The sequence below is a fragment of the Scyliorhinus canicula genome, chromosome 27, assembly GCF_902713615.1.
Source record: "Scyliorhinus canicula chromosome 27, sScyCan1.1, whole genome shotgun sequence".
In the NCBI taxonomy this organism is placed as follows: Eukaryota; Metazoa; Chordata; class Chondrichthyes; order Carcharhiniformes; family Scyliorhinidae; genus Scyliorhinus; species Scyliorhinus canicula.
The window spans coordinates 14,157,114-14,224,407 of NC_052172.1; the positions used below are offsets into that span (position 1 = coordinate 14,157,114).

The following is a 67,294-nucleotide window of genomic DNA, read 5'->3' on the forward strand; positions in this document are numbered from 1 at the left end:
GGGAAATATGCTGTGAGGGGAATCTGTTAGGGGCAGGGCCCAGAAATTCCCGGCCGTTACGTCTGTTGCCATCGAAGTTTCAAAATGGCTGCTGCCTTTTGGCGGGGAGGAGACTGGCACATTGACCTTGTCCGAGGCGTAGCTCCGGGGCCCGTGGGCCTTTTGCACGTGCGCCCGGCCGACGGTAGGCCGCACACGGGCAGCTCGGGCCTATTCGGTTCCTTGCGGGCCGAGAACCTTCCCTGCCAGTGCGGGAGAAAGTGGCGCCTAAAGCAAGTCAGGGGAGCTTAACCAGGGGGGCCGCCACCTAGTGCATGTCCCAGGGAGCTGGACATGAGGAGGGGGGGCCGGGTGAAGGTCCCAAACCATGGAGGGAGATGGGGAGATGTCCCAGAAGGATGTCCCAGGTGAGAGACGAATGCAGGGATCTGGGATGAGCCCTGATAAGATCAGCTAAAAGAAAAGAGCAGGGAAATATTCTTGAAGCAGCGCTCTTTTCCAATTGATATGGCTGAAGCTGGAAGGTGACACTGGAGTGTCCCCAAAACTCCAGGAGAAAGGAATCCCTGAAGGCAAGTTTGAAACCCTGCAAAGTGGGCCATTGCTGAAGACACCTGAGTAGGAGCAATGTTCGGAACAGCTCCAAGGCGAGGTCTTAACTCGTAGGGATTGGAAACTCTTGTGAGAAAGAGGAGGCTTCCGTGAGATTTGTTGGCTCATAATGTGACGCACGCCTGGTTGGGTTGTGGAGAAATCCATGGGAGCTGTTTTGGTTACATCTGTCATTGTGTGTTGTGTGTGTGCCAGGGAGAGAAATCAAGGATTGTAACCTCTCAGAACATTGGGGATGTAGTTAATTGAATAATGAATGATAAACTCAGTAAAGTGATCAGATTAACAGAGGTGCTACTGGAAGACTGAGTTTAGGGAACTCATTTATCATTTAATATCATAGATTATCATAGAATTTACAGTGCAGAAGGAGGCCACTCGGCCCATTGAGTCTGCACCAGCCCTTGAAAAGAGCACCTCACCCAAGCCCACACCTCCACCCTAATCTCCGTAACCCAGCAACCCAACCTAGCCTTTTTGGACACTAAGTGCAATTTAGCACAGCCAATCCACCTAACCTGCACATCTTTGGACTGTGGGAGGAAGCCGGAGCAACCGGAGGAAACCCACGCAGACACGGGGAGGACGTGCAGACTCCGCACAGACAGTGACCCAGAGCCGGGATCAAACCTGGGACCTCGGCGCCGTTTGGCAGCAGTGCCATGATGCGCCACCGTGCTGCCCCGTGAGACAAGTTTATCACAGGCTCCTGTGAATTTGTTCAGTAACTTTCTTCCACGGTTTAAAAAAAAAACAAGTTTGGATCAAGTCAGGGTTTCACTCTTGGATCAAACTTACTCAGTGTTGTAAGAAGTCTTACAACACCAGGTTAAAGTCCAACATGTTTGTTTCAAACACGAGCTTTCGGAGCACTGCTCCTTCCTCAGGTGGTGCAGTGCTCCGAAAGCTAGTGTTTGAAACAAACCTGTTGGACTTTAACCTGGTGTTGTAGGACTTCTTACTGTGCCCACCCCAGTCCAACGCCGGCATCGCCCCATCATTACTCAGTATTAGCTGCAGCTGGGATTGTAACATATAGAACATAGAACAGTACAGCACAGAACAGGCCCTTCGGCCCTCGATGTTGTGCCGAGCCATGATCACCCTACTCAAACCCACGTATCCACCCTATACCCGTAACCCAACAAAACCCCCCCCCCCCCCCTTAACCTTACTTTTTAGGTCACTACGGGCAATTTAGCACGGCCAATCCACCTAACCCGCACATCTTTGGACTGTGGGAGGAAACCGGAGCACCCGGAGGAAACCCACGCACACACGGGGAGGACGTGCAGACTCCGCACAGACAGTGACCCAGCCGGGAATCGAACCTGGGACCCTGGAGCTGTGAAGCATTTATGCTAACCACCATGCTACCGTGCTGCCCAAACTGGGTGTATCGTTGATTCCCCTTTAAGGATTGTAGTTTTGAGGCTTCAAACTTTGTTTTATACGCCGATGTGTATGATAGACACTGATGCAGCTTACACAGACTGCGCAATAAGCTTAAATGCAACACACAAAAAAACAATTCCAAAGATTAACATCCCTGAAGGATTTTGGCACTGACCAAATATTAGGCAGGACGCAGATTTTCCAGGAATAGCTGCCCACATATTCTGCTGTCAGAGTGAAAATTCTGCTGAAATGAGAGTCATTAATCCCGTAGCTTCCCCTTGGGCTTCGCCCCCTCCTTAACCGCTGACTGTTGTCAGGGCAGAAACCACCGCCTCCTCGATCCTGTCTACTCATCTTGCAGGTGGGAGTCTGGGCAGCGAGCGTGCGGAAGAAAAGAAACGCTTGCGTTTGGAGGGTACTGCCATAATGCTCCGGCTGTCCCGATTCCCAGCCAATGAATTGTCATCGGTGTTGGCGGGTAGGTGTAGCAACCAATGCGCGCACGGCAAGCTGCCAAAATAGCAACACGGTGGTGACCAGATAATCTGCTTCAACGATGTTGGTCGATGGATAATTATTGGGCAAGGTCAGGGTTGACAACTGTGATTAAATGTATTCTTAGCGGTTCCATCACATGACTTGGCCCCCAAGCTCCGGCCATTATTCGGCCAACACATGCATCCGTGTGACTTCCTACGCCAATCGGAAAGCAGAAAGAGTCATTACCCAATTGGATGATTTACATAGAATTTACAGTGCAGAAGGAGGCCATTCGGCCCATCGAGTCTGCGCCGGCTCTTGGAAAGAGCACCCTACCCCCTACCCATCAACACCTCCACCCTATCCCCATAACCCAGTAACCCCACCCAACACTAAGGGCAATTTTGGACACTGAGGGCAATTTATCACGGCCAATCCACCTAGCCCGCACATCTTTGGACTGTGGGAGGAAACCGGAGCACCCAGAGGAAACCCACGCACACACGGGGAGGATGTGCAGACTCCGCACAGACAGCGACCCAAGCCGGAATGGAACCTGGGACCCTGGAGTTGTGAAGCAATTGTGCTATCCACTGTGCTACCGTGTTGGACTGTCACCCAAACCGCCTTTTCCCGAGCTGTCCTGTTCGGGGTCAGTCGATTGCGATGTTGCCGCTCCCCATAAGCACTAAAGGGGGGTGGCTGAGAATCACTCTCCCTACTCCGACCTCAGCTAGCAGGCAGTCCATTGCAGGCGGAATTGGCCTAGATATTCGGGATTGCCACCCAGTCGGTGGCGTGCGCCCAGATGAGACATTCCTGAACGGCCAATGCCAGGACAGCCGCCAGCATTTTTACCCAGTCATGGCCATTAGTGCATAGTTTATTTTCAAAAAACTACTCCAAACGGGAAAATGAAAATAAGTCAGCAACTTTGCAGCAGAGGGTCACTGTTTATCCTTCAGACACTCAAAGTGAGACTTTCCCATCACAAATCGCACAGATCGGGTGGCTGTTTACATGAAATTCTCTGTGGTCCTTTATAGATTTTCAGTTTCAATATTTATCAGGCTATCCAATGTATCTGAGGCGGCTCTCACAGAGAATCACTTCCGGTTTGGTTTCCCTACCACATCCTGTCCCATAATCTCACCAATTTTCTGCAGGTTAGGTTTGGGTTTGCCTGGGGCGAACGTCCTGATAGATTCATAGAATTTACAGTGCAGAAGGAGGCCATTCGGTCCATCGAGTCTGCACCGGCTCTTGGAAAGAGCACCCTACCCAAGGTCAACACCTCCACCCTATCCCCATAACCCAGCAACCCCACCCAACACTATGAAATGAAATGAAATGAAAATCACTTATTGTCACGAGTAGGCTTCAATGAAGTTACTGTGAAAAGCCCCTAGTCGCCACATTCCGGCGCCTGTCCGGGGAGGCTGGTACGGGAATCGAACCGTGCTGCTGGCCTGCTTGGTCTGCTTTAAAAGCCAGCGATTTAGCCTTGTGAGCTAAACCAGCCCCTAAGGGCAATTTTGGACACTAAGGGCAATTTAGCATGGCCAATCCATCTAACCTGCACATCTTTGGACTGTGGGAGGAAACCGGAGCACCCGGAGGAAACCCACGCACACACGGGGAGGATGTGCAGACTCCGCACAGACAGTGACCCAAGCCGGAATCGAACCTGGGACCCTGGAGCTGTGAAGCAATTGTGCTATCCACAATGCTACTGTGCTGCCCACGTGCAAACGTGCCCACGTCCTGATGTTGTTGCTGAGGTGGACCGAGGGGCGGCTCATCGAGGTTCTGTTCCTCGGCCCCCAGTGTTGCCGCTCACTGCAGGGGAAGAGTCACAGGCCTGATGGGCGCAGGCTACGATGAATGACAGGGCGGACGAGCTCCTGGCGTTCCTCCATACGACGCGCTCTCAGTGCCAAGTTTTGGAACAGAATCCCTACAGTACACAAGGAGGCCATTCAGCCCCTCGAGCCTGCACCGACCCTTTATGAAAGATTGCCCCACCCAAGCTCAGTCCTCAGCCTTACCCCAATAACCTCTTCCTTAACCTAACCAACGCAACTTTGTTTTTGGACACTAAGGGGCAATTTAGCATGGCCAAATCTATCTAGCCTGCACATCTTTGGACCCTGGGAGAAAACCGGAGCACCCGGAGAAAACCCACGCAGACGCTGGGAGAATGTGTAAACTCCGCACAGACTCACCCAAGGCCGGAATCGAACCCGGGACCCTTGCGCTGGGAGACAGCAGTGCCGAGCACGGCAGCACCGTGCTGCCCCAGTTGACGAGCGGAGAGGGACGCTGATACTTCCTACAGCACGGGATTGAACTATTGGCCCACGGACGGAAGGCTAGTATTTCAGCCTTTCAACGTTCACCAATAACCTTGAAGGGGATTGATTTTTGCAGGTTGGGGGGGGGGGGGGGGGGGGGGGGGTGGAAACAAGAGCTCGGTGCGCTCAGCTGACAGGATGGCTAGCACGTGGGGCAGGGTTCCAGCCAATAAGCTGAGGTTCAATCCCTGCTCCAACTGAGGTAAATTTGAGATGGGCCTCCTCATCCACCTGAGGTAAATTTGGGACAGGTCTCCTCAACCTCTGCAGCCGCTGCGTTAAATTTGGAATGGGCCTCCTGGACCCATCCATCCACCTGAGATAAATTTGAGATGGCCCTTCTCTTAGGTCTTATTATGGTCCTATTAGGTTCTTGATTAATAAGGGGACCAGGGGTTATGGGGAGAAGGCAGGAGAATGGGGATGAGAAAATATCAGTCATGATTGAATGGCGGAGCAGACTCGATGGGCCGTGGCCTAATTCTGCTCCTGTGTCTTATGGTCTTCTCGGCCTACCCATTCACCTAAGGTAAATTTGGGACAGGCCTCCTCGGCCTACCTGTCTAGCTGAGGTAAATTTGGGACAGGCCTCCTCGACCTACCTAACTAGCTGAGGTAAATTTGGGACAGGTCTCCTCGGCCTACCTATCTAGCTGAGCTAAATTTGGGACAGGCCTCCTCGGCCTATGCATTAGAACTTTGCAAACAACCGGCAAGGACGTAGTCACGCAGAGAACTGACGAATAAAAGCAAAATACTGCGGCTCTTGGAAGTCTGAAATAAAAACAGAAAATGTTGGGAAAAAACCCAGCAGCGTCGGTGGAGAGAAAAACCGAGTTTGTTGAGTCTGTACAGGAAGGTGGAGGAAAATTCTAGGGACGTGGGATTAAACTGGACATCGGTTTCAAAGAGCTGAATGGCCTCTTTTTGTGATGTAAGGGTTTATGAGCTGGAACTCAGGGGCAGGAAACAGGATCCACGACTGTTCCTGGGCCCTGAATCTGCCCCCAGTGGGGTGAAGGGGGGGGGGGGGGGGGGGGGGGGGGGTGTTCCGGGGAGGAGTCACTCGTAGGGATGTTCACAGAGGCACACCGGAATTGGCAAAGAGGGAGGGTTGTTTTCTGGTTAAGGCTGTGGGCGGTGGGGGAGGGGGAGATGGTTAAGGCTGTGGGCGGTGGGGGGGAGATGGTTAAGGCTGTGGGTGGTGGGGGAGGGGGAGGTGGTTAAGGCTGTGGGGGAGGGGGAGGGGGATGGTTAAGGCTGTGGGCGGTGGGGGAGGGGGAGATGGTTAAGGCTGTGGGTGGTGGGGGAGGGGGAGGTGGTTAAGGCTGTGGGAGGTGGGGGAGGGGGGGGTGGTTAAGGCTGTGCGCGGTGGGGGAGGGGGGATGGTTAAGGCTGTGGGCGGCGGGGGAGGGAGGGGTGGTTAAGGCTGTGCGCGGTGGGGGAGGGGGAGGTGGTTAAGGCTGTGGGTGGTGGGGGAGGGGGAGATGGTTAAGGCTGTGGGCGATGGGGGAGGGGGAGATGGTTAAGGCTGTGGGTGGTGGGGGAGGGGGAGATGGTTACGGCTGTGGGGGAGGGGGAGGGAGATGGTTAAGGCTGTGGGCGGTGGGGGAGGGGTGGTTAAGGCTGTGGGTGGTGGGGGAGGGGGAGATGGTTAAGGCTGTGGGTGGTGGGGGAGGGGTGGTTAAGGCTGTGGGTGGTGGGGGAGGGGGAGATGGTTAAGGCTGTGGGCGGTGGGGGAGGGGGATGGTTAAGGCTGTGGGCGGTGGGGGAGGGGGAGATGGTTAAGGCTGTGGGCGGTGGGGGAGGGGGAGATGGTTAAGGCTGTGGGCGGTGGGGGAGGGGTGGTTACGGCTGTGGGGGAGGGGGAGGGGGGATGGTTAAGGCTGTGGGCGGTGGGGGAGGGGGAGATGGTTAAGGCTGTGGGCGATGGGGGAGGGGGGTTGGTTAAGGCTGTGGGTGGTGGGGGAGGGAGGAGTGGTTAAGGCTGCGGGCGGTGGGGGAGGGTGAGATGGTTAAGGCTGTGGGCGGTGGGGGAGGGGGGATGGTTAAGGCTGTGGGGGAGGGTGAGATGGTTAAGGCTGCGGGCGGTGGGGGAGGGGGGATGGTTAAGGCTGTGGGCGGTGGGGGAGGGGTGGTTAAGGCTGTGGGGGAGGGGGAGGGGGAGATGGTTACGGCTGTGGGCGGTGGGGGAGGGGTGGTTATGGCTGTGGGGGAGGGGGGATGGTTAAGGCTGCGGGCGGTGGGGGAGGGGGATGGTTAAGGCTGTGCGTGGTGGGGGAGGGAGGGGTGGTTAAGGCTGTACGCGGTGGGGGAGGGGGAGGTGGTTAAGGCTGCAGGCTGGCAGGGAGGGCCCTCGGGCCTGTCTGGAATGCTGACCCACCCCGACCTCCCTGCCTGTCTCCAGGTAGCTAACCCGTACTGCTGAAGGCAACAACAAACCACTTGCCCAACATCATCACGGGCCAACCCAATGGAAGTCCCTGGTTGCCGACACCCTCCTCGTGCACAGTACCCGAAGGAGGAGGAGCGATGTTGGCTGGGTATTTGAATATTACCCTCTGTTCTTTTTTGAAATAATGCCGTGCTCTTTTATATTCATCTTAGGGGGCAGACTGGACATCGGATTAATGTCTCAGGTAGAAATAGAACTTCCAGCAACAGAGCAGCCGCCCAGTGCTGTACTGGGAGTTCCAGCGGAAGTTTTGTGCGCTAGTCTCTGGGGTTGGATTTGAACCAATGACTTTTGTTCCTTGACTCTGATGCAAGCCTGGCACCCACCCAGTCACAGCTAACGCCTCTGCTCCACCCCAGCTTCTAGACCCTGCCTCAGGTGAGCACCAGGTGTGCCACTTCCTTGACCTGTACCATTCCTGTGCCATGCCTTTCTGAGTTGGCCAATTGCCAACTTACCAGCCAAATGGGGTAAATGTCGGGCTGGTTTAGCACAGGGCTAAATCGCTGTCTTTGAAAGCAGACCCGGGCAGGCCAGCAGCGCGGGTTCAATTCCCGTACCAGCCTCCCCGGACAGGCGCCGGAATGTGGCGACTAGGGGCTTTTCACAGTCACTTCATTTGAAGCCTACTCGTGACAATAAGCGATTTTCATTTCATTTCAATGTCATGTATGGGACCAACTGCCCTCAAGTGGACCAGGATCGGGCATCCCGCAATGTGTGGCAGTTGACAATGAGCGTTGAAAGGCAATTTGACTCTGGAAGTTATCACAGAGAGTCCAATTCTTCCTGTCCAGCATCCCAAAGTGTTGCTTCCTCTCCTTGCCTGGCCAAGGCACTGAGTCCAACTGAGTCCCGCCAATAGCTTTTCCCAGCTAACGCTATCTCACAAAGTGCAGGCTTAGTGCCAACTCCAGGCCCTTTCGATCTCTTTGGGTTAACGATACATTGGCCGAGGCCCTCACCCACGAGAGCGCCTGCGAAGGCCCAGCGGTGCCTTGACATTCCCACCAAGATAATTGAAAGCAGGGCAAAGGGGCGGAGAAAGCCGCCCAACTCCGCCTGGGGGTCCAATTTGTCCGACTCTTTTCAAAGTCGGCAAACATCTTCACAATCAGGCTGCACACAAGTGTGACCTTAATGCCTCTCAGTCATGAACAGCAGGGCCTGCACGTCAGATCCCAGCCAACGTACTGCAGCTGAACAGCAGGAGGCCATTCCCTCCTCCAACACGCCCCTCCCTACCCCACCCGCCCAGGCCTCGACAGCTAATGTGGCGGGGGGGGGGGGGGGGGGGGTGAGTAACGCGAGGAGCGAGGGTTCCAGAGTTTTTTACGAAGTGTTTCCTGACAGCTCTCCATGAGCGGCTTGGCTCTCATTTTATGCAAAATTAGATGAAAATAAGCTGGGCCCGTTGTGCCAGTGTTCCTGCATCTGGCCGTTTTTTCCCCAGGGGACTGATCGTGGCAAGCTGCCTAGCAGCAATGAGAAGTCAACTCACAGAGCTGATTAGGCAAGTAGCTTTCTTCCACCAAGGTCGCGGTTTTCCCAGCACCACGGCGGCTCAGCCGGCAGCCCGGGCGCCGTGAGAGTTTACGGCTTTACAACCTCAGCAGCAGGTGTTGGCAAGGCTGGCGTCTGGCACCGGCTGAGACTTGCCAATGCATCGGGAGCTCCTGCAGACGTATGTCTCTGCTGCTGCCCAGGGAGTGGCAGCCGGCTCCATCAGACTGCCTTCCTGTCGCTGCCTCTGAATTCCCCTCAGCAGCACTCTCACAGCTATTATGGCTACAAGAGCAGGCCAGAGGTTGGGAGCCCTGCAGAGAGTAACTCCCCTCCTGACCCCCCCCCCCCCCCCCCCCCACCCCCCACCCCCACCCAGAGCCTGCCCATCATCCACAAAGCACAAGTCAGGGGTGTGATGAAATACTCTCCCCTGGCCTGGATGAGCGCAGCTCCAACAAACACTCAAGGCACTAAACTCCAACCAGGACAAAGCAGCCCCGCTTGATCAACGCCCCATCCAGGAACATTCACTCCCTCCACCACCGGCGCACAGTGGCAGCCGTGTGTACCGTCTACAAGACGCACTGCAGCAACTCACCAAGGGTCCTTCAGGCAGCACCTTCCAAACCCGTGACCTCTACCATCTAGAAGGACCAGGGCAGCAGATACCTGGGAACCCCACCACCTGGAGGTTCCCCTCCGAGCCACTCACCCCCCCTGACTTGGAAATGTATCGGCCGTTCCTTCACTGTCGCTGGGTCAAAATCCTGGAACTCCCTCCCTAACAGCACAGTGGGTGCACCTACACCACGCGCCCTGCAACTAGGGCAAAAGAAGGCAGCTCACCGCTACCCTCTCAAGGGGAAATTAGGGATGGACAATAAGGGCTGGGCCCAGCCAGTGATGCACACATCCCGTGAACAAATGAAAAAGTATGGCCGTCACTGCGAAGACGATGGGTCGCCCTCATGATGGGGTCATAATGAATCAACCTCCCGCCTCTTCAGGCAGTCTGAGAGAGGGCGATTCCTGGCGGCAAGATCTGAAATTGCTGCCTTTAAGAAAAGTTGAACTCAGAAGACGCGGAAATGGCCTCGATGGCGGTAAATGCTCCAAATGCAGAAAATTCAGCCCATTGGGTCCCTCCTAAAAGGAGGGACGATTAAATGGAGATTTGACAGACGCTGAGGGGTCTGGACAGGGAGAAGCACATTCTGTTCAAGACGGATCAACAACTAGGGCAAAAGAAGCAATCTTCTTCTTTGATGATCACTCGCTAACGAGGGTGATTGTCCGCCTAAGAAACTCCGTGTTACTGGTCATGGGTCCTGTGGCTGATGAGCCCAGTCCTGGAGCTGCATCACACACTTGGCAGGTGTTTACGGGACGTGGGATCGGTCCTTGAACTCTAGGCCGGGGTAATCCTTTCGCAGGCTCCTATTCCGGCCCTCCTCCTGCCGCTGGGTGACCGAGGAGAATGGTCAATCAGGAGGTTCCTCCAAGTGGGTCTCCTCTGAGCAAGAATCTCCCAGGCGTTGACGTCGATGTTGCAATCGTTGAGGTAAGCCTTCAGGTGTCTGTGAAGCGCTTCCATTGTCCTCCTCATGTTCGGGGGCCTTCCTTGAGCTGAAAAGAAGCACCAGTGACACGAGGGGAAACATCTTCGCGCAGCAAGCGGTTAGGATCTGGACTGCGTCACCTGAGTGGGTCGCGGAGGCAGATTTAAGCGAGGCTTTGGAAAGAGAATTGGGCAAGTGCCTGAAGAAGAAAGAAATGCAGAGCCCGTGTTAGAAGGCGAAGGGAGCAGTTCAAGTGAGTTACTCTCACAGAGAGCTGAAAGAGATATGATGGGCTGAATGGCCTCCTGTGCATTGACCATCCAGTGGCTGTACAATTTCTACTGATTCCCTAATGAGTATCGCCTCTCTGTTCACCCATCACCCACATCTCTAGTCTCCACCACTCAGTCAGCAGTAAATCACCAGAGATATTCCCGGTCTGCGAGATCGAGTGCAAAAGAATTTCCCGCCCAAACTAGATAAATCCTTGGGCTGGATTCTCCTTTTCAGCGGCATACTGCCTGCTCAAACGGAGAATTCACAGGGGTTCTATGATGAGAAAATCGGTACCGAACCCATACCGATTTTGGGACCGGTGAGGGGCTGGCAGCGGCGCTGGGCGAAACTCCCGTCTCCCGCGTGGAAAACGGCCAGAGAAAGGCCAGGTCCATGGCCGCACATGGCGCCGTGACGCCGGCAGTGCGTGGACTCGACCCGCCATCCGCGACCCCGCATGCCACCCAGCCCCACCCTCCCCGCTCCCCTCCTCCCTTGCGGGCCCCCCCCCCCCCCCCCCTCCTGACCAGCGGCACTGATCCCGGCCGAGTGTGGCGGCATTGGACACAGTCTGCAGCCGCCACGCCGGGTTCCCTCCCGCTGAGCCCACACGTACCCCGTGCTATCGGGAAGCTGGCCCATCGGGGGCGGAGCATCACGGGAGGGCCTGACAGGGTGTGCCAATGCCAATGCATTGGCGTGCAATGCGGCTATGCCATTTCAGAGGGGGCAGAGCATGGCTGACCGGCGTCAAATCGGCACTGGCCTCGATTTGGGCGTCAGAGCCCATTCTCCGCCCCATCGCCGATTACGATATCTGCGCTGGACCAGCGGAGAATCCAGCCCCTTATATTTTGATGCCACTTTTTACCAGGATTTTCCCAATTCTCTTCTGAACCCATGGAGTTCTTTTGAAGTTTAGTCACTGTAGGAAATACAGCTGCCAATTTGTGCACAGGAAGCTCCCACAAACGGCAATGTGATAAGTGAGCAGATCTGCCTGGACGCGATGATACCCGAGGGATAAATGTTGCTCAGGGCGTCAGAGAGAAATCTGCCGCTGTTCTTCTTGAACCAGCGCCGTATGGGACTGGTCACGCCCACCAGAGAGGGCCGACGGGTTGACCGGCCTCGGTTTAACGTCCCGTCCCAAAAGACGACACCCCCGACAGTGCAGCACTCCCATCAGTCCTGCACTGGGAGTGCCGGCCTAGATGACGCGGCCCATCCTCTGGGACAAGGCCTGAACTCAGGGCCTTCTGACTCAGGCCTGAGTGCGACGCGCCGGGCCAGGGCCGATGTGGGCTCCAGTATCACCATGACAACTGTCCTTCCCCCGTTCAAATTACAATCGACCCAAGCTCGGGTCTGGCAGCGATAACCCCAGCATAAAATAGGAAGGAACGCTTAACGTTGGCTGACAAGTTGCTAAGGCTGTGTCATAAAAAATACAGGATCCTTGATTTTATAAATAGAAGTGGGGAATTTTTGTGAATCACACCAGGCCTCAGCTGGAGTATTGTGTTCAGTACAAATAGCCCTGCTTTTGTTTCAATCCTGCTCCAACAGGGCAGGGCGGGGAAGGGGTGAGGATTGGAAAATTTAATCCCTCTCATGTGACAAAGTGAGGCAATCTAAACATAAGATTTGAGCTTCCCTTTTACTCGTGCTTTCGTTTCCCTCAGAGGTTTCGTTGGAAAGTGGAAAGTTTAATGTGTGATGGGAGAGGGCGGCGGGGGGGGGGGGGGTGCTCGGGTGGTCAGCCAATTGGGCCGCCCCGCCGATGTACACGCCAATCCGTTACATTCGCTGTCGCCCACGCGGTTTGTAACTCACTGGGTATGTGATGAGCCATCAGTTGCATGAGAGACGAGTTGCTATACAAAAGTTAGGCTTTAATAAGCTACAACTTAGCCCTGCGGTTGACTACAATAAAATGGACGACCGCCGGGCGTTCCGACTATTTATACCTCGGTATGGAGGCGTGGTTAACTCAGCCTCTCGATCAATCGGAGAGCTGTCACATGACTGGTCTCAACCAATCGGTCGAGAGGCACTTGACCGACCGGGGCCAATGGTACGCCGGTGTTCTGCACCAATGGCAGACAGCTATGCAAATCATATCACCACAGTAAGTCAGAGGGCCCTCGCAGCCTCTCAACCTATTGGGGGTGGCGGGGGTGGGCAATGCCACTAAGTTGCCAATCCTCCAGGCTGGACTTGAGCCTCCAGGAAGCGAAGATCAATCTCCAGGACACTGCCGTGTGCGGATCTGGAGAAACATCATCGGGACCGAAAGATTTTTTTTTTTTTTGTCAGTCACCTTCTTTGAAAATGGGGGGGGGAAAGTTTTGACTAACGATCAAGCATCGTCCAAGGGGGTAATGATTGGCGTAGGAAGGCTGGACAGCACAAGGACGGACGTGTTGGCCATACTAATCGCTGGAGTGTGGGCGGGAAAGTCATGTGATGCGACCTCCAGGAATACATTTCATCACGGTTGGCAACCGAAAATACCATGGGAACGGGGAACAAGCTGCCCCCTGCTCAATTCAGCAGCCTGACTAGGCCCCACCCGTGTGCCGGGAGAGAGGGGTGAAGATTGGAGCCAGGCCGTGGACAGGAAGTCTGTCCTGGTGACCAGTTCAAAGGGCCCCCTGCCCTCCAGAACTTTACTGAGGGACTGAGAGCGATAAAAACGAGTTTGAAAAACATAGCTGCCTGCCCTTCCTTCAGTCACGGGCCTGGTGATGGGCCTTTGCTTCTGCCACTGTCCTGTCTCATCGGAGCTGCTATTAAACACTCCAAATCTTTGTCACATCCCGTGCTCCTTCCCTCAAAAAAAAAAATGCAGCGCTGGTAACAAAAAAAAAATAACAGACGGGCTTAAGAATCACGGTTGGCAACCTTAAATGTCCCGGAGGGTGCCACTTGCCCCCTGTTCCGTTCACTGCCCTGATTAAACGTCACCCAAAGGTCTGTGGAGAGGGGAGAGTGAGGGTTAGGACAGGGCCAATCGATTGAGAACCTCATGGGAAGGCAGGGGGGGGTTTTAATCGACACATTTAAGATAGTTTCAACTGGCTGTTGGCCTGATGTACAATCCATGTGAACGCCGGTTGTCTGTGAATGACTGACGTCACCCACTCCTGAGCATTGGGCCCACTCAGGCCTGGGGCCTATGTTTTCCCTCATGAATCACCTCATCAAATCCCGCTCTTCATGTCCTTTGATGTTCCTCTTTCCAAACCAACAGTCTTTCCAGAAGAGGTCAGGTTTCAGAGTCAGAAACGCTAGAATTCCCCATTTAATTGAACACAGGCATGGGAGGGTAAAACACATCCAGTCCTGGAACCTGTTCCGCCACGTAGTTAGATCAGAGCTGATCTGTATCTTAACTCCATTAACTCATCTCAGTTCCCGCATTCTTAATATCCTTCTTTGCCTCACAAAAGTCTACTGATCTCCATCTTGAAATTTTTAATTGGCACCCAACCCTACCCCCAGCCCCCCCCCACCGTGCCCCCCCAATCCCACCCCCACTTCACCACCAGGCACCACTGTTATTAAAGAAGGGGTCTGTCGGTTTCAGTGTGAAGTAATTCCTGACATCACCCCCCCGAGTAACAAAGTTTGCCGGTTAAGGTTACAACCCCTTGGAATGCTCTCATCTCCCCAGAGGAAATAGTTATTCTCTATCTACCTCATCTAATCCTCCAATCTTCTTGAATACCTCAGCCATATCACCCTTTAATCTTCGAAAATCCAAGAAGCACAACTCCTGTCTGTGAAGCCTCTCCGTTACCTCCCACCTTTGTCTGTGCCTTTGTCCAATCACCTTCGAGGCAATTATTCTAAACTTGACTTGGACTAGAATAACAGATACCCGGGAGTGAGTTACAGACTGGAATCTAATTGAGTGGTTCGGGGTGGTTTATATATAGAATAACAGATACCCGGGAATGAGTTACAGACTGGAATCTAATTGAGGGGTTCAGGGTGGTTTATATATAGAATAACAGATACCCGGGAATGAGTTACAGACTGGAATCTAATCAAGGGGTTTGGGGTGGTTTATATATAGAATAACAGATACCCGGCAGTGAGTTACAGACTGGAATCTAATTGAGTGGTTCGGGGTGGTTTATATATAGAATAACAGATACCCGGGAATGAGTTACAGACTGGAATCTAATTGAGGGGTTCAGGGTGGTTTATATATAGAATAACAGATACCCGGGAATGAGTTACAGACTGGAATCTAATTGAGTGGTTCGGGGTGGTTTATATACAGAATAACAGATACCCGGGAATGAGTTACAGACTGGAATCTAATCGAGGGGTTCGGGATGGTTTATATATAGAATAACAGATACCCGGGAATGAGTTACAGACTGGAATCTAATCGAGGGGTTTGGCGTGGTTTATATACAGAATAACGGATACCCGGGAGTGAGTTACAGACTGGTATCTAATTGAGGGGTTTGGGGTGGTTTATATACAGAATAACGGATACCCGGGAATGAGTTACAGACTGGAATCTAATCGAGGGGTTCAGGGTGGTTTATATATAGAATAACAGATACCCAGGAGTGAGTTACAGACTGGAATCTAATCGAGGGGTTTGGGTGGTTTATATATAGAATAACAGATACCCGGGAGTGAGTTACAGACTGGAATCTAATTGAGTGGTTCGGGGTGGTTTATATACAGAATAACGGATACCCGGGAATGAGTTACAGACTGGAATCTAATCGAGGGGTTTGGGTGGTTTATATATAGAATAACAGATACCCGGGAATGAGTTACAGACTGGAATCTAATCGAGGGGTTCGGGATGGTTTATATATAGAATAACATATACCCGGGAGTGAGTTACAGACTGGAATCTAATTGAGTGGTTCGGGGTGGTTTATATACAGAATAACGGATACCCGGGAATGAGTTACAGACTGGAATCTAATCGAGGGGTTTGGGTGGTTTATATATAGAATAACAGATACCCGGGAATGAGTTACAGACTGGAATCTAATCGAGGGGTTCGGGATGGTTTATATATAGAATAACAGATACCCAGGAGTGAGTTACAGATTGGTATCTAATCGAGGGTTCTGGAACTGAATGAGATTGTGATTCAATTATGAAGTGCCCTAATCAAGTCCACGATCATTACCCCATCCAACCCCCACTCCACACCGTGCAGTATAAATAGCCCGGTATAACCCCCCCTACCCCGCTGACATATCAGACGAGAGACATGGGGAGTGGTGGGTGAGGGGACTAAAGGGTGGAGCTTTTGACCAGAGTGGAAAATGGTTAAGCAGCCGTGGACTCTGGCATGTGGTGGATTAAATTATGACTGTGTCAGACAGGCCTTGTGATTCATGGTGAGGAAATTGCAAGTAAATGAATTTGTAATGAGGAAATGATGTCTGTGCATCGTCGTGGGAATCAGAATTAAAACAGAATCAAAATTAAAAATTCGCTCCGCAGGAACGGTGTGCTGAGCTCTCCAGATGCTTTCCTCAGCTCTGAGCTCAGACACGCCGGGAAATTAAATATTACTGAGGTGACAGCTGATTGACCTCAAACTGCATCATGCACAGGGGATTGGGGATTAACTCAGGTAGTCCTTCAATTTGATAATAAATCCTTCATTTCCAGATATAATTCTGAAACGCCTTCAAACCTGTGATAGCTTAAAGGGTCCGTGTTTATTCAGCAGGGTGAGGATCACTCACTGTGTAACTGTACAGAGTCACTGTTTATTCAGCAGGGTGAGGATCACTCACTGCGTAACTGTACAGAGTGACTGTTTATTCAGGGTGAGGATCACTCACTGCGTAACTGTACAGAGTCACTGTTTATTCAGCAAGGTGAGGATCACTCACTGTGTAACTGTACAGAGTCACTGTTTATTCAGCAGGGTGAGGATCACTCACTGTGTAACTGTACAGAGTCACTGTTTATTCAGCAGGATGAGGATCACTCACTGTGTAACTGTAAAGCGTCACTGTTTATTCAGGGTGAGGATCACTCACTGTGTAACTGTACAGAGTGACTGTTTATTCAGTAGTGTGAGGATCACTCTCTGTGTAACTACAGAGTGACTGTTTATTCAGGGTGAGGATCACTCACTGTGTAACTGTACAGAGTCACTGTTTATTCAGCAGGGTGAGGATCACTCACTGTGTAACTGTACAGAGTCACTGTTTATTCAGCAAGGTGAAGATCACTCACTGTGTAACTGTACAGAGTGACTGTTTATTCAGCAGGGTGAGGATCACTCACTGTGTAACTGTACAGAGTGACTGTTTATTCAGCAGGATGAGGATCACTCACTGTGTAACTGTAGAGAGTCACTGTTTATTCAGCAGGGTGAGGATCACTCACTGTGTAACTGTACAGAGTGACTGTTTATTCAGCAGGGTGAGGATCACTCACTGTGTAACTGTACAGAGTCACTGTTTATTCAGCAGGGTGAGGGGCACTCACTGTGTAACTGTACAGAGTGACTGTTTATTCAGCAGGATGAGGATCACTCACTGTGTAACTGTACAGAGTCACTGTTTATTCAGCAGGGTGAGGATCACTCACTGTGTAACTGTACAGAGTGACTGTTTATTCAGCAGGGTGAGGATCACTCTGTGTAACTGTACAGAGTGACTGTTTATTCAGCAGGGTGAGGATCACTCACTGAGTAACTGTATAGAGTCACTGTTTATTCAGCAGGGTGAGGATCACTCTGTGTAACTGTACAGAGTGACTGTTTATTCAGCAGGGTGAGGATCACTCTGTGTAACTGTACAGAGTGACTGTTTATTCAGCAGGGTGAGGATCACTCACTGTGTAACTGTACAGAGTCACTGTTTATTCAGCAGGGTGAGGATCACTCTGTGTAACTGTACAGAGTGACTGTTTATTCAGCAGGGTGAGGATCACTCAGTGTAACTGTACAGAGTGACTGTTTATTCAGGGTGAGGATCACTCACTGTGTAACTGTACAGAGTCACTGTTTATTCAGCAGGGTGAGGATCACTCACTGTGTAACTGTACAGAGTCACTGTTTATTCAGCAAGGTGAAGATCACTCACTGTGTAACTGTACAGAGTGACTGTTTATTCAGCAGGGTGAGGATCACTCACTGTGTAACTGTACAGAGTGACTGTTTATTCAGCAGGATGAGGATCACTCACTGTGTAACTGTAGAGAGTCACTGTTTATTCAGCAGGGTGAGGATCACTCACTGTGTAACTGTACAGAGTGACTGTTTATTCAGCAGGGTGAGGATCACTCACTGTGTAACTGTACAGAGTCACTGTTTATTCAGCAGGGTGAGGGGCACTCGCTGTGTAACTGTACAGAGTGACTGTTTATTCAGCAGGGTGAGGATCACTCACTGTGTAACTGTACAGAGTGACTGTTTATTCAGCAGGGTGAGGATCACTCACTGTGTAACTGTACAGAGTCACTGTTTATTCAGCAGGGTGAGGGGCACTCACTGTGTAACTGTACAGAGTGACTGTTTATTCAGCAGGATGAGGATCACTCACTGTGTAACTGTACAGAGTCACTGTTTATTCAGCAGGGTGAGGATCACTCACTGTGTAACTGTACAGAGTGACTGTTTATTCAGCAGGGTGAGGATCACTCTGTGTAACTGTACAGAGTGACTGTTTATTCAGCAGGGTGAGGATCACTCACTGAGTAACTGTATAGAGTCACTGTTTATTCAGCAGGGTGAGGATCACTCTGTGTAACTGTACAGAGTGACTGTTTATTCAGCAGGGTGAGGATCACTCTGTGTAACTGTACAGAGTGACTGTTTATTCAGCAGGGTGAGGATCACTCACTGTGTAACTGTACAGAGTCACTGTTTATTCAGCAGGGTGAGGATCACTCTGTGTAACTGTACAGAGTGACTGTTTATTCAGCAGGGTGAGGATCACTCAGTGTAACTGTACAGAGTGACTGTTTATTCAGCAGGGTGAGGATCACTCTGTGTAACTGTACAGAGTGACTGTTTATTCAGCAGGGTGAGGATCACTCTGTGTAACTGTACAGAGTGACTGTTTATTCTGCAGGGTAAGGATCACTCACTGTGTAACTGTACAGAGTGACTGTTTCTTCAGCAGGGTGAGGATCACTCACTGTGTAACTGTACAGAGTGACTGTTTATTCAGCAGGGTGAGGATCACTCACTGTGTAACTGTACAGAGTGACTGTTTATTCAGCAGGGTGAGGATCACTCACTGAGTAACTGTATAGAGTCACTGTTTATTCAGCAGGGTGAGGATCACTCACTGTAACTGTACAGAGTCACTGTTTATTCAGCAGGGTGAGGATCACTCTGTGTAACTGTACAGAGTGACTGTTTATTCAGCAGGGTGAGGATCACTCTGTGTAACTGTACAGAGTGACTGTTTATTCAGCAGGGTGAGGATCACTCACTGTGTAACTGTACAGAGTGACTGTTTATTCAGCAGGGTGAGGATCACTCTGTGTAACTGTACAGAGTGACTGTTTATTCAGCAGGGTGAGGATCACTCTGTGTAACTGTACAGAGTGACTGTTTATTCAGCAGGGTGAGGATCACTCACTGTGTAACTGTACAGAGTGACTGTTTCTTCAGCAGGGTGAGGATCACTCACTGTGTAACTGTACAGAGTCACTGTTTATTCAGCAGGGTGAGGATCACTCACTGTGTAACTGTACAAAGTCACTGTTTATTCAGCAGGGTGAGGATCACTCACTGTGTAACTGTACAGAGTCACTGTTTATTCAGCAGGTGAGGATCACTCACTGTGTAACTGTACAGAGTCACTGTTTATTCAGCAGGGTGAGGATCACTCGCTGTGTAACTGTACAGAGTGACTGTTTATTCAGCAGGGTGAGGATCACTCACTGTGTAACTGTACAGAGTCACTGTTTATTCAGCAGGGTGAGGATCACTCACTGTGTAACTGTACAGAGTAAGAAGTCTTACAACACCAGGTTAAAGTCCAACAGGTTTGTTTCAAACACGAGCTTTCGGAGCACGGCTCCTTCTTCACTCACTCTGTAACTGTACAGAGTTATGGGAGCGGCGTTTTCAGAACCCCAAAATGTATCATGGAGTTCAACTAACCTCTCCCTTTAATGTATTGTTGCTTTTGAAACACACAGCTTGGTCTCCAGGTGTGGTATTACAATTATGGACACGTGGGTTTTTAAACACAAAACAATGTTTATTCCATGAATTCAACTTAACCTTTTTAAATAAACATTGGATCATTTACCACCCCTTACTTCAAAGATAACCCCAAAAATAATATAACACTAAATAATCCCTCAAAATGTTCCTTCAAACCTCCAAAAGACTTAACACCTTTAAACAGAAACACATCAGGTTAAAGACATTACTATTGTGAGTTTAAATCACCCAAATGATTCAGAGATAGTCTTTCCTGGCAGAGATCACAGCAGATCCAGCTCACTGCAAACAGACACACCCAAACTCTTTTCTCAAAACTGGCTTTTCCTTTCAAACAGCTCACAGCAAACCAGCCAGGCACTTTTCAGCTGCTCTCTCTCAAACTGAAACTAAAACTCCCAAAAAGCAGAAGTGAGCTCAACTCAGCTACCCCCGCCCTCTGACATCACTTCAGTAATATGAGCTGTTCCATTTCTTTAAGGTACATTGCTTAAACATCCATTTCTTAAAGGTACTCTCACATGACAACAGAGTCACTGTTTATTCAGCAAGGTGAGGATCACTCACTGTGTAACTGTACAGAGTCACTGTTTATTCAGCAGGGTGAGGATCACTCACTGTGTAACTGTACAGAGTCACTGTTTATTCAGGGTGAGGATCACTCACTGTGTAACTGTACAGAGTGACTGTTTATTCAGCAGGGTGAGGATCACTCACTGTGTAACTGTACAGAATCACTGTTTATTCAGCAGGGTGAGGATCACTCACTGTGTAACTGTACAGGGTGACTGTTTATTCAGCAGGGTGAGGATCACTCACTGTGTAACTGTACAGAGTGACTGTTTATTCAGCAGGGTGAGGATCACTCACTGTGTAACTGTACAGAGTGACTGTTTATTCAGCAGGGTGAGGATCACTCACTGTGTAACTGTACAGAGTGACTGTTTATTCAGCAGGGTGAGGATCACTCACTGTGTAACTGTACAGAGTCACTGTTTATTCAGCAGGGTGAGGATCACTCACTGTGTAACTGTACAGAGTCACTGTTTATTCAGGGTGTGGATCACTCACTGTGTAACTGTACAGAGTCACTGTTTATTCAGCAGGGTGAGGATCACTCACTGTGTAACTGTACAGAGTCACTGTTTATTCAGCAGGGTGAGGATCACTCACTGTGTAACTGTACAGAGTCACTGTTTATTCAGCAGGGTGAGGATCACTCACTGTGTAACTGTACAGAGTCACTGTTTATTCAGCAGGGTGAGGATCACTCACTGTGTAACTGTACAGAGTCACTGTTTATTCAGCAGGGTGAGGATCACTCACTGTGTAACTGTACAGAGTCACTGTTTATTCAGCAGGGTGAGGATCACTCACTGTGTAACTGTACAGAGTCACTGTTTATTCAGCAGGGTGAGGATCACTCACTGTGTAACTGTACAGAGTGACTGTTTATTCAGCAGGGTGAGGATCACTCACTGTGTAACTGTACGGAGTGACTGTTTATTCAGCAGGGTGAGGGTCACTCACTGTGTAACTGTACAGAGTGACTGTTTATTCAGCAGGGTGAGGATCACTCACTGTGTAACTGTACAGAGTGACTGTTTATTCAGCAGGGTGATGATCACTCTCTGTGTAACTGTACAGAGTCACTGTTTATTCAGGGTGAGGATAACTCACTGTGTAACTGTACAGAGTGACTGTTTATTCAGCAGGGTGAGGATCCCTCACTGTGTAACTGTACAGAGTGACTGTTTATTCAGCAGGGTGAGGATCACTCACTGTGTAACTGTACAGAGTCACTGTTTATTCAGCAGGGTGAGGGCAAAGCAATGTCGGTGGTTAGGAGGCCAGATGAAGGATGGGAATAAATGCCTCAATTGCTCAGAATCCACCTGAAACTCTTCATCTCATTTTGTGTCTCTTGGGCCAGCTTTCATGTTCAGATTACGAGCAACACTGGCTGGGCCCAGCATTTACTCCCCATCCCTTGGGAATGTGACGGTGAGATGTCTTCTTGAACCCGCTGCAGTCCCTGTGGTGTAGGTATACCCACAGTGCTGTTAGGGAGGGAGTTCCAGCATTTTGACCCAGCGACAGTGAAGGAACGGCCGATATATTTCCAAGTCAGGGTGGTGAGTGACTTGGACGGGACGCTCCAGGGGGTGCATTCCACTTGCGCCCGTTGCCCTCGTCCTCCAGTCGGGAGTGGACGCAGGTTTGTAAATGGCGTGGGGAAAACCTGAGGTGTTTGTAGGGGCAAAATGATACAAACATGGGGCAGCACCGTAGCACAGTGCTTAGCACTGGTGCCTCACAGCTCCAGGGACCCGGGTTCGATTCCCGGCTTGGTCACTGTCTGTGCGGAGTCTGCATGTTCTCCCCGTGTGTGCGTGGGTTTCCTCCGGGTGCTCTGGTTTCCTCCCACAAGTCCCGAAAGACGTGCTGTTAGGTGAATTGGACATTCTGAATTCTCCCTCCGTGTATCCGAACAGGCGCCGGAATGTGGCGACGAGGGGATTTTCACAGTAACTTCATTGCAGTGTTAATGTAAGCCTACTTGTGACAATAAAGATCATTGTTAAGAGCACTTGCGCTGAATGTTTACCATGGGTGCGGTTCATTGGATGAAGAACTTGTCCATCGATCCCAAGCGAAACGCAAACTCTGCTTCACTGAAGATGAGGGAAGTATGATACGAGACTGGTTGGAAAACCTGCAATAGGTCATCCCAGTTGCCTGGAGAGAGCAGAGGGATTAATATTTCCACAGCTGTCTCTTCCTTGAAGACTTCTTGAGACCACCTATCTCCACCATCTTCACTTGTCGCCCGATCTTGCCCCACCTCCAGCTGCTCCGTTTCTGAAACCCTCACTGATTGATGCCTCTGTTACTTTTCGATTTGCCTATTCCAGCGCGCTCCTGGGTGCTCTCCCACATTCTGACCTCCGTTAACTGCAGCCCGTGTCCTAACTCACACCGAGTCCCGTTCCCCGATCACTGCACTGCCCCCCCTCCCCCACCACCTCATGGCTCTTGACCTACATTAGCTCCCTCTTGATTTTAAAATTCTCATCCTTGTTTTCAAATCGCCCACCCCCATCCTCCAACTCCGTAACTCTTTCCACCCGCCAGTCCGCCACGATCTCTGTGCCCCTCCAACCCCGGCCTCTCGATTATCCCCGATTTTTAATCGCCCCGCCGCCGGGCTGTCCTATCAGCTCTGGAATCCCCTCCCTAACCCCTGTCGACCTCGCTACCTCCCGTTCTGTCTTTGAGCCGTGAGTTGATTTGCCAGCCAGTGACCACCTTTTTACTGCTGGAGTGTAAATTGTGGTGATTGTTGGAAATTTGGGGTCCTTGCACTTGGCCGGAGGAGTGCTGAGAGAAAATCTTCAACAGCACAAGAGACAAGGGAGTGAATGTCCACAGATCTGTGAAGGCAGCAGGTCAGTTCGATTAGACGGTTAAGAAGGGAAGATGTGATCTGAAGTAATCGGCAAAGGGGGAGTCTGAAGAGTTCAAAGAAAGATGATTATTAAACGTAACAACGATCTTTGTACAGGGCCAGGTTACACACCTCAGAGCCCTCTCCCCTTTCTGTCAGCTGTTACAGAGGCTAATCTGTTCTACTAGTGCTGGGTAACTCACAGTTCAATCAGCACTAGGGAACATTCCCCCCCAACCGGATGAGTCCCATGCAGGTTGATAACACAATCCTTCCCTGTATTAGCTGAGGCACGGAATATACGAGCAGGGAGATTATGCTGGAACTGTATAAAATACTCGCTAAGCCACAGCCATAGAATTCCTACAGTGCAGAAGGAGGCCATTCGGCCCATCGAGCCTGCACCGACCCTCTGAAAGAGCACCCTACCTAGGCCCACACCCCACCCAATCCCCGTAACCTCTACATCTAAGGGGCAATTTAGCGTGACCAATCCACCTAACCTGTACACCTTTGGACTGTGGGAGGAGACCGGAGCACCCGGAGGAAACCCACGCAGACACGGGGAGAACGTGCAGACTCCGCGCAGGCAGTGATCCAAGCCGGGAATCGAACCTGGGACCCCGGAGCTGTGAGGCAGCGGCGTTAACCACCGGGCTGCCCAACCTGAGCCCTCAACGCAATCTAGTCACCTCAAACCAGAGAGGGCGTGATTGCATTCGAGAGGTTACAGAGGGAGATTTATCAGGATGTTGCCGCCCATGACTTGGAAATTGTAACCATGAGGAAAGATCGGAAAGGCTGGGATTGCTCTTCTTGGAACTGCGGAGGCTGAAGTGGGGGGGGGGAGGGGGGTTGATTGAGATGAACAAAATGGCGACGGTCCAGGAGAGAGTGGACTGGAAGGGCCCATTTACTTTAGTGGAGAGGCCACTTACACGCAGGCCAAGGATTTAAAAAAATTAAGTTTAGATTACCCAATTAATTTTTTCCAATTAAGGGGCAATTTAGCGCGGCCAATCCACCTGCACATCTTTGGGTTGTGGGGGCGAAACCCACGCAGACACGGGGAGAATGTGTAAACTCCACATGGACAGTGACCTGGGGCCAGGATCGAACCTGGGAACTCGGCCCAATGTTAACCACTGTGTCACCGGAGGCCAAGGATTTACCCCACCCAACCCACACATCCCTGGACACTACGGGGCAATCTACTGTAGCCAATCCATCGTTAGATGGGGGAGCTGAGGAAAGATTTTTCACCTGGAGGGTTGTAGAGGGTCTGGAACTCACTGCGTGGGAGGGGCCCCCAACTCATTTTGACGGTGTGCGGGAGCTGAGAATCCAGCAGGACCCCCCCCCCCCCCCCCCCCCCCGACACACAAACCAGGTTGTAATTCTCCCAATGGCGGATCGGCCTTCCCGCTGCCTGGTGGCGGGAATACCGATTGCTGCACGTTCTCCCCGCGTCTGCGTGGGTTTCCTCCGGGTGCTCCGGTTTCCTCCCACAAGTCCCGAAAGACGTGCAGATTAGGTGGATTGGCTACAATAGATGTCCAGGGATGTGTAGGTGGGGGGGGGGGGGGGGGGGGGGGGGGTTACGGGGATAGGGTGGGGGACTGGGCCTAGATAGGGTGCACTTTTGGACAGGATGTGCAGACTCGATTGGCCCCCTTTTGCACGTTTGGGATTCTTCTTCTATAATGCTTCAATCAGACAGCTGACAGACAGAATCCCATCAGACCTCTCAATCCTTGCGGCACACCAGCGGGAAGTTACTTTGGGCTAAAACCCAATTGACAAAGGGTGGCGAGGACAAGGCCACTGGAATGGCAAGAGCCTTCGCGGTGAGTGCAACACTGCCTTTCTGCCACCGGGTGGCACCGGTTCACCACTGCCCCGGGGCAGAGTGGTTTCTGCCGTCTATCTCCCCGTCGAACTGCTCTGAATGGTCAACGCCCGTGCTGCTGGACCCATGGGCCCCTCCTGTGTCACTGTGTCGGATCAGAACATGGTGGCAGGGGGAGGGGCAAGGAGGTGGATGAAGAATGGAAGGCTGAGGGAGGGCCAATGGGTGGGGGGGGGGTGGGGGGGGGGGGGGGTGGAGGCTGGACCCCGACGAGGCTGTACGAAAAGCTCACATCACACGGGTGAAAGAGAGACCACATCATTCACTGGAAGGGGAGGGGTGAATAAATAGAATTTACAGTGCAGAAGGAGGCCATTCGGCCCATCGAGTCTGCACCGGCTCTTGGAAAGAGCACCCTACCCAAGGTCAACACCTCCACCCTATCCCCATAACCCAGTAACCCCCACCCAACACTAAGGGCAATTTTGGACACTAAGGGCAATTTAGCATGGCCGATCCACCTAACCTGCACGTCTTTGGACTGTGGGAGGAAACCGGAGCACCCGGAGGCAACCCACGCACACACGGGGAGGATGTGCAGACTCCGCACAGACAGTGACCCAAGCCGGGAATCGAACCTGGGACCCTGGAGCTGTGAAGCGATTGTGCTAACCACAATGCTACCGTGCTGCCAGATGCGGTGGGAGTGGGGCAAGGGTCCCTCGCCGGTGGTGGCCTTGGGGCAGGGGGGGAGTGTTGAATCAGGGGACAGCCTTCCTCTCTAACCTCTGGGTGGTGCACAGTCCGGTGGTGACAGGTGGGTCGGAGAGGGTGGGATGAGCGCGCCAGACTGGTGTTTAAATATGGCGCCGGGGCCTTTTGAACCCGTCAGCTGAGGGCGGACGGGCAAACCATCTCCCGGCCGGGAGAGTCAGAGGGGAACCAGGAGGTGATTAGTCAACGAGGCTCCAAGCACAGAATCTGCTGTGGAATCCTGCCATTCAGGCCCGCGGGAAATGTGGCCCCCCCCACCTCCCCCCCTCCCCAACGACAGATCGGGGGAGTCGCGCAAGACGTCTGCGGGAAAGGAAGATCCCACTAGCGGCCAATGCCGAGGCGCTGCTGGAAAACAGGCCGTGGGCAGAGGGTGGGCACAGCGGACGCCCCCTTAAGCCTGACGACATCGATACTCCAGTCAGTGTCAGTCAGTGGGTCAATCCTCACCGGTGACTCTCTGTCACCACCTTGTGGCAGATCTGGGAAGTTGGAGGCAGCCTTATTCAGAAAATGAAATGAAAATCGCTTTATTGTCACGGCAGGGAAGGTCTCCTTCTGCACTGTAAATTCTATGAGAACCGTGACCATGATTTATATCCGCAAAGCTCCGCTAGTGTAATGAAATATCCGCGGACGCTCCGCAGGAGCGACGATGAGGAGTCGCGTAAGGAGATGTTCGGGCAGACGATTGGTGAAGGAGGTGGGTTTGAAGTCTGAAAGGCGGAGTCTGAGGTAGTGAGGTGGAGAGGCTTTGGGAGGGGGCCCCGGGCCCCCCAGGCAGCCGAGGCACAGCCGCCAACGGTGGTGCGATTAAAATCGGGGATGGGGGGGAAAGAGTCCTGAATTAGGGGAGCGCGGAGACCACGGAGTGGCCGTGGGGTGGAGGAGATTACAGAGAGCGGGAGGGAGGGAGCGAGGCCGGGCAAGGGTCTGGAAACGAGGGGATGGGAATTTTGAAATCGAGATGTTGGTTGACCGCGGGCCAGTGTGGCGCTGCCAAGGTGCCGAGGTGTCCGGGTGGCACCAAACGTGCCGGGCTGTCACCGTGCCTGGAGGCCGATAACCCGGGGACCACCGATCGCCTGCCCCCCCCCCCCACAGGTACCTTGCGGGGACAATACTGAACGGCCCCCAGCTGGGGTCCCTCAGCGAAGTCTCTCAATGCCGGGTGGCGTTAGATCCAGCGCCATCACCACTTAGCCGTGTGATGCTGGGTCCCGGCCACGTGAGATCGGTTAGATCTCGCGAGGCCTAACGGCCATCGGGAATCCCTGGGATAAGCCTCTCCCGGGATGTACCGGCCGCACCGTTCCTCGATTCCGGCGAGACGAGGCTGCGCGATCGCGCCAGAATTGCCCGATCGGCCGTGATCGTACTGAATGGCGGAGCAGGCCCGATGGGCTGAATGCCCTCCGCCTGTTCCTATGAAAAGGGATGTTTGACTTGCGGAGATTAATGGCCTCAGAGCTTTGGGATACGTCAGGATTATGGAGGGTAGGATTTGGTCGTCCAGCTGGGAGTGTATTGGAATAGTCGAGACACAACGGAACAAAGGCACGGCAAAGGACGTACATTTAAATCGCAGTGGCATCGTGGCAATGTCGCTGGACTCGTAATCCAGAAGCCTGGGCTAATGAACAAAGAACAAAGAAAAGCACAGCACAGGTTCAAATCCCACCACAGCCGCTGGTGGAATTTAAATTCAATGAATAAAATCTGGATAAGGAAGTTAGTCTCAGTGATGGTGATCATGACAACCATCATCGATTGTCATTAAAAACCCATCTGCCACAGACCGTGGGAGCCATTCATGCAATTGTTCCGGGACCTGTTTGTGGCCAACGTACAAGAGGAAGAATAGTCGGGTGGCCAAGAATCAGGGGAAAATGGACAGGAATCGGGGGAAGGTTGCCGGGGGGGGGGGGGGGGGGGGGGGGGGGGCTACGGGTTTGTTCTCATGGTTTTATTCTTATTTATTTTTCTTGTTAATTTATTGTTTTTGTATTGGAGGGGTGGGGTTACTGTTTTTCTCTGTTGTGATAAAATTTGTTGTTGAACACTTGAATAAAAATTATTCCAAACAAAAAAAGGAAGGACAAAGCCGCAAGCGACAGTCTGATGGCAAGCTAAGGCCCAAAACCAAATTGTAAATAAATGCCTATAAACATGTGCCTCGGCCATATTGGGGAATGTAAAATATGTATGCCGGTTAAAGGGGGCGGCCACAGTTGTTATTATGAAGATGCTTACCTGTAAATATACACGTTAATTTTTGCGTGTTTTTTTTTTAATAATTTGTAATTTGTTGGATATAAAATATGAAAACTCAATAAAAAACATTTCCAAAAAAAAAAACCCATCTGGTTGACTGATGTCCCTTAGGGAAGGAAATCTGCCGTCCTTACCCGGTCTGGCCCACACGTGACTCCAGACCCCACAGCGAATGTGGTTGACTCTTAACTGGCCCTCTGAAATGGCCCCGAGCAAGCCACTCAGTTCGAGGGTAATTAGGGTTTGAGCGGGAGATGCCAGCAATGCCCACAATCCCATTAAATGAATAAATGACAGGAAAGACCCTCCCAGTGCAGAATCAGCAGAGGAGTGCTGCACCTACTCTGGTCATCAAAGCCGGCAGTGAGACCTGAGCTTAAGGGATAGAGGCAGGGACTCGACCCACTGAACCACAGGACCTGGTATGAATAAAAAATTGGGTTTTTTTCCCACTAATTTTCTTTGAACATTTCTCTTTACCAGACATAAAAATATATTGAAAATGGGGGGAAACATGGCAGCACGGTGGCCTAGTGGTTAGCACTGCTGCCTCACGGTACCAAGGTCCCAGGTTCGATCCTGGCCCCGGGTCGCTGTCCGTGTGGAGTTTGCACATTCTCCCCGTGTCTGCGTGGGTCTCGCCCCCACAACCCAAAGATGTGCAGGGTAGGTGGATTGGCCTCGCTAAATTGCCCCTTAATTGGAAAAGAAAGGAATTGGGTACTCTAAATTTAAAAAAAAAAAGAAAATGAAATGAAATGACAATCGCTTATTGTCACGAGTAGGCTTCAAATGAAGTTACTGTGAAAAGCCCCTCGTCGCCACATTCCGGCGCCTGTTCGGGGAGGCTGGCACGGGAATCGAACTGTGCTGCTGGCCTGCCTTGGTCTGCTTTCAAAGCCAGCGATTTAGCCCCTATGCTAAACAGTCCCCTGGGGGAGGGGAAAGGCTGTTTGGGTGACACCATCCACTTGGGTAATGAGTCTCTTTGCTTTCCGATTGGTGTGGGAAGGCCGGGCGTCACACGGACGGACGTGTTGGCTGGAGCGTGGGGGGAGGGGGGAGGGGGTGGGTGGGTGCGGGGGGGGGGGTGGGGGGTGGGGGGGGGGGCGATGCGACCTTCAGGAATATATTCCATCACAGCTGGGCAACTCTATGAGATGAAGAGGGCGGGAAGGGATTGAGCGGGAGAGTAAATGGCTCAGTCGGGCCGAGTGGCCTGTTTCTGTGCTGTAAATTCTACGCTCCGGCCTACGAATTGATTGGGCCGCCCCGTGGGGACTCTGTGGCCTTACCCTGTGCCTATCCCTGCCACGGTTCTTTCCAATTCTGTGCAGAACTGATGGTGCGATCCAACAGTCAGTGTGGCGATAATGTACATTGGCACTAGGTGGTGCCCTAGGTACATACTTGTGGGCAAAGTATTGCAAAACAAATGTGTGTTTTGGGAAGTGTATGGTAGCGGGATTAGTCGGAACAAGACTTGGCAGCTGATGGATTCGGCAGAAAACCCGCACTATCTTCCGAAGACATCGAGGAGAGGAGAGGGGCTGTTGATCCTTAGAGGAAATGCGATAGGTGCGGAGAGGTGAGGGGCAGGACGACCCTCTTTCCACAGAGAGGGGAGCGCGAGCCCTTTGGATGCAGAATTCACCCCCGGGGTTAGGGCGTGAGGCACGATTGACGTCAATGTCCAGATGGCGGGATGGTGCGATTCGGGTTCTCCGATGCGCAGAGGGTAAACATTTACGGGGCTGTGGAGACTGGGACAACAACAGTTCTTATTTATGTAGCGCCTCTTGCATAATGAAGCCTCCCGAGGCGCACTGGAGCATTACAAAACACAATCTGACACTCAACCCAGGTGAGGATCTGTTTGGAGATAGCTGGGCAAGAACCTGCAACGGAAACTCTTGTTCTCGCTGGAGTTCAGAGGAATGAGGCGGGTGGGTATCCCATAGAAACCGATAAAATTCTAACAGGACTGGACAGGAGAGACACAGGAAGGATGTTCCCGATGGTGGGGGTGTCCATAACCAGGGGTCACAGTCTGAGGATACGGGGTGGACCATTTAGGACAGAGATGAGGAGAAATTTCTTCACCCAGAGAGTGGGCGGCCTGTGGAGTTCGTTACCACAGGAAGTAGTTGAGGCCAAAACATTGTATATTGTGAAGAAGCCGTTAGATACAGCACTTGGGGAGAGTGGGATCAAAGGATAGGGGGGGGGAAAGGCAAGATTAGGCTATTGAGTTGGATGATCAGCCATGATCACAATGAATGACGGACGGAGCAGGCTCGAAGGGCCGAATGGATTCCTCCTCATATATTTCATTTTTCTATATTTATATAGCACCTTCCCCAACCGTTGGACATATGGTGATGCTGAACAGCCAGCGAAGTGCAGTTTTGAAGTGCAGTCATAGAATCATAGAATTTACAGTGCAGAAGGAGGCCATTCGACCCATCAAGTCTGCACCGGCTCTTGGAAAGAGCACCCTACCCAAGGTCAACACCTCCACCCTATCCCCATAACCCAGTAACCCCACCCAACACTAAGGGCAATTTTGGACACTAAGGGCAATTTAGCATGACCAATCCACCTAACCTACACATCTTTGGACTGTGGGAGGAAACCGGAGCACCCGGAGGAAACCCACGCAGACACGGGGAGAACGCGCAGACTCCACACAGACAGTGACCAGAGCCGGGAATCGAACCCGGGACCCTGGCGCTGTAAAGCAATTGTGCTAACCACTGTGCTGCCCACTATTGTATTACAAGAACGAGCCAGCCAATGTGTGCATAGTGTCAGGGTCCTTCCTGTTTAGTCTCTTATTTCCACTTTCTTTTATTTTGCTGTTATTATTTTTGATCCATGGGTGGTTAATGGACATGTGTCTTTAAGTTGAGCAGCGGAGGGAGTGAGGAATTCAGAAGTTACAGGAGGGAACCCTCTGCTAGTTTGACTTGGAGGCCTCAGGTTTTTTTGGCACCAGAGAGAGAGGGAGAGATGGGGTGGGTCTCTGTTCGATAGATTGGCTGTTGGCCAGTGAATTGGCAAAAGGCCGCACTCTGCACGGTAACAGGAGGTGATTGGATATGATCCCAGTGGAATGATATTCAGAGTCCCAAGGAGCTCAGTTTGACCTCTGGAAGCACAGGGACAAGGACCGCCTCTCCCTCTGCTCCGTGTTTTCCTCCAGAGAGGCTGGGAGTGCTGCATTCCTGAAGCTGCAGAGAACCTGAATGAATGAATGAATGAATCTACAGGGAAACCATTAAAGGCTGCAAACAAAGAACAGGACCTGCTCTCTCCTTCTCTCTCTCTCTCTCTCTCTTTCTCCAGAAAGGCTGTGAGTGTTGTGTTTCTGAAACGACACAGACCCGAATGAATCTACCCGAATGACTCAAAGCGAAGTTCGAAGAGGAGTAAGGGGCTGGAAACAACCAACTGAAACAAATACTTTTTATTCCCTTTACTTATGATTTTTACCCCTTTCCACCCTTCTCTGTTTGTCTGTCGTGTGTGTATGTGTGTGTGTGTCTGTAGAGGGTGAGTTAAAGCAGGGGATTAGGAGTTACATAATAGTTAACCAGTCATATTTGCTGCATATTTCATTCTAGTTCTTAGAACATAGAACATAGAACAGTACAGCACAGAACAGGCCCTTCGGCCCTCAATGTTGTGCCGAGCCATGATCACCCTACTCAAACCCACGTATCCACCCTATACCCGTAACCCAACAACCCCCCCCCCCCCTTAACCTTACTTTTATTAGGACACTACGGGCAATTTAGCATGGCCAATCCACCTAACCCGCACATCTTTGGACTGTGGGAGGAAACCGGAGCACCCGGAGGAAACCCACGCACACAGGGGGAGGACGTGCAGACTCCACACAGACAGTGACCCAGCCGGGAATCGAACCTGGGACCCTGGAGCTGTGAAGCATTTATGCTAACCACCATGCTACCCTGCTACCCTTGTTACAACTAAACAGTAACCATGTTTAAATTTACAAACCTGGTGACTGTAATTATTGGACAGCCGAGGGCCAAAGATTTTGGGTATTCATCATCAGAATTATTGGTTAATTGATTTGCGATGTGACCCCGGGGCTGGAATTGACCCGGCCTCAATCCAGGGTGTCGTAACAATAGCAATACCCCACAAACAGCGATGTGATAATGACCCAGATCGTCTGTGATTTCCTTTGTGTGTGGGAGGTTGATTGAGGGAATAAATATCAACCAGGATGCCGGGGTTTACCCCCCCTCCCCTCCCCCCCCCCCCCCGCCCCCCACCCTGCTCTTTTTGCAATAGCGCCACGGGATGATCTATGCCCGGGTAGGCAGAGAGGGCTTAACACCCCATGGCCCCTCCGACAGTGCAGCACTCCCTCAGCACCGCGCTGGTGTGTCGGCCTGGGATTAAGTGCTCAGATTTCTGGAGGAGGAACCTGAACCCAGGAGCTGGGGCCTCTGAGGTGAGAGTGGCGCCAACCGACCCACAGCCGACACTGCGTCAAAGCGGCGGGTTTGAAGGGAGAGGCAGCGAGGGTTCAGGAGGAGGATTCCAAAGCTGAGGGTCTGGATAGCTGAAGGGCCGTTCACCGCACTGTGCAGGGGCAGGGGGGGGGGGGGGGGGAAAGGCACTGAGTCACGGTGCTCGCTCGGAGGGCCGGCGCGGACACGACGGACCGAATGGCCTCGTTCAGCGCCGCGATGATCGCGCGGTGGTGTGATCATGGATTAAAATCGGCGGTGCTCATGAGTCCGGACTTCAATGAGCTCGGATACCTGGAGGGTAGTGAGGCTGGAGGAGATTGCAAGGGATACAGATGGCGAATTGAGTAGCTCCAGCAAAGGGCCAGCACAGATCCCACGGGCCGAATGGCTCCTTTCTGCGCCTTCCCGTTCCACAATTCTGTCGAGAATAATCGCCAGCGGCGACTGGTTGGGGCAAATGGCCGACTGCCAACGGCGGTGAAGCCTTCTCCGGCGCAGACACACGTGGAAAGGAAAACGGCTGTCGACAGGGGGCCAGCAGCCTCAACTTGAGGCAAGTTTGTTTGGAGAGTGCGGGAGCAACATGGCTTAACATCACAGTAAAATCAGGCAGGAGTCAGCGAGCTGCATCTGGGCGACTTGCACCGTCGCAAAGTCTTCACCGAGTAGGACAACGGGCGGGACTCTCCGAGGCCCCGCGCCGGGCCAGAGAATCGCCTCAACCGCGCTACACCGCCCCGAATCCGGCGCGCGATTGAAAATGAAAATCGCTTCTTGTCACGAGTAGGCTCTAAGTGAAGTTACTGTCCAACTTGTCCAACTTGAAAAGCCCCCTAGTCACCGCATTCCGGCGCCTGTTCGGGGAGGCTGGTACGGGATTCTCCAAGGTGCGGAGAATCGGCGGCATTTGCGTCGGCACGTTTGGTGCGGGGCCGCCGATTCTCCGGCCCGGATGATCCGGGCGGCCAAGCGGAAAAAGCAGAGTCCACACCTAGCCGCTGCTGCCGGGAACTCTGCGCGAAGGGTCGGGGTGGGGGGTCGGGGGGGGGGGGGGGGGGGGGAGGGGGGGGGAGGGGGGGGGGGGGGGGGGGGGGGGGCCTCCGATGGGGTCTGGCCTGCAATTGGGGCCCACCGATCGGCGGGCCGGCCTCTCCCCCCGCCGGGCATACTTTGTTGGTCCGGCCCCAGACCCACATGTTGCGTCGGGGCCGCAGCGTTCAGTAAGGCCCCCGCGCATGCGAGGGTTGGCGCGTTGCCACTGTGCATGCCCCAGCGCCGTGCTGGCACCATGTGGGGGCCAGAATCGGTACTGCCCGCGCCCGTTTTCACGCCATCGTGAAACGCGACGGCGTTCACGATGGCACGAACACTCTGTCCCCATTTCGGAGAATCGCGCCCCAGATTCCTGCTGAAGAGAATTTCAGGAAACCCATTCCAGGGAGTGGATTCCATTCCCCATGTGTGCACAGAAGAACTTGCAGAGATCGCTGTGGGCATGGGGCGGGGGGGGGGGGGGGGGGGGGGGGGGCATTCCGATGGGGATAATTCCCATTTAAAAGCGGCTGGAAGGAATCGATGATTAGTTGGGATGACTGAGTGTGGGCCTCGCTCTTGTCTCTCATTATTCAGCGATGGGGTGTGGGTATCGCTGGCTCACGGCCAGCATTTATTACCCATCCCTAATTCATAGAATCCCTGCAGTGCGGAAGTAGGCCATTCGGCCCATTGTCTGATTGCACCGTATGTCTGAAAGAGCACCCCACCCGGACCCACTCCCCTGTCTTATCCCCCGTAACCCCACCTTTTGGACACTAAGGGGCAATTTAGCACGGCCAATCCACCCTAACCGACACGTCTTTGGACTTGTGGGAGGAAACCAGGGCACCCGGAGGAAACCCAGGCAGACACGGGGAGAACGTGCAGACTCCGCACAGTGACCCAAGCCGGGAATCGAGCCAGGGACCCTGGAGCTGTGAAGCAACAGTGCTAACCACTGTGCCACCGTGGCGCCCTCTACGCCATTGCTCCCTGCCCCCTCACAAGTGGTCAAATCGTCCACCAGAAATGCCAATGTATAAAGACTACTTCTTTGTCGATGTGCGAATGAGAGATGACGACCCTGGGTGGGTTGGACAACCTGGAGATGTCATCCAACGGCCCCGCCTCCCTGCTCCGGCTATTGGTCAACTGGTTGCTCAGCAACCTTGCCGGCCCCGCCCCACCCCCTCTACCCAGCCCCCCCGAACAGACAGTTGAACCCAATTGAACGACCCCCGACTCTCAGTCAAACCCCCCCCCCCCCGTTTTTCCCGTCTACGAATAAATTGCGGTTTTTGGTTTAAATCCTCTGCATCAATTGTTTTCCTGGGTTTTGTCTCTCGGGGATTAACCTCTGATTTCTGGAGATTCCTGAGCAGTTGACAACTCTGGGTTGGCGACAGAAGATTATAACGTCTCAGTTGGTGATGAAGAATTATTTCTGGGTGTCTGTGTCCCGGGAATACGGGAGACAACCTGACGTCGGCCTCTCCAATGCTCCGATGTGGCCTGAGGTTTCACTGCTACACTTTACTAAGCTGAAAGGTATTGAGCCTAGCTACCCATAGAACATAGAACAGTACAGCACAGAACAGGCCCTTCGGCCCTCAATGTTGTGCCGAGCCATGATCACCCTACTCAAACCCACGTATCCACCCTATACCCGTAACCCAACAACCCCCCCTTAACCTTACTTTTATTAGGACACTACGGGCAATTTAGCATGGCCAATCTACCTAACCCGCACATCTTTGGACTGTGGGAGGAAACCGGAGCACCCGGAGGAAACCCACGCACACAGGGGGAGGACGTGCAGACTCCACACAGACAGTGACCCAGCCGGGAATCGAACCTGGGACCCTGGAGCTGTGAAGCATTTATGCTAACCACCATGCTACCCTGCTGCCCCATATGGAAACTCCATGTGGAGTTTCGTTTTATAAAAGGCCAAAACATGAAGAAAGGGACAAATGTATTTATTTCAAATTAGGAGGTTAAAATCACTTGGCTCATGGCAGGGTTGGCGACCAATCTTCCTGTTTCGTTATTCCGCACTTTCATCCTCTTGCTCTGGGCAACCTTGATCCAAACTCCCTGTGAAACGAACCACAGCGGCTTCAGCACAGGTGGAAGGTGGGGGTTGAGGGGGGCGGGGGGGGGGGGGGGGGGGGGGGCTGGCATGTGAGGCCACTCTAGAGGATGGAGCACATGCCCTTGTCCCGGAAGGGATTGGTGGAGTTTGGGACGGGAGTGACGAGGGGATCTTCCTTGGCGTGTTCCTCACAGTATGCCAGGAGTTCGGCTGCGGCCTTGGAGACCTGGGGTGAGAGGGAGAGAGAGAGAGAGAGAGAGAGGGAGAGACACGGAGAGAGGGATAGAGAGAAAGGGGGCGAGACAACGAGAGAGAGGGAGAGGGAGAGAGGGAGTGGGAGGCAAGAGATTGAGGAGGGAAAGAGAGGGGCGAGGGCAGCGAGAGGAAAAGAGAGGGAGAGACGGGGGCGGGTGCGAGGGAGAGAGAAAGAGGGGGTGAGAGGAAGAGGGAGTGGGAGAGAGGGGGGGAGAGAGAGGGGCCAGAAAGCAAGAGGAACAGAGAGGGAGAGACGGGGAGGGCAAGGGAGAGAGAAAGAGGGGGTGAGGGAGAGAGGGGAGAGACAGCGAGAGGAAAAGAGAGGGAGAGACAGAGAGGGAGAGTGAAAGAGAAGTGACAGAGGATGAGAGGAAGAGGGAGTGAGGGGGAGGGAGAGAAAGAGGGAGAGTGAAAGGGGAGAGAAAGAGGGAAGAGTCAGAGTTACAAGGGGGCGGCGGAATGAATGGAAACCGTAAATGATTTGCTGTTTTTTGCTACTAAAATATATGCATTAATATTGAAATTAAATATCATAATTAAATTACTAATTCATGCCAGTAACAACAGCATGGATATTGAGATATTAGAGAATCAAAACTGCAAGCAAAACATTCTAAGTGACAATGGTAGAAATACAGGTCCCTTTAAGAATAAACCTGGTCCTGTTTCAGGCATAGATCACAGAATCCCTACAGTGCAGAAGGAGGCCATTCAGCCCATCGAGTCTGCACCGACCCTCTGAAAGACTGTCGGAGGAAACCAGAGCACCAGGACCCACGCAGACACGGGGAGAACGTGCAGACTCCACACAGACCCGTGAATCCCCTTCAGAGGGCGAGTGGGACAATTAATGTCTCACTGTTCAGTACAACATCCTGGGGGGGGTTACCATTGATCAGAAACTGAACTGGACCCAGCCGTATAAATACTGTGGCTACAGGAGCAGGTCAGAGGCTGGGAATCCTGCGGAGAGTAACTCACCTCCTGACCCCCCCCAAAGCCTGTCCACCATCTACAAGGCACAAATCAGGAGTGTGATGGACTCTCCACTTGCCTGGATGAGTGCAGCTCTCAACAACACTCAAAAAGCTCGACACCATCCAGGACAAAGGGCTATAGGGGCTGAAGGAGTTTACTGAGGTAGGGAGTGCTTAGGAGCTGGAGGACGTTACAGAGATGGGGGGGGGGGGGGTGGGTAAGGGTTAGAGGTTACAGAGATGGGGAGGGGGGGGGTAAGGGTTAGAGGTTACAGAGATGGGGAGGGGGTAAGGGTTCGAGGAGGTTACAGAGATGGGGTGTTGCTGGGCGAGGTTAGAGACATAGTGATGGAACCATCAATTCACCAGACATGTGTTTCCGATGTGAATCTAGGCTTTAATCGACTTACTTCAGAGCCAGCCTGTTACCTGTCGATGAACTCGTAGTGAACTCAGGCTGACTCTGGACACGGGTATTTATACAGCTGCACTAGGGGGAGGAGTCATGGGCGGAGCCAAGGGTGGAGCCCAGTACAAGTGCCTGAGTGCTCCCAGTGCTACTCCCCCTAATGGTAGGATAGCGCTACTGCGCTTACAAAGACAGTGTGAATTAACATATATACATTCACCACACATAGCGAGAGTTGTATGGTTTGGAGGTGGTTACAGATATAGGGAGGGTTGTGGGGGCTAAAGGAGTTTTCAGAGGTAGGGAGGGCTATAGGAGCTGGAGGAGGTTAAGGGATAGGTAGGGTTGTCGGGGCTGGAGGGGGTTGCAGAGATGGTGAGAGATCTAGGGTCTGGAGGAAGTTGCAGAGATAGGGAGGGTTGTAGGCACTGAAGGAGGTTGCAGAGATAGGGAGGGTTGTAGGCACTGAAGGAGGTTGCAGAGATAGGGAGGGTTGTAGGATTTGGAGGAGGTTCTCGAGACAGGAAAGGTTCAAGGGGCTGATAGTGTTTGCAGAGATAGGAAGGATTGTCGGGCTGGAGGAAGGTCACAGAGATAGGGAGGGTAGAAGGAGTTGGAGGAGGTTATGGAGATAGAGCAGGGTAGGGTCATGGAGGATTGTAGTGATAAAGTTGATGCGTTTATGGATCTGGGAATAGAGAGAATGAGAGAATAGGTGTCTGCCTCAGGGGCTGGATGCTCCGCCGATGTGATGCTCCGTTTTCCTGGCAGCCGACGGCGTGGGGCTGCCTCACAATGGGAAATCCCATTGACCATCCGTAACGGAGTACCCCGCTGCCGTGCTGAAACAGAAATGCGGAGCGGCGGGGCGGAGGATCCAGCCCCAGAGCTGTAGCCAGGGGCGGCTGTTTTTATCTCAGTGCAGGTGTTGGGAGTACCCAGCACCGAGATTCCTCGACCACGAGGCGTTCCCGGTTGAGTGCGGCCTCACCTGCATCCTGTCGATGTGGACTTCCAGCTTCAGCTGCTCCACCGCCATCCGGGCCTCGGCAATCTTGGCCGTCATGTTGGGCATCTTGGCTCGCTCAGCTCCGACTCCTCACGCGGAAGTACAAAAATCTGGAGAGGTGAGGCACGAGGAGAGGAGAGAAAGAGAGATCAGCCCCGGTACAGCAAAGTAAACCAGCCCAGGGACAGACAGGGGTTCAAATCCCACCTCAGCAGTTAGCGGTATTGGAATTGAAACCTCGACGGAGGACTATTCCCGCCTCAGCGGCGGGTGGGACCCAACATTTGGCGGCCCAGTCAGAGGTCCATTGACTTTTGGCGGTCGTCGTAAAAGCCCATCTGTCTCCTGCCCCTTTAGGGAAGGAAATCTGCCGCCTTTACCCGGCCTGGCCTACACGTGACTCCAGACCCACACACGGCGATGTGGTTGACTCTCAATTGCAGTTAGGGATGGACAACAAATGCCAAGCCCGGCCCAGCGACACCCACCTGCCGCGGGAGATTTTGGGCAGCGAAGAATGTAGTCGCAGAGTCGGAAAGGCAGCTGCCAATGTGTGCACAGCAAGATCCCACAAGCAGCAAGTGATAATGGGCAGGTGAGCTGTTTTCACGTGGTTTAAGGAGTGATCCAATTGCAGTGTTGAAGAGGATTAAAAGTTTGGATCAGGTCAAAACTGAAAGAGATCATTATTTACCAAGCAAGGGAATTAAGAGAACGAAGATGGGGAGATGGAGTTTAGATACTGATCAGTTATGATCTAATGGGAGAGCAGATCAGACTTGAGGAGCTGAATGGCCTCCTCCTGTTCCGAAGGCCTCAGAGCTGTGGCCCCCCGTTGATCTGCCTCTCGTAATCCCTGCGCCTTTATGTGTCCATCCTTGTCGCCACTTAAACGTTCCTTTCACTCTTACCTTCTCCATCCCAGGTGGTGGGCCCTGAATCTGGGCCCTTCAAACAACAGCCCAAAGAATTCAGAAAAGATCACAGGTTTTTGTTTGCAGCGACGAGCCGCTTTGGTTCCTTGACTTGGTGGCCTCGCTGCCGCGGTTCAGTTGGGGACGCCTTCACCTCCGATCAAATGATCGTGCTCCATGCAAAGGTCTCGGCTGACGCTCCAGTGCAGCACCGGGCGAGTGCCGCACTGTCACAAGTGCCGTTCTCCCGCCTGAAAAGCTCACCGAGGCTCCTCAGGCAGCAGCTTCCAAACCCGCAACCTCGACCATCCAGAAGTCCGAGGGCAGCAGCCACATGGAGACACCGTCGTCTGGAGGTTCCCCCCCCGAGCCGCTCACCACCCTGGCTGGGAAATATATCGGCCGTTCCTCCACCGGCGCTGGGTTGAAATCCTGGAACTCCATCCCTCAGAGCACGGTGGGTTTACCTACACCAGAGGGATTGCAGCGGTTAGAGAAGGGGGCTCACCACCACCTTCTCAAGGGGCAATTAGGGATGGGCAATAATTGAGGGCCTAGCCAAATCCCATAGAACATAGAACATTACAGCGCAGTACAGGCCCTTCGGTCCTCGATGTTGCGCCGACCCGTGAAACCACTCTAAAGCCCATCTACACTATTCCCTTATCATCCATATGCCTATCCAACGACCATTTAAATGCCCTTAGTGTTGGCAAGTCCACTACTGTTGCAGGCAGGGCATTCCACGCCCTTACTACTCTCTGAGTAAAGAACCTACCTCTGACATCTGTCCTGTATCTATCTCCCCTCAATTTAAAGCTATGTCCCCTCATGCTAGACATCACCATCCGAGGAAAAAGGCTCTCACTGTCCACCCTATCTAATCCTCTGATCATCTTGTATGCCTCAATTAAGTCACCTCTTAACCTTCTTCTCTCTAATGAAAACAGCCTCAAGTCCCTCAGCCTTTCCTCATTAGATCTTCCCTCCATACCAGGCAACAGTCTGGTAAATCTCCTCTGCACCCTTTCCAAAGCTTCCACGTCCTTCCTATAATACGGCGACCAGAATTGCACACAATACTCCAAATGCGGCCGCACCAGAGCTTTGTACAGCTGCAACATGACCTCATGGCTCCGAAACTCAATCCCTCGACCAATAAAAGCTAACACACCGTACGCCTTCTTAACAACCCTCTCAACCTGGGTGGCAACTTTCAGGGATCTATGGACATGGACACCGAGATCTCTTTGCTCATCCACACTACCAAGAATCTTACCATTAGCCCAGTACTCTGTCTTCCTGTTCTTCCAAAATGAATCACCTCACACTTTTCTGCATTAAACTCCATTTGCCACCTCTCAGCCCAGCTCTGCACCTTATCTATGTCCCTCTGTAACTTGTAACATCCTTCCGCACTGTCCACAACTCCACCAACTTTAGTGTCACCTGCAAATTTACTCACCCATCCTTCTGTACCCTCCTCCAGGTCATTTATAAAAATGACAAACAGCAATGGCCCCAAAACAGATCCGTGGAAGAATATTTTTTAAAAACATGAAACCGAGACGCTGCCTCCTCTTGCGAGTGGGTGAGGAAGACCATTTTGAAGAAGGGTGGTGGAGTTTGGTCTGGGTTCTTGCTCAGTATTTATCCCTCAGCCATAGAATCATAGAATTTACAGTGCAGAAGGAGGCCATTCGGCCCATCGGGTCTGCACCAGCTCTTGGAAAGAGCACCCTACTTAAGCCCACGCCTCCACCTTATCCCTGTAACCCAGTAACCCCATCTAACCTTTCTAGAGATTAAGGGCAATTCAGCGTGGCCAATCCACCTAACCTGCACATCTTCGGAGTGTGGGAGGAAACCGGAACACCCGGAGCGCCCGGAGGAAACCCACGCAGACACGGGGAGAACATGCAGACTCCGCACAGACGATGATCCAAGCTGGGATTCGAACCCGAGACCCTGGAGCTGTGAGCAACAGTGCTAACCACTATGCTACAATGCCGCCCACATCACAAAAATACAAAGCGCTGGTCATTTACCACATTGCTATCTGTTTTGGGCGCTTGCTGTGTACAAGTTGCCTGCTACATTTTCCCCATTTCGATAGTGACTACACTTGAGCTGAATGCAAAACGCTTTGGGACAGTTTGGGGTTGTGAAAGGCACTCAATAAATGCAAGTCTTTCTTCCTAAAGCTACGCATTGAGATGGGCACTCTTACTCTGAGATACATCAAAGCTATTAACGCGCGATGAATCACGTTGAAGTTGGGCCGGTGCCTTTTAGACAACTGACACGAGGAGATCCCGTAAACATCAAGGGGCTGAGCGACCAATTAATCTATTTTTTGGCAGTGTTGGTTGAGAAAGGAATGCTGGCCCTCAGCCAAGAGATCTTCCCACAGGTCTTCAAATAGCGCCTCAGGAGCTCCAGCATCCATTTTAAATGGGTCAGCGGCACTTAGCGCCCGGCCTAAAGGAATGGCTTCCCTTAAAAGGAATAGTCAAGATCAGATGTGGGCAGATTCTGGAGCGGGGTTCGAACCCATCAAGGGGAACAAAGCCCCTTGGCTAGATGTGTGAGTTTATTCCTCGGCTCAATTCTGGGGCGAGGCCCCATTGTGAGGCCTTCGCTCAGGGCCCAGGTGTGACAGGGTTAGTGACCGAGTCCTCAAGGCCCTAGTGTCGAGGGACGAAGGCTTCTACTCAAGGCTCTTTGAGGGGGAAAGACCTCATCGACGCTGGACTGGAGGGGTGGGGGAGGTGGCTGTGTCAAGTCCCTGGTGTGAGCGGGGGAGGGAAGCCCTCTCCTTGAGCATTGCTCTTCTCTTCCCCAGTTGGACTAAAATTGCTACAGGAGAGTGCCATGTATTAGAAATGCCTGAGCCAATGAAGAGACGGACCAGTATCAATACCCAACCCTGCCGCCCCCCCCCCCCCCCCCCCCCCCTCCCGCCGCCTCGTTCCCCATCCCCCCAAAATCATTCTCTCCCATCCTCTTGTCAAAGAGACTCTCACTGGGGTACAAGCTGCAGGGCAAACCCAGGGTAAAGGCCAAGTAATCCAAGTGTGTGGGGAGGATCTGATGACACCTCTGACAGTGCAGCCCTCCCTCAGTCCTGCACTACGGGCATCAACCTGGATGATGTGCTCAGAGTGGAACCTCAACGTTGCAATTGAGGGGGTTAAGGGGCAAAAATGCAACCCACGGGTCAGAACCGCATCTGTGCACAGTGTCCAGGAAAACAGCCACACGAAAGCAAACAATAATCTGGAACAAATTCCAATAACAAACTGTCCCCCTGACAGCTCGATTAATAGATTTAAATTGTGCCCGGGGAATCGGATGTGCCCAGACATGCCCACTGCCAGTTATTGACCACAGACACACCCGCAGGGAAATAAAACTATTTGTTCTTAACAGAGAGCCAACCTCAGTCTGATAGGTTACACAGGGAGCCACATGGGAAGGGGAGAATCCAGAGCAGAGCTCAGATTGCAGATCATCATCATTCACCTCCCTACCCACACACCTACCCCTCCAACTCTCCCCACCGACCCCTCCAACACTCCCCCACCGACCTCTCCAACTCTCCCCACCTACCCCTCCAACTCTCCCCACCGACCCCTCCAACTCTCCCCACCGACCCCTCCAACACTCCCCCACCGACCCCTCCAACTCTCCCCACCGACCCCTCCAACTCTCCCCACCGACCCCTCCAACACTCCCCCACCGACCCCTCCAACTCTCCCCACCGACCCCTCCAACTCTCCCCCACCGACCCCTCCAACACTCCCCCACCGACCCCTCCAACTCTCCCCCACCGACCCCACCGACCCCTCCAACTCTCCCCACCGACCCCTCCAACACTCCCCCACCGACCCCTCCAACACTCCCCCACCGACCCCTCCAACACTCCCCCACCGACCCCTCCAACTCTCCCCCACCGACCCCACCGACCCCTCCAACTCTCCCCACCGACCCCTCCAACACTCCCCCACCGACCCCACCGACCCCTCCAACTCTCCCCACCGACCCCTCCAACACTCCCCCACCGACCCCTCCAACTCTCCCCACCTACCCCTCCAACTCTCCCCACCGACCCCTCCAACACTCCCCCACCGACCCCTCCAACACTCCCCCACCGACCCCTCCAACTCTCCCCCACCGACCCCTCCAACTCTCCCCACCGACCCCTCCAACACTCCCCCACCTACCCCTCCAACTCCCCCCCACCGACCCCACCGACCCCTCCAACTCCCCCCACCAACCCCTCCAACTCTCCCCCACCGACCCCTCCAACTCTCCCCCACCGACCCCTCCAACACTCCCCCACCGACCCCTCCAACTCTCCCCCACCGACCCCTCCAACTCTCCCCCACCGACCCCACCGACCCCTCCAACGCTCCCCACCGACCTCTCCAACTCTCCCCACCGACCCCTCCAACTCTCACCCACCGACCCCTCCAACTCTCCCCCACTGACCCCTCCAACGCTCCCCACCGACCCCTCCAACTCTCCCCCACCGACCCCTCCAACACTCCCCCACCGACCCCTCCAACTCCCCCCACCGACCCCTCCAACTCTCCCCCACCGACCCCTCCAACTCTCCCCCACCGACCCCTCCAACTCCCCCCCACCGACCCCACCGACCCCTCCAACTCTCCCCCACCGACCCCACCGACCCCTCCAACTCTCCCCCACCGACCCCACCGACCCCACTGACCCCAATGACCCCTCCCCCCACCGACCCCTCCAACTCTCCCCCACCGACCCCTCCAACTCTCCCCCACCGACCCCACCGACCCCTCCAACTCCCCCCACCAACCCCTCCAACTCTCCCCCACCGACCCCTCCAACTCTCCCCCACCGACCCCTCCAACACTCCCCCACCGACCCCTCCAACACTCCCCCACCGACCCCTCCAACTCTCCCCCACCGACCCCTCCAACTCTCCCCCACCGACCCCACCGACCCCTCCAACTCTCCCCCACCGACCCCACCGACCCCACTGACCCCAATGACCCCTCCCCCCACCGACCCCTCCAACTCTCCCCCACCGACCCCTCCAACTCTCCCCCACCGACCCCTCCAACTCCCCCCACCAACCCCTCCAACTCTCCCCCACCGACCCCTCCAACTCTCCCCCACCGACCCCTCCAACACTCCCCCACCGACCCCTCCAACACTCCCCCACCGACCCCTCCAACTCTCCCCCACCGACCCCTCCAACTCTCCCCCACCGACCCCTCCAACTCTCCCCCACCGACCCCTCCAACTCTCCCCCACCGACCCCTCCAACTCTCCCCCACAGACCCCTCCGAACCCTCCCCCCACTGACCCCTCCAACTCTCCCCCACCAACCCCTCCAGCTCTCCCCCACCGACCCCACCGACCCCTCCCCCCACCGACCCCTCCAACTCTCCCCCACCGACCCCACCGACCCCACCGACCCCTCCAACTCTCCCCCCACCGACCCCTCCAACTCTCCCCCCACCGACCCCTCCAACTCTCCCCCACCGACCCCTCCAACTCTCCCCCACCGACCCCTCCAACTCTCTGGAATCTAGCACTCCATCCATCCCTCCCTCCCCTCTCCCTGCGCTCCCTCCTCACCCACCATTCCACTTCCCCCTTACCCACCCCCTCCCTCACACAGGTCCCTCCCCATCCCCTCCCCACCTCACCGATACTGCCTTTAACCCTCACCCCCAAACTCCCTCTAACTCCCTCCCTGCCCCACACTCCGCTCCACACCCACTCCCCCACCCAGCGGCTTCCCCATGACAACCATCCCATCCATCCTTACCTTCTACCTCCCCTTCCCTCTACGCTATTTGAAAAAAAACCTTTATCCGTCGATCCGATTTCAGCCTGTAACTCACTCCAGGGTATCTGTTATTCTATATATAAACCACCCTGAACCCCTCAATTAGATTCCAGTCTGTAACTCACTCCCGGGTATCTGTTATTCTATATATAAACCACCCCAAACCCATCGATTAGATTCCAGTCTGTAACTCACTCCCGGGTATCTGTTATTCTATATATAAACCACCCGAACCCCTCGATTAGATTCCAGTCTGTAACTCACTCCCGGGTATCTGTTATTCTAAATATAAACCACCTGAACCCCTCGATTAGATTCCAGTCTGTAACACACTCCCAGGTATCTGTTATTCTATATATAAACCACCCGAACCCCTTGCTCAGATTCCAGACTGTAACTCACTCCCGGGTATCTGTTATTCTATATATAAAGCACCCTGAACCCCGCGATTAGATTCCAGTCTGTAACTCACTCCCGGGTATCTGTTATTCTATATATAAACCACCCCAAACCTATCGATTAGATTCCAGTCTGTAACTCACTCCCGGGTATATGTTATTCTGAATATAAACCACCCCGAACCCCTCGATTAGATTCCAGTCTGTAACTCACTCCCGGGTATCTATTATTCTATATATAAACCACCTGAACCCCTCGATTAGATTCCAGTCTGTAACTCACTCCCGGGTATCTGTTATTCTATATATAAACCACCCCGAACCCCTCGATTAGATTCCAGTCTGTAACACACTCCCAGGTATCTGTTATTCTATATATAAACCACCCCAAACCCATCGATTAGATTCCAGTCTGTAACTCACTCCTGGGTATATGTTATTCTGAATATAAACCACCCCGAACCCCTCGATTAGATTCCAGTCTGTAACTCACTCCCGGGTCTCTGTTATTCTGTATATAAACCATCCCGAACCCCTCGATTAGATTCCAGTCTGTAACTCTCTCCCGGGTATCTGTTATTCTATATATATAAACCACCCTGAACCTCTCGATTAGATTCCAGTCTGTAACTCACTCCCGGGTATCTGTTATTCTATATATAAACCACCCTGAACTCGTCGATTAGATCCCAGTCTGTAACTCACTCCCGGGTATCTGTTATTCTATATATAAAGCACCCCGAACCCTCCGATTAGATTCCAGCCTGTAACTCACTCCCGGGTATCTGTTATTCTATATATAAACCACCCTGAACCCCGCGATTAGATTCCAGTCTGTAACTCACTCCCGGGTATCTGTTATTCTATATATAAACCACCCCGAACCCTTCGATTAGATTCCAGTCTGTAACTCACTCCCGGGTTTCTGTTATTCTATATATAAACCATTCCGAACCGCTCGATTAGATTCCAGTCTGTAACTCACTCCCGGGTATCTGTTATTCTATATAAACCACCCTGAACCCCTCGATTAGATTCCAGTCTGTAACTCACTCCCGGGTTTCTGTTATTCTATATATAAACCATTCCGAACCGCTCGATTAGATTCTAATCTGTAACCTACTCCAAGGATATCTATTCCTGATGTGATGGATTTGCCCCTACTTGAGAACCCAAGTTTCCTGGCGAGATACCTGAGCAGACAATTCATACGTTACCCACAGCTGTGAGCTGGGCCTCGTGGGTCTCAGAGGGGCCTTGACATCTGTTGACAGAACTTGTTTACCATTGGCAGCAGCTGGTGTTTGGTAAGGTAAAAACAGCCAGGTACACTCACCAAAGGAGGCTCTTAACCCTTTCAGGCCCAAGACGATTGAAGGAAGCCTGTCGCTAATCAGTACTGCATTGTTAATTTACCCAGATGATTGCTAGGCAACAGCAATCGCAACCCCCCCCCCCCCCCCATCCGATCCAACTGTGGAAAGTGTCCTTTATTGACCCCTGTTTCATGGCTGCCCATGTGGTGATGGTGAGGGACCTTCCTTGATAAATTGCCAATGAAGGGTTGGTTAGGCCTTTGCTGGGTGGTGATGGTGAGTGGCGATGGGCGGGGATTAACTGTCCATCTGTTTGTGGGGTGTCGGGGGGGGGGTTCTGTGGCTTCCCGAATATCACAGGGGGAAGCTTATGTTCCTTCCAGTTCCTGATGCAGCTGACGCCATCTTGAAGGAGCCTTTGTGATCAGAAGACAGACAGGCGGCCATTTTAAAATGCCAACCACTACTGGGCATTTATTTCACACGTTAACTGCAGCTTGCGTCAGCACACGTTCAAACCCCAAAGCCCTTCACAGGAACAGAGAAAACTTGACACCGAGCCACGTATTGGGAACGGTGAACGAACGCTCGGTCAAAGAGGTCAGTTTCAAGGAGCATGTTAAAGAAGGAGAACGAGAGAGAGAGAGAGAGAGAGAGGCGGAGAGGTTTGGGGAAGGAATCCTTGGAGCTCGGTATCCCTAGGCAGCCGAAAGCCTGGTGGGCAATGGTGAGGCGAGGGAAATCGCTGCTGTGCAACTGGTCAGGATTGGAGAAGCGCGGAGATCTTGGGGGTTTTGTGGGAGCTGGAAGGGGAGTTTACAAAGACACGGGGACTGGATTCTCCGCAGCCTCGCGCCAAAATCGCGGCCGGCACGAAGGCGGAAAATCCATTGTCACGCCGTAATCGGGGTCAGTCCGGCGATTCTCCGGGCCCCGAAAATCGGCGTGACCGCTTTGCCAGAGGCCCGCTCAGCAAACCTCCGCTCCCGACCGGCCGCGTTCCCGGCGGCGTGGAACTAACCACCTATTGCCGGTCGGGTTGCTGGCGTGGCGGCTGCGGACTCAGTCCGGGGCCACCCTGGCCGGGGACGGGGGGATCGGAGGCCGGGGTGGGGGGGGTTTCCTGTCCCTCTGTGGCTCCGCTGTCCGAGTCCGCCGTGGAGAGCACGGTGCGGCCACGGGAGGCCGCCGCCTTGCGCATGCGCGGACTCCGAACCGGTAGCGCGGGGGCCCATATCTGCGGCTAAAGCTGCGAGATTTACTCCGGGTCCCTGCTCGCCCCCTGCAGGGCATTGAATTAGTTCGACATTTTTTTCAGGAATTTCGGGAGTAAAACTCCACCGTTTTTATGCCGGAGTGGGGACATAGCCTCATTTTGGGAGAATCCAGCCCAGGGAGTCAGGTGACCAGGCCACAGAGGGAGGGATTTGAACAGGACGATGAGAATTTTAAAATGAAGCTGGCAGCATGTTGGCAAACTGGGTAGAAATGTAGGTGGGTGAGATGAGTGGTGGTGAATGGGACAAGGTTGGATTGGAGTTACAGATCCAGGCAGTACAGCCAAAGAGAACGATGAGTGTCAATTTTTGCAGGGCCCACTGGGAACTAAAAAAATTAAAGATTTCACAAGAACGAAATAGGCCAAGGTGCTGCTACTTCCTGCTCCCGTCCCTTGTTCTCTTTACTTTTTAAAGCATAGTGAAGTACGTAGAGTTCTGGGCTTTATTAACAGGGGCGTAGAGTACAAGAGGTTATGCTGAACTTGTGCAAGACACGTTCGCCCTCCGCTGGAATATTGTGCACAGTTCTGGGCACCACACTATAGGAAGGATGTGAACACATTGTAGAGAGAGCAGAAGAGGTTTACAAAAACGGGGCGAAATTCTCCCCTACCCGGCGGGGCGGGGGGTCCCGGCGTAGCGGAGTGGCGCCAATCACTCCGGCGTCGGGCCTCCCGATAGGTGCGGAGTTCTCCGCACCTTTAGGGGCTAGGCCCGCGCCGGAGTGGCTCCCGCTCCGCCGACTGGCCTTTGGCGCTACGCCGATCGGCGTCGGGGCTGGCCGAAAGGCCTTCGCTGGTCGGCATGAGTCCGCGCATGTGCCGGAGCGTCACGACGTCACCACCGGCGCATGCGCGGTGGACGGGGTCTCTTCCGACTCCGCCATGGTGGAGGCCGTGGCGGCGGCGGCGGAAGAAAAAGTTTGCCCCCGCGGCACAGGCCCGCCCGCCGATCGGTGGGCCCCGATCGCGGGCCAGGCCACCGTGGGGGCATCCCCCCGGGGTCCGATCGCCCCACCCCCCCCCCCCCCCCCAGGACCCCGGGGGCCCGCTCGCGCCGCCTGCTCCCGCCGGCACAGAGGTGGTTTATACCACGTCGGCGGGAGAGGCCTGACAGCGGCGGGCCGGAGAATCGCCGCGGGGGGGGGGGCACGCCGATCGGCGGGGCGCGATTCCCGCTCCTGCTGATTCCCGGGTGGCGGAGAATTCCGGCCACGGCGGGGGCGGGATTTACCCTGGCCCCGGGAGATGGGGGGGGGGGGGGGGGGGGGGGGGGGGGGTCGGAGAATTCCGCCCATGGTTCCAGGGATGAGAAACTTCAGTGATGAGGAGAGGTTGGAGAGGTTGGGACTGTTTTCCTCGGAGCGAAGAAGGCCGAGAGGAGATTTGATAGAAATGTTCCAAATCACAAAGGGGCTGGACAGAGTAGACGGGGAGAAACTGTTCCCGCTCAGAAACGGATGGAGGACGAGAGGGGCACAGATTTAAAGTGATTTACAAAGGAAGCAAATGCGATGTGCGAGAAAACGTTGTCACCCAGCGAGTGGTTGGGGTCTGGAATGCGCGGCCTGGAAGTGTGAGGGAGGCAGGTTCAATCGAGGCTTTCCTAATGGGTGTTGGATGATTATTTGAATAGAAACAATGTACAGGGGGAAAAGGTAGGGGAACGGCACTATGTCACCATGCACGTTTGGTGGGCCGGTGCAGATGGGCTGAATGGTCTCCTTTTGTGCCGTAGCAATTCTGTGATTCTTGGGCCAATCCCGCTGCCTCCAACCTGATTTTGCCCTTTACCTGGCTCATCTGCTGCAGAAGGCTTCAACCATACCTTTGCTACCTGTCCCACATTCTACCCTCTGACCTTCCGGCTCTTGTCTCAGCTCACACTAAGTCCCGTTCCCCCTACCACCCCCTGTGCTCTCTGACCTACACCGGCTCCCAGTCAAATAACGTCTTGATTTTAAAATTCTCAACGTTGGTTCCAAATGACCTCCATGGCCTTATCTCTCCCTGTGAAAGTAAAAGTAACGTTGCTATAGTCCCAGACAACCTTAGGCTGCTTTCCCCTTTGAGGGTTTGAGGCTGACAGTTGGTGATTTAACCAGAGGATCGCCACATCTCAGGCGAGGTTGAGAAGATGGGCCCTTCATTTGGGCAGCACGGTAGCATTGTGGATAGCACAATAGCTTCACAGCTCCAGGGTCCCAGGTTCGATTCCGGCTTGGGTCACTGTCTGTGCGGAGTCTGCACGTTCTCCCCGGGTGTGCGTGGGTTTCCTCCGGGTGCTCCGGTTTCCTCCCACAGTCCAAAGATGTGCGGGTTAGGTGGATTGGCCGTGATAAATTGCCCTTAGTGGCCAAAATTGCCCTTAGTGTTGGGTGGGGTTACTGGGTTATGGGGATAGGGTGGAGTTGTTGACCTTGGGTAGGGTGCTCTTTCCAAGATCCGGTGCAGACTCGATGGGCCGAATGGCCTCCTTCTGCACTGTAAATTCTATGATCTATTCATGAATAACCTGAGCCGGTACAGGTATTGAACCCGCGTTTTTGGTCTCGCTCTGCATCACGGACCAGTTGTCCAGCCAACTGAGCTATCTCTACTATCCCCTCCATGACACTCCGAGGACGCTATGCTCCTTTAACTCTGGCCTCTTGAACATCCCTCGATTTTAATCGCTCCACCATTGGCGGCCATACCGTCAGCTGCCTGGGGCCTGTAAACCTCTCCGACCTGGGTGTCCTGGTACACCAGTCGCTGAAGGTAAGCGTGCAGGTGCAGCAGGCGGTAAAGAAGGCAAATGGTATGTTGGCCTTCATAGTGAGACGATCGAGTACAGGAGCTGGGATGTCTTGCTGCAATTGTACAGGGCCTTGGTGAGGCCACACCTGGAATATTGTGGGCAGGTTTGGTCTCCTTCTCTGAGGAAGGATGTTCTTGCGATAGAGGGAGTGCAGCGAAGGTTTACCAGGCTGATTCCTGGGATGGCGGGACTGACGTACGAGGAGAGATTGAGTGGGTTTGGACTGTATTCGCTGGAGTTCAGAAGAATGAGGAAGGGGGATCTCAGAGAAACCGATAAAATTCTAACAGGACTGGACAGGGTGGATGCAGGAAGGATGTTCCCGATGGTGGGGGGTGGCCAGAACCAGGGGTCACAATCTGAGGATACGGGGTAGACCATTTAAAATAGAGAACATAGAAAAATACAGCACAGAACAGGCCCTTCGGCCCACGATGTTGTGCCGAACCTTTGTCCTAGATCAGCCTGTGGAATTCGTTACCACAGGAAGTAGTTGAGGCCAAACCATTGTATAGTTTTCAAGAGGCAGTTAGATACAGCACTCAGGACAAAGGGAATCAACGGGTATTGTGGGGAAGCCGGGTTAGGTTATTGAGATGGATGATCAGCCTTGATCATAATGAATGGGAGAGCAGGCTCGAAGGGCCGAATGGCCTCCTCCTGCTCATATTTCTTCCCTATTTCAATGACTCACTTTTCTCCTTTAAGACACTCCTTAAAACCTCCCTCTTCAACTGCGCTCCCCCAAGATGGTGGTAACAACGGTTTTTCAACAGCGTGGTACTGGCACCAGCTCCTCAAAATGGCCTCCAGCACCATCAAGCAAAAAAGGTGCTCGCCTTCCAGCCATGGGGGACTGGAGTCACATGGAGGCCCAGGCCAACTTCGTGTGGCTGGTTCCAGTCCCCGCGGCACCTACCGTATATACTCGCCTATCATGCGACTTTTGAAGACCTAAATTGTAACCTAAATTTGGGGGGTCGCATGATACGCGAGATACAAAATTCGCGGGTGTTTTACTTGCCGTTTTTTCTGATGGGAAGATGTTCAGCCACTTGACGTTTCCATTCATAAAAACATGAATAGAAACGTCAAGTGGCTGAACATCTTCCCATCAGAATGCTGTGGTCAAAATCTGAAGAGTAGTATTCACAGAATTCGCGGGTGTTTTACTTGCCGTTTTTATGAATGGAAACGTCAAGTGGCTGAACGACGCTAGTAAAGCCAGCTGGTAAGCTGTTCGATTCACGAACAGCTTTCACAACAGAATCCACTCTGCAGAATCCACAGACAATGATAACATTTGGAAGTTTTAGTTTGGGCATTCATTTCCAAAAAAGTGACTCGCATGATACACGAGATATAGCATAAAATCATGTTTTGGGGACGAAAATCTAGGGGTCGCATGATACGCGAGATCGCATGATACGCGAGTATATACGGTAAATGAATCTCTTGGTCACTTTTCCTGATGCCAATCGCCAGATTACCGTTACTCAACCGTACAGTTTTGGTTCGGGCCCTCGTAATACGGGATTCGGCAAATGATCCATCACCCAGCGTAACCGTTTCTCGTGCGCCGGCCTAGAAAACAGGCGCCAGCCACTCGGCCACATAGCGTCATTCAATAGCCCATTTGCGCCATCGAGTGGTCTGGTGGTGGGGTGGGGCCGGGGTGGGGAAGGAGGGGGTGACGGGGTAATGTCCAGAACAAAGGGGGCAATTTTTAAAAAATAAAGCCAGGCCAATCAAGGGTGATATCAGGAATTGTGTCCACGCGCAAATTGGAGTGGACATCTGGAACTCTCTCCTCCCAGAAAGTGTGAATTGTTGTTGGGAATGAACGTTAGGGTGACAGAACCAAGGTAGGTAGATGGAGCTAAGATGCAAAGCAGTCATAACCTGATTAAGTGACAGAACACGCTCAAGAGGTTGAAAGGACTACGAAGAACGTAAGAGATGCGAGGTATGTGATAAAGTCATATACTCAGCCAGGGGCACCTAGATTTCAAACCGTGTGAGCTAATGAACATGGATCTCCTATTATCTCGTGCGAACAGACTCCCTCTGTTGGTATATGTGTGTATGATAGTCTCAAGTGGATGAAATGCACATTGCAATTTTCAAAACACGACAAGCAGGAGAAGGTCATTGCGCCCTTTCAGCCTGCTCTTCCAACCAATAAGATCATGGCTGATCTTCAACATTAACTGTACTTTCCCTACTCTATCCCTTGATTCCCTTACTTGTACGAATCTATCAATCTCAGCCTTAAATATAGTTAATGAGAGAGCATCGTACAGCCACCTGGGGTGGGAGCAGAGGAACAAGAGGCTACTCAGCTCGTTCCGCCATCGTTGAGGCTCATTTGTGACGTAACTTCACATCCTCCTATTTTCCCCCCATTGCTCTGTCCCTCAATCCCGGTAACATTCTAGAAAATTACTTCCGGCAAAGGTCAACTTTCGACCGGGATCACAGGATGGATGTGGAAAAGCTGAAGGCCATTCTGCCCGTTTTGCCCGTGCTAGCTCTCATCCTGTCCCACTCCCCGTAGTCCTGTGAACCTTTCGCTAATTTGCCAGTTCGCTTTTAAAAGCCACGAGCCTGCCTCCCTCAATAGTCTCAGTCAGCCCTGGGCGGCAGGATGGCGCAATGGTTAGCATCACGGCGCCGAAGACCTGGGTTCGATCCCGGCCCCGGGTCACTGTCCGTGTGGAGTTTGCACATTCTCCCCGTGTCTGCGTGGGTCTCATCCCCACAACACAAAGATGTGCAGGTTAGGTGGATTGGCCGCGCTAAATAGCCCCTTAATTGGAAAGAAAAAGATTTGGGGGGGGGGGGCAGCATGGTGGCACAGTGGTTAGCACTGCTGCCTCACGGCGCCGAGGTCCCAGGTTCGATCCCAGCCCCGGGTCACTGTCCGTGTGGGGTTTGCACATTCTCCCCGTGTCTGCGTGGGTCTCAGCACCCCCCCCCCCACCCCCCACAACCCGAAGATGTGCAGGTTAGGTGGATTGGCCACGCTAAATTGCCCCTTAATTGGAAAAAAATGAATTGGGTACTCTAAATTTATATTAAAAAGAAATAATTTGCTCCAGCTCACACCCCGCTTCTGAAATACACCCTTTATACCATCAACGTCCTTCTGATCAAAAGTGAATTGTGAGCAGCTCGTTAATCAGAGGAGGTTAATGAAGTAAATTGTTGCTTTTTCTTTTCTTGATAAATTAGTCACAGTTGAAAGACGAGGCGGATTACGAGTAGCGTGTGACTCCCTTAGGGGGGTCTCCCCTAATTAAACCTCCCACACACCTGCCAGCCTCCATGGCCCAGGAGGAAACTCATAAAAAATGCATCGAGCGTGCGGCTAATTAGTTCGATCGGGAAGGCCTTCCCGGTGTGAGGGTCAAGCGTGGAAATGTCACCTTTGAAAGAAGAGACCCCCCACCCCCCACCCCCAACCTTCAGGTGTCGAGGGGCAGGTGGGCGGTTATGGTGGGCGCCAAGGGGGGTTGGGGGGGGGGGGGGGGGTGGTGGAGGAGAGGGTTAGAAATTGTGCTGTGCGGTTTTATGTTTGAATTAGCTCGAGGAAGTGCCTGGGGGTTTGGTGCTTTTTAGTTTTAGGCAACCGACCTTTGAACTGGGCTCGCCGGCTTTAGGCAGAGAAGAACGCCCTTTTCTGTGAGCTAAGGTCAGGGGTTGCGGGAAAGGGGGCGGGGGGGGGGTGGTCTTTGACTCTGACACACACGACCTTTGATGTCTGACGAGGCCGCCATCGTTGATCGATCGGGTGAAAATTAGTCACGTTACTGGGACATGCACATTCGCCTGCCGCCATCAACCGTCTCTTCCCCTGCCCCCCAACGACCTGACCCAGGAGAGACAGCAGGTGGATTGCACAGGTTGGCCACCTTGGCATTTTTGGCCACTTTGGGTTGGCAGGATATTCGCATGCCCGGCTCAGAGGGTGGAGCTGGCCCCTCCCATATCAGGAGGTTTGTGTGCATTGTGGGGGGAGGGGGGGGGGGGGGGCGGGTGCGGTCACCTCTCAGGACTTGAGCCCATGAGCCGTGCAGTACTGAGGGAGTGCTGCACTGTCAAAGGTGCCGTCGTGCAGGTCAACTCAGGGCTCTCTCAGGTAAATCTCGCCGGCATCATTCAAAGATGATGGGGGGGGGGGGGGGGGGGGCGCAGTTCGAACCCTAACCCTAACGTGGTGTCCTGGCCAATATTTAGCTCCTCACTGGCGGGATCTTGCTGTGTAACTTGGCTGCCACATTTGCTGCATTACAACAGTGACTACGCTTCGAAACAGAAGTACTTCATTGGCTGTGGGTCACTTTGGGATATTCTGAGGTTGTAAAAGGTGCCGTGTAAATGTTTCAACCCCCCTCCCTCACGAGACCTCAGCAGCAGCTTCTGGAGGGACAGCATGTCACTAAAATTCAATTCAACGGCTCGTTCTCCTCCCGGAATGAACAGTTTGCTCCCTGCAGCCGCCCCCGATAAGGAGGACAGCTTCACCCTGCTCCCTCGCTAAAGCCGTTGACTCCAAACAAACCTGTTGGACTTTAAGCTGGTGTTGTCAGACGTCTCACTGTGCCTACTCTCAGTCAACCCATTTTTCCCCCTGAGTGGGACACGCAGCTTGATGAGGGGGGTTCGCGCGCGCACAGAGAGGGAGACTGGTCCGATCGCCTGACTGATCGAGAACCAGAGGGACACGGAGCTGAGGAAATTGGTAAAATGCCGAGGTGAGTGGGAGAGCGATGGAGGAAGGTCCCATTGAAGCTTTAACGAGGGAGTTTGATCGTTATCGGGAGAGTTACAAAGGTGGAGGATTCTGTGAAAAGGCGGCCGAGTGGGACCGGGTGAACTTTCTTACAGGGGGGGGGGCACAAACATGATGGACTGAATGGCCTCTTTCTGTGCTGTAACTCGAATATCTTAGGCAACGGTATGGCCCCCGTTAGTTGTTGCCTGTGGGAGAAAGGCACTGAAACTGGGAGGCAATCTCCCAGAACAGAGACTGAGGCACACATGTCCATCAACACAGACATACACACACACACACAAACATACACTCACACACACAAACTCACACACACACACAAACATACACTCTCACACACACAAACATACACTCACACACACACAAACATACACTCACCCACACACAAACATACACTCACACAGACACAAACATACACTCACACACACAAACATACACTCACACACACAAACACACTCACACACACAAACACTCACACAAACACAAACTCACACACACAAACATACACTCACACACACAAACATACACACACACACAAACATACACACACACACAAACACACTCACACACACAAACACTCAGATGCACTCACACACATATACACACACACAAACATACACATGCATACATTCACACACACAAACACACTCACACACACAAACATACACTCACACACAAACATACACTCACACAAACACAAACATACACTCACACACACAAACATACACACACACATACACTCACACACACACACACAAACACACAAACATACACTCACACACACACACAAACATACACACACACACACACACACACACACACAAACATACACACACACACACAAACACTCAGATGCACTCACACACATATACACACACACACACAAACATACACACACCCACACAAACATACACATGCATACATTCACACACACACATACACTCTCTCTCTCACACTCACACACACACATGATGTAGAGATGCCGGCGTTGGACTGGGGTGAGCACAGTAAGAAGTCTGACAACACCAGGTTAAAGTCCAACAGGTTTGTTTCAAACACTAGCTTTCGGAGCACTGCTCCTTCCTCAGGCACATTCACCTGAGGAAGGAGCAGTGCTCCGAAAGCTAGTGTTTGAAACAAACATGTTGTACTTTAACCTGGTGTTGTCAGACTTCTTACTGTGCACACACACACAGACATACACACAGACATACACACTCATACACTTACACCTGCTGCCTCTGGTACCGAGGACCCGGGTTCGATCCCGGCTCTGGGTCACTGTCCGTTGATGTTTGCACATTCTCCCCGTGTCTGCGTGGGTTTTGTTCCCACAACCCAAAGATGTGCAGGGTAGGTGGATTGGCCACTCTAAATTGCCCCTTAATTGGAAAAAAAGAACTGGGTATTCTACATTTCTAAAAAAAAGAAAAAAACACTCATACACACACACACACACAAATATACGCACACATACTCTCACGCTCACACACAGACACACTCAGAGACACACACACTCACACAGAGACACACACCCAAGCTTACACACCCACAGACACACACACAAACACAAACCCACGCATGCACACGCACAGGTAAACACGCACTCACCCACACAGACATGCACAAACATACACACACTCATACGCATACGTGTACACACACACAGACAGACAAACAACAACACAAACACACAAGTATCCACACGCTATGATGCATAAATGCACATTCAGATTGACACACAAACACATTTACAGAGCGACAGATTCACAAAATGTGTACCCCTCCTGCCCCTCTGATTGTCCTCTCTAAAATCAGGAGGTGCCCCCTCCGTAATACTGGAGAAACTGCCACATTCTTGGTGCAATCACAAATTCCACATGAGCCAGAACTCAGACAAGGCACAGCCACTCCGAGTGGAACTGTAACACTTGCAACAAAAAAAAAATGTTGGCGACTCAACTCAGGAAAGTCCAAGCTACCGAAATGAGTGTAAAATTCACCTACCTGTTCAGAGGCCGTGTCAGCCCCAAGTGTCTCCCAGTGTAAGTGAGGAGCAGGCAGTAAGTTAGTGACAGTCAGGAGGGTGGTCCACAGGGAACCAGAGAATCCCCTCCCATTGCTCATTTCATCAAATCAATCCCTATAGGGCAGATCTGTCACAGAGCCTGACACACAAACACACTGCACTGGCTCTCCAAGGACTCTTCAATCACCTCCGACAGCATCAGATATTTTATTATACATAGAGGGACTAAGGTAATATGTAGGGTGCGAGAATCAGATCCTCATCGACCAGTAAGAGTATAGTTAGGATGCATGGCAAAATTATTAACTCAGTGCTTAGCGTGCAACGCCTCACAACTGAAACTCCAGACTCAGACAGGACAAAACCAAAGCTGACTCACCAGGGTAGTATTGAGTGAGGGGACGCACTGTCGGATAGTCAGTACTGACGGAGTGCCGCACTGTCAGAGGGTCAGTACTGAGGGAGCACCGCGCTGTCAGAGGGTCGGTACTAGGGGAGTGCTGCACTGTCAGAGGGTCAGTACTGAGGGAGTGCCGCACTGTCAGAGGGTCAGTACTGAGGGAGCACCGCGCTGTCAGAGTGTCAGTACTGAGGGAGTGCTGAACTGTCAGAGGGTCAGTACTGAGGGAGCGCTGCACTGTCAGAGGGTCGGTACTGAGGGAGTGCTGCACTGTCAGAGGGTCAGTACTGAGGGAGTGCTGCACTGTCAGAGGGTCAGTACTGAGGGACTGCTGCACTGTCAGAGGGTCAGTACTGAGGGACTGTTGCACTGTCAGAGGGTCAGTACTGAGGGAGTGCTGCACTGTCAGAGGGTCAGTACTGAGGGAGTGCTGCACTGTCAGAGGGTCAGTACTGAGGGAGTGCTGCACTGTCAGAGGGTCAGTACTGAGGGAGTGCCGCACTGTCAGAGGGTTAGTACTGAGGGAGTGCTGCACTGTCAGAGGGTCAGTACAGAGGGAGTGCCGCACTGTCAGAGGGTCAGTACTGAGGGAGTGCTGCACTGTCAGAGGGTCAGTACTGAGGGAGTGCTGCACTGTCAGAGGGTCAGTACTGAGGGAGTGCCGCACTGTCAGAGGGTTAGTACTGAGGGAGTGCTGCACTGTCAGAGGGTCAGTACAGAGGGAGTGCCGCACTGTCAGAGGGTCAGTACTGAGGGAGTGCCGCACTGTCAGAGGGTTAGTACTGAGGGAGTGCTGCACTGTCAGAGGGTCAGTACAGAGGGAGTGCCGCACTGTCAGAGGGTCAGTACTGAGGGAGTGCCGCACTGTCAGAGGGTCAGTACTGAGGGAGTGCTGCACTGTCAGAGGGTTAGTACTGAGGGAGTGCTGCACTGTCAGAGGGTCGGTACTGAGGGAGTGCTGCACTGTCAGAGGGTCGGTACTGAGGGAGTGCTGCACTGTCAGAGGGTTAGTACTGAGGGAGTGCCGCACTGTCAGAGGGTCAGTACTGAGGGAGTGCTGCACTGTCAGAGGGTCAGTACTGAGGGACTGCTGCACTGTCAGAGGGTCAGTACTGAGGGACTGTTGCACTGTCAGAGGGTCAGTACTGAGGGAGTGCTGCACTGTTAGAGGGTCAGTACTGAGGGAGTGCTGCACTGTCAGAGGGTCAGTACTGAGTGAGTGCTGCACTGTCAGAGGTTCAGTACTGAGAGAGTGCTGCACTGTCAGAGGGTCAGTACTGAGGGAGCGCCGCACTGTCAGAGGGTCAGTACAGAGGGAGTGCTGCACTGTCAGAGGGTCAGTACTGAGGGAGTGCTGCACTTTCAGAGGGTCAGTAGTGCAGGAGTGCTGCACTGTCAGAGGGTCAGTACTGAGGGAGTGCTGCACTGTCAGAGGGTTAGTACTGAGGGAGTGCCGCACTGTCAGAGGGTCAGTACTGAGGGAGTGCTGCACTGTCAGAGGGTCAGTACTGAGGGACTGCTGCACTGTCAGAGGGTCAGTACTGAGGGACTGTTGCACTGTCAGAGGGTCAGTACTGAGGGAGTGCTGCACTGTTAGAGGGTCAGTACTGAGGGAGTGCTGCACTGTCAGAGGGTCAGTACTGAGTGAGTGCTGCACTGTCAGAGGTTCAGTACTGAGAGAGTGCTGCACTGTCAGAGGGTCAGTACTGAGGGAGCGCCGCACTGTCAGAGGGTCAGTACAGAGGGAGTGCTGCACTGTCAGAGGGTCAGTACTGAGGGAGTGCTGCACTTTCAGAGGGTCAGTAGTGCAGGAGTGCTGCACTGTCAGAGGGTCAGTACTGAGGGAGTGCTGCACTGTCAGAGGGTCAGTACTGACGGAGTGCCGCACTGTCAGCGGGTCAGTACTGAGGGAGTGCCGCACTGTCAGAGGGTTAGTACTGAGGGAGTGCCACACTGTCAGAGGGTCAGTACTGAGGGAGTGCTGCACTGTTAGAGGGTCAGTACTGAGGGACTGTTGCACTGTCAGAGGGTCAGTACTGAGGGACTGTTGCACTGTCAGAGGGTCAGTACTGAGGGAGTGCTGCACTGTTAGAGGGTCAGTACTGAGGGAGTGCTGCACTGTCAGAGGGTCAGTACTGAGGGAGCACCGCACTGTCAGAGTGTCAGTACTGAGGGAGTGCTGCACTGTCAGAGGGTCAGTATTGAGGGAGTGCTGCACTGTCAGAGGGTCAGTCATGAGGGAGTGCCGCACTGTGAGAGAGTCTGTACTGAGGGAGTCCTGCACTGTCAGAGGGTCAGTACTGAGGGAGTGCTGCACTGTCAGAGGGTCAGTACTGAGGGAGTGCTGCACTGTCAGAGGGTCAGTACTGAGGGAGTGCCGCACTGTCAGAGGGTCAGTACTGAGGGAGTGCTGCACTGTCAGAGGGTCAGTACTGAGGGAGTGCTGCACTGTCAGAGGGTCAGTACTGAGGGAGCGCTGCACTGTCAGAGGGTCAGTGCTGAGGGAGTGCTGCACTGTCAGAGGGTCAGTACTGAGGGAGTGCCGCACTGTCAGAGGGTCAGTACTGAGGGAGTGCCGCACTGTCAGAGGGTCAGTACTGAGGGAGTGCCGCACTGTCAGAGGGTCAGTACTGGCGGAGTGCCGCACTGTCAGAGGGTTAGTACTGAGGGAGTGCCGCACTGTCAGAGGGTCAGTACTGAGGGAGTGCTGCACTGTCAGAGGGTCAGTACTGAGCGAGTGCCGCACTGTCAGAGGGTCAGTACTGAGGGAGTGCTGCACTGTCAGAGGGTCAGTACTGAGGGAGTGCCGCACTGTCAGAGGGTCAGTACTGAGGGAGTGCCGCACTGTCAGAGGGTCAGTACTGAGGGAGTGCCGCACTGTCAGAGGGTCAGTAGTGCAGGAGTGCTGCACTGTCAGAGGGTCAGTACTGAGGGAGTGCCGCACTGTCAGAGGGTCAGTACTGACAGAGCACTGCACTGTCAGAGGGTCAGTACTGAGGGAGTGCCACACTGTCAGAGGGTCAGTACTGAGGGAGTGCCGCACTGTCAGAGGGTCAGTACTGACAGAGCACTGCACTGTCAGAGGGTCAGTACTGAGGGAGTGCCACACTGTCAGAGGGTCAGTACTGAGGGAGTGCCGCACTGTCAGAGGGTCAGTACTGACAGAGCGCTGCACTGTCAGAGGGTCAGTACTGAGGGAGTGCTGCACTGTCAGAGGGTCAGTACTGAGGGAGTGCTGCACTGTCAGAGGGTCAGTACTGAGGGAGTGCCGCACTGTCAGAGGGTCAGTGCTGAGGGAGTGCCGCACTGTCAGAGGGTCAGTACTGAGGGAGTGCTGCACTGTCAGAGGGTCAGTACTGAGGGAGTGCTGCACTGTCAGAGGGTCAGTACTGAGGGAGTGCTGCACTGTCAGAGGGTCAGTACTGAGGGAGTGCCGCACTGTCAGAGGGTCAGTACTGAGGGAGTGCCGCACTGTCAGAAGGTCAGTACTGAGGGAGTGCCGCACTGTCATAGGGTCAGTGCTGAGGGAGTGCCGCACTGTCAGAGGGTCAGTACTGAGGGAGTGCTGCACTGTCAGAGGGTCAGTAGTGCAAGAGTGCAGCACTGTCAGAGGGTCAGTATTGAGGGAGTGCTGCACTGTCAGAGGGTCAGTAATGAGGGAGTGCCGCACTGTCAGAGGGTCAGTACTGAGCGAGTGCTGCACTGTCAGAGGGTCAGTACTGAGGGAGTGCCGCACTGTCAGAGGGTCAGTAGTGCAAGAGTGCAGCACTGTCAGAGGGTCAGTACTGAGAGATTGCCGCACTGTCAGAAGGTCAGTACTGAGGGAGTGCCGCACTGTCAGAGGGTCAGTGCTGAGGGAGTGCCGCACTGTCAGAGGGTCAGTACTGAGGGAGTGCTGCACTGTCAGAGGGTCAGTAGTGCAAGAGTGCAGCACTGTCAGAGGGTCAGTATTGAGGGAGTGCTGCACTGTCAGAGGGTCAGTAATGAGGGAGTGCCGCACTGTCAGAGGGTCAGTACTGAGCGAGTGCTGCACTGTCAGAGGGTCAGTACTGAGGGAGTGCCGCACTGTCAGAGGGTCAGTAGTGCAAGAGTGCAGCACTGTCAGAGGGTCAGTACTGAGAGATTGCCGCACTGTCAGAGGGTCAGTATTGAGGGAGTGCTGCACTGTCAGAGGGTCAGTACTGAGGGAGTGCTGCACTGTCAGAGGGTCAGTACTGAGCGAGTGCTGCACTGTCAGAGGGTCAGTAATGAGGGAGTGTGGAATATAGTTCGACAGGGCTCTGATTACTGCATTCGATTTCAGCCAATAAAGGGTCGGGTGCCTTGGTAGCTGTGCGGGTCCTTAGCGGTCATTGACCTTGGCTGTTGGGCTTTCTGAGTGAAGGGAGTGGCACCGATCAGTCTGTGGCTGTTCTGGTTTCTTGATTGGAGTTTTATTATCCTGGGAAAATGGGCCATTAGAATGCAAACGAGTGGGGGTTTCGATCAGGCCTGGTTACCTGTGTTTCCGATACACATAGACTCTGTATCTGAGTCCTGGGTTGACCATAATTCCCATGGTCCTTTGCAGGTGGCCATCTTAGATGGCTGCATCCGTATGGATATTCATATGTCCCCGATCACCGCTGTGCTCGCTGACCTTCAGTGCTAACAGCTCGATTTTAAAACTCACCCATCCGTCCTGGTCTCACAAGTGAGTGTGAAAGATCCCATGGCCACTATTTTGTAGAAAGGTTCGTCCCGGTAAATAATTATCCCTCAATCAACACCATGAAAGAACAGATGATCTGGTCATTATCATGAGGCTGTTCGTTGGGGTTTGCGATGAGTAAATTGAGGCCTACGTTGTAGCAGGCGACATTTCAACAGTACGGGTTGTAAAGTGTGTTATGATGTCCTGAAGTTGCAACAGGCGATATATGAAAGTGCTACAATCCCGGACCAGACCCCAACATTTGTTAGAATAACGGACACGAATACCAAACATTTTGTTTAAATTTGGAAAACTGTGAGGAAAGGAAACTTCACTCCAGGAGTGATGTCTCTGACCAATAGGAATCTTTTTTATTAAAACCAACTTTAGCGGATTAAATACGTTAATTCCACAGAAAATAGCCTTTCAATTAATGGTTCAACAATTCTTAACATAAAAGGAAACACTTTAGCTTCTAATTTATACCTTCTCTATCTCCAATCAAGCAAAGCCCATTACTGGTCAAAAGCCACTTATAAATAAAGTTAGAAAACACAGGGTTACTTGCTGGACACTTGTATAGAAATTTCTCGGAAAGGCTGCTTGAAGAAAGAGAGACCCTTTCAGGAAACAGCCTGCCGATCCTTCTGTCTTTGTCAGACTGCTGCTCAACTTGACAGCATCTGGCAAAAATTGCTGCTCAGCTTTAAAACCCCTCGCAGGCCGGCAAACCCACATCAAACTGTAAAACTACAGACAGACCTGGCTCCTCCCATTAATTACATCATCTTTATCCCATTCAGATCCCATGACCTGCTTACTAAATCTAAACATATCGCAATTGATCTACTCTCCGGGGAATCTCCAGCCTTCATGACAACGTTACTTAGGCCTCTCTTTGTAAACAAGTACATAATAATAATAATAATAATCGCTTATTGTCACAAGTAGGCTTCAAATGAAGTTACTGTGAAAAGCCCCAAGTCGCCGCATTCCGGCGCCTGTTCGGGGAGGCTGGTATGGGAATTGAACCCCGCAGCTGGCATTGTTCTGCATTGCAAGCTAGCTGTTTTTCCCACTGTGCTAAACCAGCCCGTACATGGCTGGAATGAATGATTATCCCACTTTTACGACACACCACCGGCTTGTATGTTAAACCAGGATATTTTTTTTAAATATTACTGCAGCCGGTGTACAGACAATATATATCGCAAGTTCTTTCTTTCATTTTCACTTCGGTATTTTCTCCCTCCTTTCATCTCCAAACCTTTCATTCCTTCTTTAAAACACTCCTGAGGAGCCTTTCCCTTCTGGCTAAAGCGTTGTCCTCAGAAGAAAACCCGCCAATTCCTGGTATTCGCTTGTGATGCCATCACAGTCAAATAGTCTGCCAACGTCCACGGCCCAAGAGTTGCGAACTTCTGTGTCAACGAGTCGATGTGACGGCGCCAGTGCTGACGGACGTCAATTTTCTGATTTGGAATGAACCCGTCCGCGAGGTCGCGGGATCTCGGAGCAGCCCTTTCGATATCCCTGGAGTCAAGGAAGGGGGAAAATCGTGACGGGGAAACATAAAAGCCAACAGACAGCCTGTTGGGAGGGCCGTGCTGTAACGCCGCATTTGTTCTTTGGGGTCCATGCGTCACCTCGCCTGTAAAAGAAATGAAAAATGAAAATCGCTTATTGTCACGAGTAGTCTTCAAGTGAAGTTACTGTGAAAAGCCCCTAGTCGCCACATTCCGGCGCCTGTTCGGGGAGGCTGTTACAGGAATCGAAGCGTGCTACTGGCCTGCTTGGTCTGCTTTCAAAGCCAGCGATTTAGCCCTGTGCTAAACAGCCCCTAAATGAAAATCGCTTATTGTCACAAGTAGACTTCAAATGAAGTTACTGTGGAAAGCCCCTAGTCACCACATTCCGGCGCCTGTTCGGGGAGGCTGGTACGGGAATTGAACCGCGCTGCTGGCCTGCCTTGGTCTGCTTTCAAAGCCAGCGATTTAGCCCTGTGCTAAACCAGCCCCTGGAAAGGGGCTTTCAACTAGAAATTAGGCCTTTCAAGGGACTGAATTGTCAGGACAGACTTTTTACACAGCGACAGGGCAGTGGAAACCTTCATGCACGGACATGGTGTGGGGCCGAGGTTGTTGAATCGCACGAGATTCGCGACGCTTGAAATGCCTCGGGCGATTCGGCAGAATCGCGGTGCGCGCAGCGATCTGGATCTCCCTCTCCCTGAGCGAGATCCAAGCGGGTATATTTAAAAGAGTGGTTAGGCTCATTTAAATGTGCGTTCGCACAATTCACCCGTGGCTGGGGATTCACAGGCCTCAACTGGGCTTCGTCTGGCACTGGTTTACGTGGGGGGGGGGGCGGGCGGGCGAGGGGGGGTTGGCTCACTGGCGAGTTGAGGCCCTGCGTGGTCGAGGACTGGACAGGGTGGCACCTTGGCATCACGGCAGTGCCACTTCAGGCACACTGGCAGTGCTGGGTTGCCCGTGCCTGGAGCTGGGCCCAGGGGGCCTGATCCATTGAAGGGGGGGGGGAGGGGGGCCCTGGATGAGGTAAGTTGGGCGAAGTAAAGTGGGGGCCACAATAGGCAATCCTCGGCGAGGCCAAACAAGACGGCAAAGTGCTTTCGAATAGCGGGGGTCTTCCGCAGTGAAATATCGCACTAAATGCGCCATTCAGCAGATTTTAACTCTAATTCGCTGAATCGTGTCCCTGAAATTTCCTCCTGCAAACAGCGGGCGAGTGGGCTAAGGAGGGAAGGGGGGGGGGGGTGTTAAGGCGGGAGGGGGGGTGTTATGGAGGGCGGGGGGGATGGGGAGGGGGAGGCCTGATTCAAATCGATAGATTTTCCCGGAAAGCAAAATTCTGCAGATGCCGGAAGTCTGAAATATAATCAGGACATGTCGGGAATGCTCAGTCGGTCTGTCAGCATCTGGGGAGAGAGAAGCAGAGTTAATGTTTCAGATCAATGGCCTTTTGACAGAGCTGGGAAAGATCCTTGCAAGGTGGACGGTATTAACGGTTCGGGAATCGAGGTGGGTAGATGCAGGTGCTGAGCTAGTCTGATCGAATGGAGGAGCAGGCTCGAGGGGCTGAATGGCCTTTTGCTGCTCCTGTGTTCCTCAGTGGCCGGCTCTACCTCTCAATCAGCTCCCTTGACTTGGCCCCAACACAACTGTCTGAGCCTCTGGCCACCAGCGTCACGTTTCTCAACGCCGGCCTAGCGGAAAGCAATGCTGATTGGCTCCGAAATGTTCAGAGTTTCTCAGTTCAACCCACCGTGCCCAAAGAATCCCCAGAGTGCAGAAGAAGGCCATTCGGCCCATCGAGTGTGCGCCGACTCTCTGAAAGGGGCCTCTACCAAAACCCAGTCCCCCACCCTAACCCTGTAACCCCACCTAACCCGCACGTCTTTGGACTGTGGGAGGAAACCGGAGCGCCCGGAGGAAACCCACGCAGACACGGGGAGGACGTGCAGACTCCGCACAGACAGTGACCCGAGGCTGGAATTGAACCTCAGACCCTGGCGCAATGAGGGGGCTGGCGGGGAAACCCGGGGCAGGGGTAAGTGCTCGCTCACTCACTCTCTCCTCAGTGGAGGGGCGTGATTTTGGGTCCAGTTCTAACCCGACTCTCTGTAACCGCTGTCAGCTGCCCGTGCGAAGGAGAGAAAGACTTGCATTTATATAGTGCCCCGGGAAGTTCAGAAGTGCTACACCGTCACTGTTGCGATGTTTTGTTTTTTTTTACATAGAATTTACAGTGCAGAAGGAGGCCATTTGGCCCATCGAGTCTGCACTGGCTCTTGGAAAGAGCATCCTACCCAAGGTCAACACCTCCACCCTATCCCCATAACCCAGTAACCCCACCCAACACTAAGGAAAATTTTGGACACTAAGGGCAATTTAGCATGGCCAATCCACCCTAACCTGCACATCTTTGGACTGTGGGAGGAAACCGGAGCACCCGGAGGAAACCCACGCACACACGGGGAGGATGTGCAGACTCCGCACAGACAGTGACCCAAGCCGGAATCGAACCTGGGACCCTGGAGCTGTGAAGCGATTGCGTTATCCACAATGCTACCGTGCTGCAATAGGATTCCCAGCAGCCAATCTGCGCACAGCAAGATCCCACCAGCAGCAACGTGGTAAATAATCCGAATTTTTTTTAAACGAGAGGCTTGGCTAACGGATAAACTCTGGGGACTTCAGAGAGAGCAACCCTGCTAATCTTTAAGCTTCTTATAACAGAGCCGTACGGGGCAATATGAGGAATTTCGCAGGAGGAAGATTCCCCCTTGGCAAAACATAAAATGATTCCTGATTTCGGGTGCAAGCCTGTTTTACAACGAAT

At 52.9% G+C, this 67,294-nt stretch overlaps 1 protein-coding gene across 1 annotated transcript; it reads right to left on the reverse strand.

Moving 5' to 3' along the window:
- Positions 1-35,904: 35,904 nt before the first annotated feature.
- LOC119957889 (guanine nucleotide-binding protein G(I)/G(S)/G(O) subunit gamma-8-like) lies at positions 35,905-57,900 on the reverse strand. The gene is made up of 3 exons (XM_038786070.1): positions 57,818-57,900; positions 38,452-38,579; positions 35,905-36,045 (listed from the first exon to the last, which is right to left on the reverse strand). The coding sequence occupies exons 2-3, from the start codon at positions 38,533-38,535 to the stop codon at positions 35,920-35,922; spliced, it is 210 nt and encodes a 69-aa protein (XP_038641998.1). The 5' UTR covers positions 38,536-38,579; positions 57,818-57,900; the 3' UTR covers positions 35,905-35,919.
- Positions 57,901-67,294: the final 9,394 nt, after the last annotated feature.

Bases quoted from the DNA above. Each gene is read 5' to 3' on its own strand.
- LOC119957889 (XM_038786070.1), bottom strand. From the start codon at position 38,535: ATGCCCAACATGACGGCCAAGATTGCCGAGGCCCGGATGGCGGTGGAG. The intron at 36,046-38,451 runs GTGAGGCCGCAC...CTCTCACCCCAG, and splicing joins TCCACATCGACAGGATGCAG to GTCTCCAAGGCCGCAGCCGA.